This window comes from Arachis ipaensis, chromosome B6 (genome assembly GCF_059453495.1).
Source record: "Arachis ipaensis isolate K30076 ecotype BB chromosome B6, ASM5945349v1, whole genome shotgun sequence".
In the NCBI taxonomy this organism is placed as follows: Eukaryota; Viridiplantae; Streptophyta; class Magnoliopsida; order Fabales; family Fabaceae; genus Arachis; species Arachis ipaensis.
The window spans coordinates 16,427,393-16,498,660 of NC_142441.1; the positions used below are offsets into that span (position 1 = coordinate 16,427,393).

Consider the following 71,268-nt stretch of genomic DNA (forward strand, 5'->3'; position numbering starts at 1 on the left):
TAATTACTTTGGCACAAAATGAAAGTAATGATGGAAGCCTAAATTAGGCACTGACACAAAATTCTTGTTAACCTTAGTTTTCATAAAATTTCCAAAGTCCAAAGTCCATATTCCCTGTAAAGATATATTTTTTTCTTATTTTTTAATTTAATAAAAATATATGGTACGTAAAAGTATTTCTTTGGATGTTATAACATTATTAAAAAATATTTTTTAATGAAAATTTTTCAGTAGTGTTAGATTTCTTTGAATGTTTATGTTTTTTTTTATGTAATGATTTTGCTAGGAAGAAATGGAGCGGTCGGATATTATTAAGCGATGCGTGTCTTTTTATGACGAGGTGGTAAGGGCGATTTTGAAGTTTGCTAAGAGTCCTAATGTGTATGCACACTTCTGGGGCTTGTCAGATTCACAGATGATTGGCCTTGTGCGTTCCATTATATGAAGTTGACTACTGATTAAATTTATTAAGTTTGGCTTAGGGTATTAACTTTGGTTTAGGGTGTTAACTTTTTCACCATAGGGTTTTAGGATTTTAGGACATGGTTATGTTTAACATGGTATAACTATGGTAATGCCTTTCTTTTGCTCTGTTTTGGATAGATACTTCAGTAATCAATTATTTTTGGGTTATGTATGTCACAATGCTACTTACTTTCAACTTCTTCCGGTTAGCTTTGATTTTATTATCTTCTCTTTTTTCTCATTGCACTATTGGACCCATTTTGTCTTCATTCTTCTTGTGTTCTAACTTAGCTTCATATTTATTTATTTTAATGTAACATAATGTGTATAATATGATTCCTCTTATACGGTATTGAATAACAAAAAGGAAATATAATGTGAGAGCAGTAGTCAAGTAAAAAGGACACAGTCACAAATAGAAGAAGAGATGTTGAACCTGTCCTCATTTTATAATTACCAATAAAAATTACAGAAACATGTTCTCAAACTAGTTATTACAATTTCTCATTTGCCTATTTCAGTTCAAAGGCCATACTACAACTTACACAATAATACAATGATCAAGACAACACAAACTACAGAAACAAGAAGTTGAAGGAATGCTAAAAATTTCAGATACACAACATCAGTATGAAGTTTTTCCACTCGTTCGCTCGTCTTAAAATTAGAGTTCAGCTGAGAAGATCGATCATCTCCAACGTCAGAATGTTGGATACTTGGACCTGCCCATCTAAACCATCCACATCGCCTTATAGGACACGCATAATACTTTCTACCCGGGTTGGCCACGCTATTCGAAACTTGTAACGGTGCTCTTAAACCACACTCATAAAAACGGTCTCCCGTTATGTTGCCGTTGTCGTACGTACCACTTGTAGATCTTCTACCTGTAGAAACCATTGTTAACCAGGCTATACCTTTAACAGTAATTCAAAATTATTAATTTAGTACATATTACACATAAAAGAGATACTAAAAGGAATTTATACCCTCTACCAGAATGAGAGAGAGAATCTTCCTCCCAATAAAACCCCATTATCGAGAAAACAGGCCAATTATCTTAGTATCTCTCCTCTTGTCAAATTTTCATTCTTCAAAAGTTCAAGTGATCATTCTCCTTCCTTGGTGTTACTTTTATCAAAAAAGTTAAGGGTGTTACAGACTTACACTAACAAAATGCTTTTGATTCTAATCAAATTTCACATTTTTTTTTGTTTTTAGTTACAAAGTTCTAATCATCCAAGGTGCCAAAAATATCCGAGGATTCATATATGAAACAACCAAAGATGATTCAACAGAAACCAATTCAAAAATGGCAACAACAGATAACTAACAACATATAAAATATGAAATCAAAAAATGGATGCTACCTAAAACCTGAAAAATGGAGGGAAAATATAACAAAAAGAAAATAAACAAATACAAAACCAACCTCAGGTAAAGAAGAAGAGGAGGAGGAAGAAGAAGAAGAAGCCATGAATGCGAATATGCAATTCCTTACTCCTCAAAAAGTGGATTGTATTGTACAACAACAAAAATCAAGAAATATTTACATAGCAAAATTACAAAGTACTCTGTTTTGCTAAGAATCAAAATAATGTACCTGTTCTTCTCTCTTTTTTTTTTAAACAAAAAAATTTTTTTAAGAAACAAACAATGTATGGATTTCAATCAGTTTGATGCAGGACTGATGCGGACAACACCAAACATATATGGTCATTTTGTTAGTTGTGTTTGTTTCTTGTGATTGCAACATACAATGAATCTTTTTAGTGAACTAAAGACTAAAGCAAATGTACAAAAATTAGGCGCTTTACATCTTCTTACCAGATTTTGGATATCAGTAATTTCTTTCCGTAATTCCTCAACTTCTACGTGTATTTTACAGAACAATTAATAATGTCTGCAAAATGAACTTATGCAAAAACCAAAAGGATTTCAGCTTCCCTTAAAAAGACATTTGAATAGGAAATGAAAAAATTCTACTAGAAAATCATCTACATGAATGAACCATCCTAGTTGTGCCCACATTTAATTACAGCATTCTCAAGTCTCAACCTAGTAACAACTTGGTTGTTTAGCAGGAATAAAAAATAGTAGTTCCATATAATTCAGCTCCAATGTTTCCTTCAGAGCTAATCCACAGTCTAATTCCAACAAATTAACGACTATGCAACTAATTAAAACCTCAATTGAGCAGATCCCTACAGAATCTTTGTCTAATTACTAAGCTGAAAACGAATTCACAATTATAAATAATTCCGAGGGTTAGGGTTTACAACGTACAGGGAAGAGGGAAGGAGCACCTTTGAAAGTTTGAAAGTTTAAGAAACATACCAACTCTGTTGACAGAGAAACAGCGGATACCAGATGCACAACTCTGACACGGTGGCAACGAACACACACCGACGTGGATACAGCAGCAGCGACACAAACCGAGGGTGACAAATGGGGCCACGAAGATGAACCAAGGAGAACTGGAGAGGCGCCTTCGTGGTTCCGACCCTTGGAGGTACTACCGGCGGCGGGTCGGGCTCCAAGGTTCGTTGACGGAAGAGGAGAGGAGAAAGGGTAGAGGAGAGGAGAAAGGGGGTTAGGGTTTAAAGCTGATGAAAATGAAATTGTTTTTGGGGGTTAGGGTTGTTGGGTGAAATTAAGGGCATTTTAGTAATTTTTAATATTTAGTCTTTAGTTTTTATTTCAAACCAAACACAATACTGAGACATAACTCAATCTTGTACACTTTCACACCAAACACAATACTAATACTTATTTCTGTCTCTGTCTCTTGGTCTCTATCTCTCTGTCTCTGTCTCTTGGTCTCTATCTCGCAAACAAACGCTACCTTATAGTCCACCCAAGGGCAGTCTTGTGTGTTTTGAGCACTTGAAGTAGTGCTTCTTCTTTCTGTGACTCTAAAACAGAGCTTATGATTATAGGATAAGTATCTCCATCTCCCAGAAATGCATATTTCAGGGATGATAGTGGTGGCTTGAGCTCAAGCTTTGGAGTTTTCTCCTTTTCCTTAGGAGTTTCCAAAGGTTCCTCTAAATCAAGCTGGGCATATTTGTAAGGATGTAATTCAAGGGTGTCAATGCTCATGCATTCCTCAAGGGTGTCTGGATGCTGCATAGCCTTGACAGCATTCAGTACAAACTTTTTCTCATTGACTCTCAGGGTTACTTTCCCTTTTTCAACATTAATGAGGGTCCGTCCTGTAACTAAGAAGGGTCTCCCTGGGATAAGAGATGCACTCTTGTGCACTTCCATGTCCAACACCACAAAGTTAGTGGGAAAAGCAAAGGTTCCAACCCTAACAATCATGTCTTCAATTACGCCTGATGGTATCTTAATAGAGCCATTAGCAAGTTGAAGACATATGCGGATTGGTTTGACTTCATCAGTCAAGCAAAGCTTCTTTATTAATGAACCAGGTATTAGGTTGATGCTTGCTCCAAGGTCACATAGAGCTGTCCTTATACAAGCATCACCTAGAGTGCATGGTATCATAAAGCTTCCAGGATCCTTAAGTTTCTCTGGTAAGTTGTTTTGAATGATTGCACTGCACTCTTCAGTGAGGAGGAATGTTTCTGTCTCTCTCCAATCCTTCTTATGACTTAAAATGTCCTTCATGAACTTAGCATAAGAAGGTATCTTTTCAAGAGCCTCTGCAAAAGGGATCTTGATCTCTAGTGTTCTGAGATAATCCGCAAAGCGGGCAAATTGTTTATCTTTTTCCTCTTGATGGAGCTTCTGAGGAAATGGCATTTTAGCCTTATACTCATCAACTTTGGTTGATGAAGGCCGAGTGCCATGTGTGTTGGAAGGGGGGTTACTAGCTTGCTTAGGAGGGTTGCTATCAGTATGTGACTGGCCTCCCTTGCTTGGGCGTTCAACGCCCATGTTGATGCCCCCTTCCTAGCATTTAACACAAGGGGCATCATTTCCTTGTGGGCATTCAACGACAAGGGTGCTACTTCCTTGGGCGTTTGAACGCCCAGTCTCTGCCCTTTCCTGGTGTTCAATGCCAAGAGTGATACCTTCCTGGGCGTTTGAACGCCTAGAGTTATCTTGTGCAGAGACCTGGTTATCCTCTGTCAGTTGTTCTTTTCCTAACCTCCTATTGTTCTGAGGTTGGGTATTCAAGGTTTTCCCACTCCTTAGTTGAATGGTCTGGTATTCCTCTATTATCTGCTTAGATAACTGCTGCCTTGTTTGATTCAGCTGGGCTTCTACATTCCTATTAGAAGCCTGAGTTTCTCGAAAAGCCTCTTATAGTTCCAGTAGTTGCTGGGCAAGGGCGTGCAATTGCTGAGTCAATGGGCCATCTGGCTCTGGAGGGTTAGGTTCAGTAGATATGGCCTTAACCTCTCCTTTCATAGAAGTCTCAGCAGCTGAGTACAGATGCTGATTAGTGGAAACTGTCTCAATAAGCTCGTGAGCCTCTTCAATGGTCTTTCTCATGTGTATGGAACCACCAACAGAGTGGTCCAAAGACATTCTAGCCATGTCTGAAAGTCCATAAAAGAAGATGTCTAACTGTACCCATTCTGAAAACATTTCAGTGGGACATTTTCTTAGCATCCTTCTATACCTCTCCCAGGCATCATAAAGAGATTCATTATCTCCTTGTTTGAAGCCTTGGATGTCCAATCTCAGCTGGGTCATTTTTCTTGGAGGAAATTATTGATTTAAAAACTTGTCTACTAACTATTTCCAAGTTTTCAAGCTAGCTTTAGGCTGGTTATCCAATCACCTCCTTGCTTGGTCCTTTACAGCAAAAGGAAAGAGCAATAGTCTGTAGACATCTTGGTCTACTCCCTCATTGTGTACTGTGTCAGCAATCATTAAGAAATCTGCCAGGAACTCAGTAGGTTCTTGATAAACCACTATTTTATGGTTTATCTTGTTTTTAATTGAGTGGTTTCATCAAGCCTTTACCCACTTATTCATATGATTTGCATGACTTTATAATCCCTTCCTAGTATTGTTTTATAATTGAAAACTTGCTTCCTAGAGATCTTTAATTAGTATATTTTAATTCTCCTTTATACCATTCGATGCCGTGATCCGTGTGTTAAAGGGAGAGGAAGCTTGTAAAAATGGAAGGAACACAAGAAACTAAGGAGATGACTAGCAAGCACCAACGCGCACGCATAGCTCACGTGAGCGCGCGGAATGGAGAAATTTACAGCGACGCGTGCACGTGCCTAACGCGTACGCGTGGATTGGAGTCTGCACAAAAGACACGCACGCGTGGACGACGCGTACGCATGACAAGGAAATTCACCAAATGACGCGCACGCATGGCCGATGCGTACGCGTGACAAGCGCGATCTGCAGAATTAACAGAAAACGCTGGGGGCGATTTCGGGCCGAGTTTTGACCCAGTTTTCGGCCCAAAAACACAGAATAAAGCCAGGGAACATGCAGAGACTCGACACATATGGAGACACATTCACATATTCTCATTAGGATAGTTTTTAGGTTTTTAAATCTGAATCTAGAGAGAGAATTACTCTTCCTCTAGTTTTTCTTTACATTCATAGTTTATTAGTTTTTTGCTTTTGGATATTGAAGAGTCATCACCTCTGTTGAAGATACTATTCTAATTTGTTTCCTTACTCTTTTATTTATTTATTCCATATTCTTAATTCTTATTTAGAGTGGTAATTAGATTATTTTCATGGATTGTTAATGCAAAGGATTACTTTTAATTTTAATTAATTTTTAATCTCTGTTTTATTTAAATTATTATGTTTCTTTTTTATTCCAAACTCCCAATAACAAAGATGGTATCCATGTCAATAGAGTAGATTTCCTACTTGACATGGGGGTTGATTAAGAGGAGACACTTGAGTTGGGATGCTCAAGTAATTAGTTAAATTAGAAGTTGTTGGCTAATTCTGTATTTACTAACGCTAGACCTTCCCAAGGGAGAGAACTAGAATTTGCTAATAAGAGCTAGCTCAATCACTTGACTTTCCTTTATTTAGTAAGGGTTAACTAAGTGAAAATAACAACCTCTTTATACTACACTTGAGAAAATTCCAACAAGGATAGAACTTCCAATTAATCATTCCCCCAGTCAAGGCTTTTTAATTAGAATATATATTTCTCTTTTAATTTACAATTATTTATTTTTTGTCATTCAACTCTCAAAATTCTCGGAAAACTCCTGATTAATAACTTAGCACCCTTTCTAGCAACTCGTTGGGAGACGACCTGGGACTCATACTCTCAGTATTTTTATTCTAAATTTTTTGTGACAACCTTTCTAAATTGCTGAGGCAGATTTTTGCTAGTTAAGAGCTATACTCACAACGCTATTCTATTATATTATAATCTCTTAATTGGTCTAACTTCTGCCACGCATCAGCTTTTGGCGTCGTTGCCGGAGAGATGCAATTGTGTGCTGAATTATTAATTAGTGTACATATTTTTATTTTATTTGCATATTTTATTTTATTTTATTACCATGAGCTATATGTTTCTTTCATTGAATGACGTGTTCACTGCTTGATCCGAGTTTAGCTGCATTTGATCCTGAAATTGAAAGACCTCTTTCACGTACTAGGCGAGCTCGGCGCAGGTTAGCCTCAGAGGGTGGTGAAGTGATTGTTATCGATTCACCAGTCTCATCTGAGGGCAAATCTAAACCGCCATCTGAGGAAGAAACAAGCTCCTTTACTACTGATTTAGTTGATTCACGTACAGATAATATGGCAACACCTATGAGGATTACTCTCCAGGAAGCTGGAGCTCCAGATTTTACACTACAGCCATATCAAGTGCATCATCCAACTCTGGATGCAGATTTTGAGCTGAAGACTGCATTAATCAACTTGATGCCCAAGTTTCATGGCTTGGCTGCTCATGAGCCTATCAAGCACCTAAGAGATTTCCAGACAGCCTGTTCTACTATTAGGCATCATGGTGCAAATGAAACTTCTATTCTGTTAACCGCCTTCCCGTTTTCTCTTGAGGGAAAGGCGAGGGAGTGGTACTACTCCCAACCTGAAGCAACTGTTACCAACTGGGATACGCTCAGGAGATAATTCTTGGAAAAATACTTTTCAGCTGAAGTTATAGACAGACTGAGGAAAGAGATCTCCTGCATTGTTCAAGGAGAATCAGAGACTCTTTATGAGTACTGGGAGCGCTTTAAGAACCTTCTGGACGCATGCCCCCATCACATGATTGATAGGTTATTATTGATCAGCTACTTCACTCAAGGCATGAAGCCTAGGGATAAAACTACACTAGATGGTGCTAGTAATGGTTCGCTAAAAAAGTACAAGACCGCAGATGAAGCATGGCAACTAATCAGCGACCTAGCTGAGTCCACCAGGAATCATAGGCACAGGAGCAGCCACTCAAAAGCTATTGCAGAAGTTTCCTCTAGCATTGAGACTTCTACTCTTACACAGAGTATATGTGAAATGACCAATCTACTGAAACAATTGCAGTTAAATCAACAACAAACTCAGCCCTCTCCAGCACAACAAAGCCAACAGTTAGTTCCCCAAAGAGTATGCAGAATCTGTGCTGATTATAGTCATTATACTGATGAATGCCCACAGCTCCAACAAGAAGACAACACTGTGGCAGCTACTCATAACTTCTATGACCGCCCGAATCAAGGATACAATCAATAAGGTGGCAACTACAACCAAGGATGGTAGGACAACTCTAACCAAGGTTGGAGAGATAATTCCAACCATGGCTGGAGGGACAACTATAACAGAGGAGGCAGAGACAACAATAGAAATCAGAGATAGAATAACAACAACAGACAGTAGAATCAGAACCAACCTTACAGAGCTCCTCACCTAAGACAGTCACAAGGACCCCAGCATAACCAACAACAAGTCCCACAGATCACTTATCCTACTTTCCTCATCAAATGACGAGATGCTTCATTCTCTTGTACAAGGACAATAAGACATGTAGACTACACTGAACTCTACTCTAAACGATTTGAATGCCACTTTACAAGCTCTCGCCGCCCGGATAGATTCATTACCTACTTCCACTAACCAACCTTTAAGCTCCAGTGGAATTCCTTCTCAACCCTTACCTAACCCCAAGGGTGACATCAATGCCATCACTTTGAGGTCCGGAACCACACTGCCTGAGAGGAATCAGGAGGAGCCAAGCCCATCAGAACACGCCCCAGTTGAGGATATGGTAGAAGTAGAAAATGCTGAAGAGGAAGAGGAAGTACAAGACAATGTTGAAAAAGAACTAGCTCAGAAAGGGAATGGAGTACCAAAGGATGCAGAAGCTAAAAGTGATGCCATTCCTATCCCATTTCCACACCTTGCAAGGAAGTCCAGAAAGCAGACGGAACTTGATCCCAAAATGGTAGAAATTTTCAAAAAGGTTGAGGTAACTGTTCCCCTTTTTTATGTCATTCAGCAAGTACCTAAATATGCAAAGTTTCTGAAAGATTTATGCATACATAAAGATAAAATTAATGAATTAGAAACTAATCCTTTAGGTAGCTCTATATCTGCTTTAATGGGAGGTATACCTGAAAAATGTAGTGATCCAAGTCCATGTATGGTAAACTGTACCATTAGAGGTGTAATATTTTCTTATTGCATGTGTGACTTAGGAGCGTGTGTTAGTATAATGTCATTGTCTATATATGATACTTTAAGGCTCCCTCCCTTAAAAAGGTCGGCAGCTCGTTTTGTGTTAGCAGATAAAAATATTATTACAGTAGTTGGAATTGCTGAAGATGTATTAGTGAGCATTAAGGGGATCACATTTCCCATTGACTTCTATATCCTGGAAATGCCCCCTAATAACTCAGGAAGACCATCATCAATTCTGCTTGGAAGACCATTCCTGAAAACTTCGAAGTTTAAGCTGGATGCATTCTCAGGAACTTACTCCTTTGAGATAGATGGCAGAACAGTGAGTTTTAGTTTAAATGAAGCTATGAAGCACCTTCCAGAAGATCTTTCTATCTTCCAGTGCAATATCATTGATGAAACTGTAGCTGAAGTTCACCAAGAAGAAGTAGAAGAGAAACACATGGAGCAAAGTCCAAGTGTGGGGACATCCTCTGAATACAATGAGGACACTTTGCCATTATCACTAGCCCCGGATGATCTAGAGCCTAGCCATGAGCAGAAATTGGAATTGAAGCCCCTTCTCCCACACCTCAAGTATGCTTACCTTGAGGATAATTAGAAGTTTCCAGTTATCATTGTAAGGTAACTCACTTCCCAACAAGAGGAGCAGCTACTTAGTGTGCTAAGGAAACATAAGAAAGCAATTGGGTGGAACTTGGCAGATATAGTAGGCATTAACCCTCAAGTTTATGAGCACAGAATATATTTAGAAGAGGAATCAAAGCCTGTCCGTCAACCCCAAAGAAGATTGAATCCCACCATCTTAGAAGTTGTCAAGAAAGAAGTGACCAGGCTACTTGAAGCAGATATCATTTATCCCATCTCAGACAGTGAATGGGTTAGTCCAGTACAAGTGGTGCCCAAGAAGTCTGGAGTCACAACAGTAAAGAATGAGCATGGAGAGCTCCTGACAACTAGAGTGCAGAATTCATGGAGGGTTTGCATTGACTATAGGCGTCTCAACCAAGCTACTCGCAAGGATCACTACCCCTTGCCATTTATTGATCAGATGCTTGATCGCCTGTCAGGTAAATCCCATTACTGCTTTTTAGATGGTTATACAGGCTATTTTCATATTCATATAGCTCTTGAAGATCAGGAGAAGACTACTTTTATATGTCCCTTTGGAACGTATGCATACAAAAGGATGCCTTTTGGCTTATGTAATGCACCAGCTACTTTCCAAAGATGCATGATGAGTATCTTTTCAGATCTTATTGAGAACTGTATGGAAGTATTTATGGATGATTTTAGCGTATATGGTGATTCATTTAACCTTTACTTGGATAGTTTAGCTAGAGTATTAGACAGGTGTGTTAGTTCAAACCTTGTATTGAATTTTGAAAAATGTCACTTTATGGTCAAACAAGGAATTGTTCTAGGACATGTTGTTTCTAATACTGGTATATCTGTAGATCCAGCAAAAGGTGGATGTCATTTCTAGTTTACCTTACCCCTCCTCCGTGAGGGAAGTCCGTTCGTTCCTTGGCCATGCAGGTTTTTACAGGAGATTCATTAAGGACTTCAGTAAGGTAGCATTACCTTTATCCAGACTGCTGCAGAAAGATATTAAGTTCGAGTTCAGTGAGGATTACATGCAAGCATTTGATAAGCTGAAGATCGCCCTGACTCAAGCTCCAATTGTAAGAGGACCAGACTGGAGCCAGCCATTTGAAATTATGTGTGATGCCTCCAACCATGCAGTAGGAGCGGCGCTGGCTCAGCGTGAAGATAAGGATCCTTTTGTAATTGATCTAAGACCTTAGATGCTGCTCAGTCTAATTACATTACTACTAAAAAAGAGCTTCTAGCTATTGTTTTTGCTCTGGATAAATTTCGAGCCTATTTACTTGGTACTAAGGTCGTAGTATACTCAGATCATGCATCTCTAAAGTATTTATTAGTTAAAAAAGAGTCTAAACCAAGGCTGATACATTGGATACTGTTGCTACAAGAATTTGATTTAGAAATTAAGGATAGGAGTGGTAACCAGAATTTAGTAGCAGACCACTTGAGTCGCCTTGAGCACATTAAGGATGACTCCGCTCCTATCAATGATGCTTTTCCATTTGATAGCTTGCATGCAGTATCTGAAGTAATTCCTTGGTATGCACCTGTAGCTAATTATCTAGTTAGCCACACTTTCCCTCCAAATTTTACTAAGCATCAGAGAGACAAGCTGAAAAGCGAGTCTAAATATTATATATGGGATGACCCATACTTATGGAGGTGTGGTGCTGACCAGGTAATTAGAAGGTGTGTGCCCCAATCAGAATTCCAGTCCATTTTAAAGGCCTGCTACTCTTCTGAGAGTGGAAGACATTTTGGCCCTCAAAGAACAGCTAGAAAAATCTTAGACTGTGGATTCTGGTGGCCTACTCTTTTTAAAGATGTTGCTAAATTTTGTAAATCTTGTTCCCCATGCCAAAGATTTGGTAATATATCCAAGAGGGATGAGATGCCTCAACAGATTATGCTTTTTTGTGAAATTTTTTATGTTTGGGGCATTGACTTCATGGGTCCATTTCCAAACTCTAATGGTTACCTTTATATACTGTTAGCTGTAGATTATGTTTCTAAATAGGTGGAAGCAATTTCTACCAGTACTGATGATGCTAACACTGTTGTTTCCTTTGTTAGAAACCATATTATCTGTCGCTTTGGATCACCACAAGCAATCGTGAGTGATCAAGGCACCCACTTTTGTAACAGGAGACTAACAGGATTACTAAAGAAGCATGAGATTGTTCACAAAGTAGCAACAGCTTATCATCCCCAGACCAATGGACAAGCAAAAGTATCTGATAGAGAAATTAAACGTATTCTGGAGAAGATAGTAAAGCCTCATAGGAAGGACTGGAGTGCCAGGCTACAAGATGCACTCTGGGTATATAGAACAGCATACAAGACACCCATTGGGATGAGCCCCTTCCGCTTAGTATACGGAAAGGCTTGCCACCTTCCAGTAGAGGTGGAACACAAGGCTTTCTGGGCTGTGAGGGAGTGCAACATGAATTTTGAGGAAGCTGGTGCTGAAAGGAAGCTGTAATTAGCAGAATTGGAGAATCTTCGCCTAGAAGCATATGACAACTCTAGGCGATACAAAGAGAAGATGAAGATTGTCCATGACAAGCACATAAAAAGGAGAGAATTCAGACCAAGGGAGTTAGTTCTTCTTTATAACTCCAGACTGAGGCTTATGCCAAGCAAACTAAGATCAAGATGGGAAGGTCCCTATAGAGTAGAAAAGGCAGAGCCATACAGAGTTTTTCACCTGCGTCATCCTTCTAGCTCCAAATTCATCAAGGTCAATGGACATCGCCTAAAGCTTTATCATGGAGAGAAGATTAAGGATCACAAAGAACTAGAGGTCTTCCTCTTGGAAAACCCACCAACAGAAGCAGAATGAGCTTGAAGAACGTCCAACTTAAGGACGTAAAAGCAAAGTGCTAGGTGGGAAACAACCCACCATGGTATGATCATTCCATTTGAGTCTTAGTTTTATTTTATTTTATTCTACTTTATTTTTCTTAGTGACTCTTCTCATAATCTCTGCATATAGTCTGCATTTGCATTTGCATACTGCATATAAAAAAAATGCATGCGACGTGCAAGCGTTGCTGACGCGTCCGCGTCATAGGTGCATTCGAAACAAGGAAGAAAAGAAGCAGAGAGTCACGCGGGAGCGTGGCTGGAGGCGTGCCTTAGGCACAAACATACCCACGCGAACGCGTCCCTGACGCGTTCGCGTCATTTGAAAAATAGCCTCCCACGCGTGCGCGTCGACCATGCGCACGCGTGACCCTGTGAAATCGACGTAAAGAGGTATATGGCAGAGAGTTATGATGGAGTGGGGCTGGAATGGCGCTGCAAGCACAAACCCCATCACGCGTACGCGTCACCCACGCGTACGCGTCATTTTTCAAAATTAGGCTGTTCACGCGTGCGCGTCACCCACGCGTGCGCGTCACCCAGAATTTTTGCAATATGCGAACGAAACAGAGAGTTGCGCGTGCGCGTCACCCACGCGTCTGCGTCATCTGAAAATCGAGCCAACCACGCGAACGCGTGCTCCACGCGTCTGCGTCACATGCGACACACAGTTTTACTATGTCAGCGCCAGATATCTTATCTTTTCTTCTCCAATCCTAATTTCTTCTTCTCCCTTCTTATTTCTTTCTTCTTCCTTCTTTCTTCTTTATTCCTTCTCACTTTTTACTTTCTTCCTCCTTCTCTTTCACATTCATTATCAAGGTTCTTTTCTTTTCTTCTTTCCCTTTTTACCTTTTCATTATTATTTTTATTTATGTTTTCTTCTTCTTTTTCTTTTTACTTTCATTATCTATGTTTTCTTTTTCTTTCTTTTTTTTTCTTTTTTTTTACATTCTTTTAATTGGTGTTAGAAATTTATTTGGGTAATTGTTTTCTTCTATATTTTTGCTTGTGAGTTATTAAGGAATTATTTCACAATTAATATTATTCTTAAGGGTTGTTTGCATGTTCAAATCTAACACTTTTAATAACATATCTACCATGCATACTAAGTGTTTGTGAAAAAGCCCGTCTGACACTGTGCACTATTTTTAAATTATTCTACTACTCTAATGCCTATTTTTCACAAAACCCCTTTTCATATATTATTGATTGAATATAATTGTCAATACAAACAGGTTGTTAGTTTGAAAGAGTTGATAATCAAATTGGACAATTAATGCTTGATCTATGCTACTCATGCCTTTGCCAGCATGCCAATAAACATCTTGCATCTACTTGCCATAACATGCACTTGCTATATTTTCATTGATGAACTTCTCACATGTAGTCGCGACCATGTGTTAACGACATCTTTCTTTACCGTGCATTGATTATCACTTGTATCATCCTTTTCCCTGCTCTAACCCTTAGCTTTAAAAGTTACTTTCTTTTTTTTCCCTTTTCAGGATGGCCACCAAAAAGGGTAAAAAGAAAGCTACTCCCAAACCACCAGCAAGAAAAGGAACAAAAAGAGCACTAGCTGCAGAGCCATCTTCAACAGCAGTAAAACCCTCAATAAAGAGAATCAAGAGGATCATCAAGGTCGATGAAAAAGAGAAAGCCTTTCCAGTAAAGGACACTACGCGGTTCACTACCGCTACTGTGAGCAGATGTTCCCCATCCTGGCTGACCGAAACTATAATAATGAGTACCTTCTCCTCCTCCCGACCAACATTGTTGAATTTTTTGAGCCTCGAATTGAATGAAGACAATGGGATTCCTACAGAGATAGCCACGGCAGGTTAACCTTTCATGGGTAGTTGAATTATACTCCAATCTTCACATGCCAACCATGCAATCTGTCTATGTCCGTCAAAAGTAAGTCCCCATAACTGAAGAAGCCATTCAGCGAGCGTTATATCTTCCCTCTGCTCTAGAAGGATTGGATGCATTCCAAAAAGCCTTTTTCAAGCGCCAGACATACCAATTTGACTGGACGCCGTTCTCAAAGTTATAGCACAACCTGGCAGCAAATGGATCTATGGATAGCATCGATCCCTACCTAAGAGCATATTGGCTTCAGCACTCACCTTGGAGGCTCGAGTATGGGCACAGATCATGTCCCATTACGTCTTTCCGAGCACTCACGAGTCCTCCTTCACTGTAGATATGGCTATTTTACTCTGGTGTATCCTTACAGACCAACCTCTCAATTTACCAAGACACATCCGGAATGCTATGGGACACGTACAGATTGCGGACAACCTACCTTTTTCTGCCTTGGTTTTAGATCTAGTCTCAGCAGCCGGAGTCTCCTACAGAGCTGGGGACACCAAGGCCATGCTTCCACGGGATGATCAGTACGTCCCTAACGGGAAGTATGTCAGACCTCCAGCAGCCACTATCAACCGGAGCACAGAACCAGCGGAAGATATCCCTTCTCCTACCACATCACAAGCACATTCAACAAACCAACTGCTCCATCAGATACTTGAGAAATTGGACCGGCTTGACCGGCAAGGAAAGCGAAGAGAGCGCCGTAACAAGCGCAGATTCACATACCTCAAGGAGCTACTTGTTGGTAACCACCCACCTGAAGAAGACCCAGACACCCCGGACTCCACTTTATTTACCAGCACAGGGAGCCATGACGGTCCCGATTGTGGAGATGCTGCAACCAGCCCCCCTCCCCCCCCCCTTTGTTCCTGACTAATGGCACCGTGGACGGTGCCAAGCTTTAAATGTGGGGAGGTCGGTCAGTACCTGACTTCCGGAGGTAATTTCTCTTTCTTAACACCGATAAATTAGTAATTTTTCTTTTATTAGGATAGGATAGATAGCATAGTAATAGGTAATTGCATGCATGTTCTATTTGGTTGAAAAATAATATGTTTCTTTTCAAGACTTTATTTTGAAAAATTTTCACTAATTTAAATCAGAAATTCTTTGTGATAAACTTGCTTGAAAATTGTATTTGGAACATAGTTTAAAGAAAAGAACACACAACCCGTGAGACTTGAGCTTAATTACATGGTTACACTATTTAACCATAAAAATTTTATTCTTGTGTGTTTACTTCTCTATGATTGTAATCTATATTTTGTTCCATCCTATATGTCCAATGTTTAATGTGTTTATATGCATGCATATGATTGAGGCCATTATTTGATTATTAACTCACTTATCCCAAATAGCCTACCCTTCCATTTACCTTTGTTAGCCACTTTGAGCCTTTTAAATTCCATTTGTTCTATATTTTAACACGTCACTAGCCTTAAGCAGAAAAACAAGTAATACCCCAAATTGAATCTTTGGTTAGCTTAAGATAGAGATTATGTGTCGATTAAGTATGGGAAAGCTGTGGGAACATGGGTTAACAAGGGAATGTGTTATGTTTTTACAATTAACGAAATATTGGGAATTTAGGTACCTACTCATGTGAGACCAGAAAATTAAAAATTCAGGTGCATTGATAAAAGTTATGATTACTTTTATTTAAAAAAATCCAAAAATATTCAAGTAATTAAGTAAATAAATAAATGAATAAGGGGACAAAATTACCCCAATGTTAAATTTAATGAAAAATCAATGCATATGTGATACAAGTTAAGAGAAAAGTTGATGCATGAGTATGTAATACAAAAGTGGAAAATTTTGGGTAGCTAGGCATGATTTAAGAAGAATATAGAGTATGTATAGGTAAGAGCTTAGGTTAATCAAAGATTCAATTTATAGCTCACTTAGCCATATATATACCCTCACCTTTACCTTGGCCTCATTACAACCTTGAAAAGACCTCATGATGTTTGCATTAGTACATTAAATACTTGTTGATTGGTTAGGTGAAGAACAAAATCTAGAAAGCGTGACTGGGGAAGAGTAGAGTGATTACCCTATACACTTGAGTGATTAGAGTGCACATATACTATCAGTGAGGGTTCAATGCTTAATTCTATATTCCCTGCTTTCATGAGCTGTCTTCTAACAAGTTTACTTGTTTCTACTGTATAGTTTGAATTAGTAGAATTTGAGTTATTTTTGTCTTGAAGAACTTATTTATTTTTAACCAAGTAAGGCAAAATCATCTTAGCATATAGTTGCATTCATATACATAGGTTGCATTGCATTGCATGAGTCTTAATTTTTCCTACTCATTTATTTTGTCTCCTTAAGCTAAGCATGAAGACATGCTAATGTTTAAGTGTGGGGAGGTTGATAAACCACTATTTTATGGTTTATCATGTGTTTAATTGAGTGGTTTCATCAAGCCTTTACCCACTTATTCATATGATTTGTATGACTTTATAATTCCTTCCTAGTATTGTTTTATGATTGAAAACTTGCTTCCTAGAGATCTTTAATTAGTATATTTTAATTCTCCTTTATACCATTCGATGTCGTGATCCGTGTGTTAAGTGTTTCAGGCTTTATAGGGCAGGAATGGCTTAGAAAATGGAGAGGAAGCTTGCAAAAATGGAAGGAACACAAGAAACTAAGGAGATGACCAGCGAGCACCGACGCGCACGCATGGCTCACGCGAGCGTGCGGAATGGAGAAATTTACAGCGACACGTGCGCGTGCCTGACGCGTACGCGTGGATTGGAGTCTGCACAAAAGACGCGCACGCGTGGATGACGCGTACACGTGACAAGGAAATTCGCCAAATGACGCGCACGCGTGGCCGACGCGTACGCGTGACAAGCGCGATCTGCAGAATTAACAAAAATGATGGGGGCAATTTCGGGCCGCATTTTGACCCAGTTTTCGGCCCAGAAACACAGAATAAAGCCAGGGAACATGCAGAGACTCGACACATACGGAGACACATTCACATATTCTCATTAGGATAGTTTTTAGGTTTTTAGATCTGAATCTAGAGAGAGAATTACTCTTCCTCTAGTTTTTCTTTACATTCATAGTTTATTAGTTTTATGTTTTTGCTTTTGGATATTGAAGAGTCATCACCTCCGTTGAAGATACTATTCCATTTTGTTTCCTTACTCTTTTATTTATTTATTCCATATTCTTAATTCTTGTTTAGAGTGGTAATTGGATTATTTTCATGGATTGTTAATGCAAAGGATTACTTTTACTTTTAATTAATTTTTAATCTCTATTTTATTTAAATTATTATGTCTCTTTTCTATTCCAAACTTCCAATAACAAAGATGGTATCCATGTCAATAGAGTAGATTCCCTACTTGACATGGGGGTTGATTAAGAAGAGACACTTGAGTTGGGATGCTCAAGTAATTAGTTAAATTGGAAGTTGTTGGCTAATTCTGTATTTACTAACGCTAGACCTTCCCAAGGGAGAGGACTAGGATTTGCTAATAAAAGCTAGCTCAATCACTTGACTTTCCTTTATTTAGTAAGGGTTAACTAAGTGAAAATAACAACCTCTTTATACTACACTTGAGAAAATTCCAACAAGGATAGAACTTCCAATTAATCATTCCCCCAGTCAAGGCTTTTTAATTAGAATATATATTTCTCTTTTAATTTACAATTATTTATTTTCTGTCATTCAACTCTCAAAATTCTCGGAAAACTCCTGATTAATAACTTAGCACCCTTTCTAGCAACTCGTTGGGAGATGACCTGGGACTCAAACTCCCAGTATTTTTATTCTAAACTTTTTGTGACAACCTTTCTAAATTGATGAGGCAGATTTTTGCTGGTTATGAGCTATACTCGCAGCGCTGTTCTATTATATTATAATCTCTTAATTGGTTTAACTTCTGCCACGCATCAGTTCTTCATGTGGAAGTCCTGAATACTGGCAGTTTTGCTGCACTATAGTAATGAGTTGAGGGTTTAATTCAAAGCTACTTGCTCTGATGTAAGGTATGTTAATACTTCTTCTATAAAAGTCAGCAGTGGAATTTGTATAAGATCCTAGAGTTCTTCTGAACTCTTCATTCCCATTTGGGTTCATGATGAAGAAAGGTAGAAGAAGAGAAAGAATGTGGGATAAAAAAATTTTTTCGAAAATTAAATAAATAAATAAAATAAAAATGGAAAACTAATTTGAAAATAAAAGAAATAATTAAGAAATTTTGAAACTTAAAAGAGAGAGAGGAATTAGTTAGTAAGTTTTGCAAAAGAAGAGAGAGAATATAAGAAACTAATTAGAAAATATTTGAAAACAAGATAAGATATAAGATTAGAAAAGATTTGAATTTAAAATTTAAAATTAGAAAAGACAAGATTAGAAACTAAAAAGATTTGAAAAATAATTGATTTTAAAATTTAATATTAGAAAAGATAAGATAAGTTAGGTAAGACAAGATAGAGAAGATAAGTTTTTAAATTAAAAAGATTTGAAATTTAAATTTTAAATTTTGAAATTTTAAATTTTAAATTTTGAAAAAGTCAACAAGATAAGATAAAGATTTTTAAAAAAATTTAAATTTTGACAAGGTTTGATTTTTAAAATTTGAATTTGAAATAAGATAAGATAAGATAAGATTTTTGAAAAAGATAAGATTTTTTTTAAAAGATTTGATTTTAAAAGGATTTGAATTTTGAAATTTTAAAACTAAGATAAGATAAGATAAAAAATTTAAAATAAAAATCTGAATTTTTTAATGTAAATTTCGAAAATTCAATTAAAATAAAAATAAAAAAGATATTTTTTATTTTTGAATTTAATGAGGAAAGAGAAAAACAAGTAAAAGACACAAAACTTAAAATTTTTAGATCTAGGAAGAGTAATTTTCGAAAATTTGAATACAAACACCAAAAAGACACCAAACTTAAAATTTTTAAGATCAAAACAAAATAAAAAACAAGAACACTTTGAAGATCGAGAAGAACACCAAGAACAAAACTCAAGAAATTCAAAGAACACAAGAACGTGCAAAAGACACCAAATTTAAAAATTTTTAAAAACCAAACACAAAATTTTCGAAAATTATAAAAGAAAAACACAAGAAGACACCAAAGTTAAAGATTGACACAAGATTTAACTAAAGAAAATATTTTTGAAATTTTTTAGAAAGAAAGACTCAAAATTTTCAAAAATTTAACCAAGAACACGGACAAAAGACTCAAACCAAAAACAAAAATTAAACAAAGAAAAGAAAAATATTTTTGAAAATTTTTTTTATTTTTTTCGAAAATAAGGAAGAAAAAAAATAAAAATAAAAGACTCAAACAAAATAAAAAAATACCTGATCTAGTGAATAAGATAACCCGTCAATTGTCTAAACTCGAACAATCTCCGGTAACGGCGCCAAAAACTTGGTGCACGAATCCCCACACCTTCGTACTGGTGTACCAGCAAGTGCACTGGGTCGTCCAAGTAATACCTGAGCGAGTCAGGGTCGATCCCACGAGGATTATGGTTTGAAGCAAGCTATGGTTACCTTGCAGGTCTTAGTCTGGCTAAATTAAGAAGGTTGTTAGATTGAGACAAGGGCAATTAGTAACAGGAATATGGTATAAATTACTTTTTATATCAAACAGAATTAGTAATAGGAATATAGTTGAGGATAGGAGTTGCTTAGCCTTTTTGAATTAACTCTGGCATTACTGTCTCATTTGCTTGTGAGTGATTTCTTCTATGGCAGGCTGTATATGATCAATGCCATGGGCCGTGGTCGTCAATCTCCTCTGCTCCAGATCAAACGCCATTGGTCGTGGTCATCCAATCTGATGGAGGGTGAAGCTCTAGCAGATCATTTTCTTGGTGATCCTACTCAAAACGCCACAGATAAGGTCGAATTTTCTGGATCAGAGAATGCTGCTTCTTTGGGTTCTAGCCTATACCACAGAGACCCTAATCTCCCTGAAAATTGGCTGAACTGGTGTCTTGAGAAGTCCCCAATGAAGTCGTGGATTAGCCGTCTGAGAGATGCATAATCAAGCTGGCAGTTCACGCTTTCCAGTCACGTATTCACACGAACCCAAGTAGACACGGGTGGTTGTCAGGCACGCGGTACTAGTATGATGAATAGAGCTGATTGTCACTGATCATCCTATTCACCATGTTGAAGAACGAGTATGCATCTTAGAAATAAATCAAAACACAGATCGAAGAGAAACAGTAATACTTTTATTAATTCATAGGATTCAGCAGAGCTCCTCCCCTCAACTTAGGAGGTTTAGAAAATCATATTGAAAGGAAATACAATAAAAAAATAAAAATAATCTGAATGATAGGCGAAGAACCTTAACAAAGAGTGATCTTCTACTATAAATACTAAGCTAATGACTAGTAAGGGTAAAATAGTCTTTTTAGTGCTAAAATCCACTTCAGGGGCCCACTTGGTGAGTGTTTGGGCTGAGTTTTGATGAGATCCGTGTGCTATAAGGCATCTAGGGTGTTGAACGCTGGCTAGGGGGTCCTCTTTGGGCATTTGGACGCTAGTCTCTACTCCTTGGGCGTTGGACGCCTGAAAGGGGGCAAGAGGCTGGCGTTGGATGCTAGTTTTGGGCCTTCTAATCTGAAGTAAATTATGGACTATTATATATTTCTGGAAAGTTCTAGAAGTCAGCTTTTCATAGCTATTGAGAATGCTCCATTTGGACTTTTGTATCTCTAGAAAAGCTCGTCCGAGTGCAAGGAGGTCAGATCCGGACAGCATCTGCAGTACTTTCTCTGTCTCTGAATCAGACTTTTGCTCCATCTCCTCAATTTCAGCCAGAAATTACCTGAAATTATATAAAAACACAAAAACTCAAAGTAGAATAAAAAATGTGAATTTGACACTAAAACCTATATAAACTTAATAAAAATTAAACAAAACATACTAAAAACTATATGAAAATGATGCCAAAAAGCGTATAAACTATCCGCTCATCAAGAAGGAAGAGAGGAGAAGGGGGAATGTTGCCGAAAGAAAAGGGAACTGCTATCGCCATCACACGCCTCTCCGTTGCCGTTGATTTTTCCAGAAGAAGATGCGTTGAGAGAAGAGTCGTGGGCCAGGCCAGAGATCGCCGAGGGGAAGAGAGCTGACGTCGCATCTGCTGCAGGCTTGCCGTCGTCGCCATCATGGAGCCGCGAGGAGGCTATCACCGGTGCGAGCTCGCGGAGGGAGAGAGGGATCCCGCGAGGTCACTGCTGAGCCGCCGTTGATGCGAGCAACAGAACACGTGAGAGGGGTTCGAGGCTGCGCCATTAGCGTCACCATCGTTCTGTTCTGCCACTGCCACCATTGCTACTGCATCACTGTCGGAGCTCCTCGCTGCCGCCCTGATTGCCGGAAGTCACCGTTAAATCTGCTTTAGGTTAGGGATCGGAGTTGCAAACAGCTCGACCGGTTGGGTAGGGAGGTCTTCCCATTCAGAAAAGTCCGTTAGTAGGGGAGTTAACCCGGCGTCAATCAATTTTTTCTTCTGGAAACGACCAAAAAGAGCAGGAGCAGGGCTTACTTGTAATGGTGGGCAAGGGATGCAGATATGTCATAAAGATGAAGCTTTCAAGTGGGACTATGAAACTCAATCTCCATCATCAAAGACAAGGAAATCAACTTCACTAGATGGTGAGCTACCTAATTCTTTCTTTCACCCTACTGCTTAGTCTTGCCCAGGGAACAATGCTTTACGGGTCTCCAAAATTGTTTGGACATTTTACGTTTTCATAAATTTTATAACTTGGGGGGTTTGCCCTATTCTTTTTAATTTCTGGCTGAGTCATTACTACTACCGTTGCAAACTGTTCAGTTGATACTGCTACTGTAACAATTACGCCTCTGATTTCTCCTAATTGTGACATCGAAGTATGGGATTTATTTTAAAATTAATCATTTTAACTTATGAAGTTTAGTGAGTAACTGCAAATAATTTATAAATATTTTGTGTGATTGATTGATAGAAATAAGCTTAGTTTGAAGTTGTGTTAGTTTGGTATTGAGATGATGTTTTGGTGTTTCAATTAGTTTATTGAGTTTTGATTAGATTGTTGGATTCGTGACTGCAATTATAATTGGTTTCTTGATCATTTGAGAATGTTGAAATTCTTATTTTTAGCTAACTATGTTGTGTTTAAAAATTGTAATGTTATTGAGTTTAGATTTTCGCTATGATTGTGATGGTAAAAATTGTAATGTTAAAAATTCTGATTTTTGCTGAAATCATCTAACTGAATCATTTAAGTATTTGATAACTTAGATGAAGGTCGTCAAATTAGAGGATATATTAACTTGTTTGGTAGATACAATGAACTGTATTTATTTATTGAATTTTTTAGTTGAATTTTGCTTGTGTAATAGATGTGCTCAAAGAAGAATTTGAAGAGCAACAAACACGGTAAGAAGAAGAATTAGCTTGAGTGAAAGCTCAATTGGAAGCTTAACAAGCCGTTGTGAACTCTTTCATAGCGCGCTTTGACAATGAAAGAAACTAGAAAATTAAAGGTAATCTTAAAATTGCTTATGGTTTTAATACATATTCATAGATGATTCATATATTATTATTATAGTTTAATTGTATATGGATCTATTTATTACATTTTACTTGTGCCATGGTTGATAAATGACAAATGTCCTATTATTTGATTTGATAAATTTGGTTGTGTATTGGCTGAGAAATAAGTAATGAATTGGTTGTTATTGATGGAACCATAGACAGTGGAAATATTCAAATTTTAGGGGAGGTTTTGCCAAATTTTTTCTAAAAAATTTGAATAAAAGTTAATGGAAAAATTGTAATTGGTGTTATATATTGTTTCTAATTTTTTGTTTCGGTTTTTCTCATTTACAGGAGTGCTAAAATGATGACAACATGCTACCTAAAGGACTCAAAAATATTTTGATTCATAGAGACACTAATCTATGTTAGACTTTTAACTTCTGGTTGAACTTGTGTAAGAAATATAACTTGTAGAACTAATGTACACATTAATGTTATTTTGTTCTAAAACAATTTTAGTTAAATGAAGCATGTTTGAATTATCTATATTTTTACATATTATATAAATATTGACTTGCTCAGTAAAGTAGTTAATATATCAATTAATTAAAAAAATAATTTGGTAAATTATGTATATAATTTATATTAAAAAAAATTGTTACAAAATAAATATTGTACTTTTGTAACTAAAGAAAATAAAATATTACAAAATCAAGTTATATTTTGTAACAAAATTTTATGATAGGAAAAAATATATTGTCACAAAAAATATTTTGAAAATCAAAATTTGTTATCACTTTTGTAACGAATTTTGATTTTTGTATCAAAAAAATTTGTTACAAAATATTTCTTTGAATTATAACAGTTTCATTTTTTGTTACAAAATTTTTTTGTAACGGAACATACTGCAACAACTCTTTTTTTTGTTACAAATTCCTTTTGTTTCAAAATTCTAGTCTTTTGTAACAATTTTTTTATTACAAATATTACTTTTTCTTATAGTCACAACTTGAATAATTTTTTTGAAATCATTCTAATTTTTTAAATTTTGAAAATTAGAATTACATGTGCCAGTAAAAAAATTAATTCGAAGAGTGACTTCTCCAATCGTGATGTGGGCGGTCGGCATAGACACTTGACGTCGATCATAGCTAACCACCTGACCTGCAAACTAAGCCATTTACAACTACAAAAAACTTTACGCTTAAGTCGAAAATAAATTGTGACGAGACATTACTAAACTTAGACTTATAAATACATATATAATTATAGAATGATGATATTAAAACTAGGAGTCCATAAAAAAGACTCGAACATCGTAAGACGTCATAACAAGAAAAACATTGAGTACCGTCAGATTTATCGTAAAAAATAATCAGACGGTATAAACCTCGCCGGTAAATATTTACTGTCGTAATTTTTTCGTCCGACGGTAATTACTGTCGGATATTGCGACGGATTATCGGCTCGAAAAACCAATTGGTTATCGGCGGATCCTTCCAACGATATTATGGCGCCAAAAAATATTGGTTCGCGCATTGTTATCGTCAGTTTATTCCAACAGTAATTTCGATGATAATGTCAATTTTTTATTTTTTTAAATTTAAAATAAATTGTCAATTTTAATTTTACATTTAATTTTTTCACACAATTAGTGGTCCATTCATAAATAATAAAAAAATTTTATTTAAAATAAATAATACAATGTTTAAATAAATTAAAAGTCAAATACATCAAATAATTTGTATTCTAAATATTTTTATGATCATTTTTGTATTTTTATTTTTCTCATATACAAGTACAGTTACAAGCATGTATTGTCAGTTATAACGCCAGTATACATTTTTCCATAAATAATTATATTTTTGCACTCCAAAAACTTTCTAAGTTCAAATTTTATCTGTAAATTTTTAAATTATAAAATTTCAATTTTAATCTAGACCGGACAATTTAAACACTCTTAACTCATTTTCAATTATATAATCGACTAGTTAAAATTTCTGGGTCTTATAAGAAACATCTGAAAGAGCCGAAAAGAAACGTCCACTAAAATACAAAAGAAACATCCAAAATATAAGATAAAAAGCATTCAAAACTTAGTAAAAAATTATCCAAAATATCCAAACATAGGAGGAGGGAGGGTGCGGCGTGAACGCGGATGCGGATGTGGACACGAGAGAATCTTGTGACAGTGCTACACGATGATACAACGACAGTGACAGCAGCTCAAGGGGGTGTTGGGTGTGATCGCTTCACTCGCGCGACTTCTCCCTGCAACAGAGACATGACCGGCCGCGAGAATTTCCTCCAGCAGCAGTGCAGGCAGCACACTGCGGAGGCGACGATGTGGCGATCTACGTGACAGGAGTCGGGACACTTCCACTGTGGTGATGCAAAGATTTGCTTGAATGAGAATGTTGACGCGATAAGAGGAAATGCAGACACGATTATGGATTGTATTTATAGGACGGTTACTTTACCTAATCTTTATTATTTAAAATCTGGTTAATGTTAATTATTCAAATTTTATTTTTTTAAATTAAAATTAATAATTATTAAATAAAGTTATTTAAGTTGGGTGATTTTTTTTTAAGTTGGGTGATTTAAGTGTTCGTTCTCTATATTTTTTCATATGGGTTACTGTGTATTAACTATTTATATTACAAATGGATAATTTTTGTACCCTAGCAAATGGTTTGATAAAAAAGGTTTGTGGGCTGGATTTGACAAATTGCGCTTGGGTGTCCAAACTCCACTCTTAAGATATATTCGCCATTCACTATTCTTGTTTGATAGATTTTGGGAGGTTTAGATGTATTATATATAGAATTTAATTTTGAGATATTGTCAATGTAAAATAATTTTATACGTACATTCAATTATGTAATGTCACATTAGTAAAAATAACTAACTTTTACATTGACCATGTGAATGATTATCCAAAAGAACGAATATAATTGCACGATTGTATAAAATATTTTACACTGTCAGTGCATCAAAATTAAACTCTTATATATAATGTCCAAAAATTTTCGGTGCATTCTAAATAAGGAGCAGCAACGCATTTCTTCCATCCATCAGCGCTGGTCCGTGGAGAAGAGTTTTTATGTTGATACTTGCTTTGATTTATTAGGAAGTGTTTATTTTGAGAGGCTAAAATTAGAACTAAGAAGTTGAGACTCGGTATTATATTTGTCTCAAGACACAAAATTTTGAGTCCTTATAATATTTTCAAAAAGTGAGGACACAGAAAACTAAAATTTTTGAGAATGAAAACTAAAACTTTAACCACATTTCTTTTCGAATATATCTTCGTTCAACATTTCAAATTCTCATTCTACTCCATTCTCCGGTGAAGACAATAGAACACAAAACAAGGCTGGACAAGACAGTAGCAGTTTTTCGGTGAGCTTTCCTTCTTCGATGGCGATACAACGACGGAGTAACTTGTCGAGGGTGAAGATCACAACAACAACGGTGATAGCAACAGAGAAACTTTTCCTTGCGACCTTCTCTTTCTTCTCCCTGTTTTTTTTTTTCTTTTTTTTGATGTGTGTTGAGTGAAGTTGAGATTGATTCTGATAATAATAAAAAGATATTGGAATTTATTTTTTATTTTTTTAATTAATAAAGATATTTAAATAATTTTATTTGTTTTAGTTGCTATATTTATCTTAAATTATATAGAATATTGAGATATAATCTATTTTTATATATTTTACATCAAATATAATACAAAAATTTAATTTAATCTATATTTTTTAGTCTCTGACTCCCAATTGTTATCTTTCAATTTCAGTCTCTCATCTAAATACCACCTTAGTTAATATGTTAGGTGAGGAGAATAAATATGAGAAAGAGAGATAATTTAAATTAGATAGAACCCTATTGTGATTGATTCGAGATATTAGATCAAGTTTGGGTGCGGATTGAGTTTATCTGACCCACACCATGTCCAAAAGATATATGTGAAAGATCTATACCCAAAAAAAATATATATGCAAAAGATTAAGGCTCCAATTGTTTGTTGTGCAAGAGAAAAAAAAAAGAGTTTTTTACCTTACTAATGCATCCATAAAGGTAGGGGTGCATATTATCTAGACCGATCCGAAGACTCAGTCCAGATCCGAATATTTTAGAGCTAATTTGGTGTGATTTTATCGAATTTAGAGTTGGATAAAGATCTCAAAAATAGACTCGGTCATTATTTAGGGTTGGGTCTAAGTCAAGACAAACTCGGGTTCATTCGACTCATATGCACCTAGGGGACTGTTCCGAGGGTTACCTGAAACTGGAGGTCGATCTCGGTCGAGATCTTCTGTGCTAGTCGGAGATGTTATATCCGACTTGTTGATGGTGGCCGGAGCCGCCGTGTCTGACTTGTTGGACTGGCTGCACTGCTGATCCTTCGTCACCGGAGGATGGGGGGTACCTGCAAGAGACTCCGATGCTTAAGTTAGCATGGGTATTAAACAGGTTTTATGTAGAATCAGAGTATGAGTTATACCTGGGTGCTCCAGTGTATTTATAGTAGTTGTAGAGTGACCTTTCTAGATAAGATAAGTTAGTTATCTTATCTTATCTTTATCTTTGCGTTGAGGTCAGCTTATCTTCAAGGGAACCGCCCTTATCTCTATAGGCTTGGACGGCCTTTGGATTTGGGTCGTGTTCCTCTACTTGGGCCTTGGCTTTCCTGTCGATTTGGCCGAGTTCTTTAAGAAGAAGTCGGTCCGCTTGACCTGAAGAGGTCGGTCGCTTTGTCGTTAATCATCCCAGGTCGGATAGCTCGACCCAGGGTATGAACAGTGCCCCTGCTTGAGCTCGGTCTTTTTTGCCGAGGTCGAGTCCTTGACTTCGGTCCTTCATGTAGCGAAGCCGAACTCAAGCATTTTGTTGACTCCTTTTTGTAGCAGCTTTTGAATGTAGAACGTTTTTCTCTAAAAGCGCACGCTTTTATATCAGCGCTTTTTTGGGAACGCAAGCGGTTTTAATATCCGCATTTAATTGGCATTTAATTGCCCCTACTCTCTCTTTTTATTTTGAATTTCCCGATCAAAAACGGTTTCTCTTCTTCGCTTCTTCTTCGTAACTTCTCCCTTTACTTTCTTACTTTCAAGTTTTTCCTTTGATTTTTCTGAAGCCTCCGCCCGTAGCTTTCGCATTTCAGCCCAGCGACGTTGCTTTGTGACTTTGCTTTTTCGTGGGAGAAGGAGTGATTCTGGATTTTGCCTTTCGCTTCTCTGCTTTTCTTTGCAGCTTTCTCTCGTTTTCCCAGGTTTGGTTCTTCTTTCTTCCTCCCTCTACACCATTTTTGTGTCTGTTTTGAGAAAGTTTTTATCTTAGTTGGAAAAAGTTTGGATCTTTCTGCTTTTTGCTGTGCCTGATCACTGTGCGTCTCGTAATTCTTCATCTTTTGCATGGTCTTTTTTGCTTTTTCTGTTGCTTGATACCTTTAGGGCTTTTGCATGTTGTGAAATGCTTTTGATTTTGAAGCTTTGGAATGATAATTTTGTTTGATTCTGAAAAAAGGTTACATCTTTGACGATTTTTGCCTGGTATGTTTGATGTTTGTTTCTTGCTGATAGACTGTAGGAAGATGACTTTCTGTTTTGTTTGTGTTTTGTCTTTCTCCTATGAAAAATGCTTGCTGTTTGAGATCTTCTATTCTTGTTTGTGAGATGCCGGAACGTAAGTAGATTTTCCTTGATACCTTACTTTGTTATTGCCTCCAAAGGATGCCCCAAGACTTTCAGTTTGAGTCTTGGGATTTTTCCTTTTCTGTGTATTCGCTCGTCGAGATGTTTTGCCCCTTGTCCGAGATATTTTTGAGTAATCCGTTCTTCTTTTCTTTTTGTAGGATTTAGTTGGCCTCATGTCTTCCCAAAATAACGTTGTAGAGATGCCTTCCCAGGTTCCTGAGGGTATAGCCGATTGGGTGGACTCGATGGTTCTTATGTGTGTCTCTCTGGTTGATTCTGAGTTTTGTGCGCAGCTTAGGCAGTTTCATAGTGTTTGTAGTAATCCTAGTGATGAGAAGAACTATGAGCTTGTCCCTCCCTCTTCTGACGAGAGAGTCTGCTTTTCTACTCGGGTTGTTGATGATCGCCCTTTCTTTTATATTTATGATTTTTTCTTCGGTCAGCTGGGTATCACCCTTCCTTTTACTCAATTTGAAACCAACCTGTTATGGTCCTGTAATGTTGCCCCCTCTCAACTTCACCCCAATTCCTGGGGTTTCATAAAAATTTTCCAATTGTTGTGCAATGGTTTTGGTATTCCTGTTTCCCAATCTCTCTTTTTCTATCTATTTGTCTTGACTAAGCCCGGTGTGGTAAAACAGAAGTCGGCATGGGTCTCCTTTCGTTCTACCCAGGGAAAGAAGGTCTTTTCCATGTTTGACGAGTTATTCCGTAATTTAAAAAACTACTTTTTCAAGGTCCGAGCTGTTGAAGGAGCTCGGCCCTTCTTTCTGGATGAAAATGACGAACCTGCTTTTTCCTTGGAATGGCAAAAAGATGTGAGGGTCTCCAGATATGCGTGGGAAATGTTGGATGAGGCTGAGCGAGCTTTTGTGACTGTCTTGGAAGAGCGCTGGGGTCAACCTCCCTATCTTAACACAAAGAAATTTCTAACCAATCCTTCTCTTCTTCAAACTGAACTGGGTATCTTGTGTTTCCTTGTTTATGTTGCTTGTAGCCGTCTTTCTGACTTGTCTGACTTGTAGCTTAATTTCTGTTTTATTTGTAGAGGCAATGAAGAATAATGAATCCATGAAAGCTTTTAAGAAGGCGCAGAGGGCGACTGCTGCCAGAAATATTGCAGCCAAGGCGGCTGGGGAGGGGTCCTCCCAAGTGCGCGAGAAGCCATCAGTGCCGAGTTCTCCTGGGGTGAAGAAGGTGATCCCTACACCCCGAGTCCGTTTGGTGGATCCTCACCCTACTTCTGCCGCTCCATCTGTTGCTCCTCCCAATAAAAAACAAAAAACAGCTGAGCCCTTCGACCTCGATGCTCCTGATTTTAATACCATTGAATTTGTGGATCAGCAAATCGGTCCCTATGGCGCCCTCTCTATGGACGATGTGTCCATCCTCCATCATTTGGAGTTTATGGCCCGAAATCACGTAAAGATGGCGTATATGGCGGCTGCCATATATCGGACTTCTCAGAATCTCCCTCTCCACGCCACTAAAGCGTTTATGGAGGAGGCAAAACAAGAGTTTGATCGGATGAGGGAGTTGAAGGAGGAACTTGAGATAAAGGTAGCCAAGCTGGAGAAGGACTTAGAGAACGAGAAGGCGAGTTCTCAATCACTGGCAGCTTCTTTGAGGTTGGCTGAGGACACAGCCATGATGCATAAGGATAGTTACGTTACATCTTATCGGGAGGTGATGCGCCTGAGGGGGGAGCTTGACAATGTCCGGGAAGATTATTCTGAGCTCCAAAGTCATCTTGTTGGCAGTGTGACTGCTGCTTACGAGAACTTGAAGGAGCAAGTTCGGGTCATTGCTCCCGAGGCCGATCTCACCCCCTTTAGTCTGGATAACATTGTCAGGGATGGCAAGATTGTCCCTGATGATGAGGATGATGATGATGAGGTTGCTCCTCCCCCTGCGTCCTCTGCCAAAGTGTCGGCCTCTTCTGCTCCTCCGGTTGCGCCTGACTTGGATTGCCATATTCTGAACCGGGAGGATGGAACTGTAGATGCTGTGCCGATTCAGACTCGTTCTCCTTCTCCTTGTCCTGATGCTGCCAAGAAGGCTCCTGATGTTTGCTGATCTCTTTCTGGATATGTAGTTGGCCCAGCTTGTGGGCTTTTAAAACTTTTTATTTAATTGCTGACATTTCCTGGTTGCTTGTTTAGCAACTTTTTACCTTTTGAAAAACAAAGGGTAGCTCGTTATCCCTTCACGGTAGGTTTTGGTGGCCTTCCGGGCCTTATAACTTTTGTAGAGTAAAAGAAGTAGTTTTTTGACTTGGCATCTTTTCTGTTTTCTACTGATGCTTGAAATCTTGCATCTCGACTTCCTCGGATTGCTTTGTTTTATGGGTCCAACTTGTTCCTCGGTGGTTCTTTTGCGCTGGTCCCCTTTTAAGTTATTTCTGTAATCCTCTTTCTTGGACCTTTGTCAGGTCTCTTTTCGGGGGTTGCTTTTATAACTTGTTTGTAGGAGATCGACTTCGCTAGGTCAATTTCTTTCTAGGTTATTTTTGTAATCCTCTTTCTTGGACCTTTGTCAGGTCTCTTTCAGGGATTACTGTTATAACCTTTTCTTTTTATAGGAGATCGACTTCATTAGGTCGATCTCTTTCTAGGTTATTTTTGTAATCCTCTTTCTTGGACCTTTGTCAGGTCTCTTTCAGGGATTATTTTTATAACCTTTTCTTTTTGTAGGAGATCGACTTCATTAGGTTGATCTCTTTCTAGGTTATTTTTGTAATCCTCTTTCTTGGACCTTTGTCAGGTCTCTTTCAGGGATTACTTTTATAACCTTTTCATTTTGTAGGAGATCGACTTCATTAGGTCGATCTCTTTCTAGGTTATTTTTGTAATCCTCTTTCTTGGACCTTTGTCAGGTCTCTTTCAGGGATTACTTTTATAACCTTTTCATTTTGGGCTGACTTTGTTAGGTCGAGCCCTTCTAAGTTAAAGTAATCCTCTTTAATAGGGTTGGCCAGACCTCTTTCCAGGGTTTACTTATAACTTGGGTTGACTTGGTCCGACTTCTGGACGTCGGCCAGTCTTTAAGTTATTATTTTAGCTATCCGTAAGACCTCGTCAGGTTCTTTTTTGGATTGCTTTCGATAACTTCTTACATTATTCTGTGTTCATCTTTGCCGATTTGTAGAAAGTGGTTGTCATCGTTAGATCATCTTTTGGGTGAATCGCGTTTTCACCTTTATCGGACGGTTATCTTTATCGTGATCGTGCAGTGAAATTTTTTTTTCACTTTCTGCCGATCTGTTGCTTTATAATTGGATGATGAATACTTCAGATTAATGCGTCTTGAGATCTTGTAGAATGTCTAAATATATTTTATTCAAAAGGAAAGTGCAAATATATACATGTGGTAATTTTTTCATCCCTTTAAGTCAGATAGTGTTTGGGTCTCAACTTGGTGCCTCATTAAAAAACCTTTTCAGGAAAAAGAGTACATCCAATAATGAGATATGTTACCTTCCTAACTATAGTACCTTCTTAGGTTGCAAGCGTGCCATGATCTGGGAAGCTCCCGTCCATCGAGGTCGGACAGTCTGTAGTAGCCCTTCCCAAGTACTTCTACAACTCGGTAGGGTCCCTTCCAGTTTGCTGCCAGCTTTCCTTCTCCTGGTCGAGTTGTTTCTATATCATTTCAGATTAGGATAAATCGTTTTCTGCGAAACTTCTCGGCACTACCCTTTGATTATATCTGGAAGCCATTCGACGCTTTAGAGCTTCTTCCCTGATCCGAGCTCTTTCTTGGATTTCAGGTAGTAGGTCGAGCTCTTCTCTCTGAAGTTGGAAGTTTGCTCCCTCATTGTAATGAACTACTCTAGGCGATCCTTCCTCAATTTCTACTAGAATCATTGCCTCTATTCCGTATGCTAACCGGAAGGGGGATTCCTTCGTGGTGGAATGTGGCATCGTTCGATATGCCCATAGGACCTGTGGAAGCTCTTCTACCCAAGCTCCCTTTGCATCTTGTAATCTCCGTTTTAACCCGGCCAATATGACTTTGTTGGCAGTTTCGGCCTGTCCATTGGCTTGTGGATGTTCAACGGAGGTGTACTGATGCTTTATATTTAAGTCGGCTACTAGTTTTCTAAAGCCCGCATCTATGAATTGAGTGCCATTGTCTGTGGTTATTGAATATGGAACCCCGAACCTTGTGACGATGTTTCTATATAGGAATTTCTGGCTTCTTTGAGCGGTGGCATTGGCTAGGGGCTCTGCCTCGATCCACTTTGTGAACTAGTCTACCCCTACTATGAGAAATTTAACTTGTCCTGACCCTTGGGGGAAGGGGCCGAGAAGGTCGAGCCCCCACCTTGCAAACGGCCAAGGCGAAGTTACGCTGATGAGCTCTTCTGGCGGGGCAATGTGAAAGTTGGCATGTTTCTAACATGGTGGGCATGTCTTTACAAATTCTGTAGCTTCTTTCTGTAGAGTTGGCAAATAAAACCCCGCCCGGAGTACTTTTTTGGCGAGAGCTCGTGCTCCGAGATGATTGCCACAAATGCCGCCGTGTACTTCTTCTAACACTTCCTTTGTGTGGGAGGTCGGTACATATTTAATAATGGTACTGAGATCCCTCTTTTGTACAGGATGTTATTTATAATGGTGTAGTACTGTGCCTCCCTCTTTAGCCTCTTTGCCTCCTTTTCTTCTGTGGGGAGTGTTCCTGCTCTGAGGTAGTTGATTATGGGGGTCATCCATCCTTGGTCCTGGCTTCTTATGGCTAGGACTTTTTCCTCTTCCGAGATTGACGGATTCTGTAACATTTCCTGGATGAGGCTTCTATTGTTGCCCCCTGGTTTGGTGCTGGCTAGTTTCGAGAGTGCGTCAGCTCGGGCATTTTGTTCGCGGGGTATGTGGCAGATCTTATATTCCCCGATTTGTTCGAGCTGTTCATTGGTTTTATCCAAATACTTTTTCATGGTGGGATCTTTGGCTTGGTAGCTCCCTGTTATTTGTGATGTGACCACTTGTGAATCGCTGTAGATGTTGAGTTTTTGAGCTCCAACCTCTTTAGTCAGCTTCAAACTAGCTAACAATGCTTCATATTTCGCCTGGTTGTTTGAGGCCAGGAACCCGAACTTGAGGGAGAGCTCAACTTGGGTTCCTTGGTTGCTTTCTATTATCACGCCTGCGCCGCTTCCAGTTTTATTTGAAGAACCGTCCACATAGAGATTCCATTATGTGGGGGTTTCCAGGGCATCTGTGAATTCTGCGATAAAGTCGGCCATATACTGTGATTTGATGGCCATTCGAGCTTCATATTGGAGGTCGAATTCTGATAACTCGACTGCCCATTGTAGAATTCTGCCTGCTAAATCTGTTTTCTGCAATATTTCTTTTATGGGCTGATTTGTTCGGACCTTAATGGTGTGAGCTTGGAAGTACGGGTGGAGTCGTCGAGATGTTAGAATAAGAGTATAGGCAATTTTTTCTATTTTCTGGTAGTTCAGCTCGGATCCCTGTAGTGCTTTGCTAATGAAGTAGATGAGTTGCTGCCCACTTTCGTCTTCTCTGACTAGTGCTGAGGCTATTGCCCGGTTTTCTACAGCGAGATATAATATGAGTGGTTCTCCTTCTCGTGGTCGAGAGAGGATAGGTGGTTGTCCTAAGAACTTTTTAAAGTCTTGGAAGGCTTGCTCACATTCTGTCGTCCATTCGAACTGCCTTCCCTTTCTTAAAGTAGCATAGAAGGGGAGAGATCTTATCGCAGCTCCTACTAAGAATCGGGATAGGGCGGCCAATCTCCCGTTGAGTTGCTGTACTTCTTTGACACAGGTTGGGCTCTTCATGTTGAATATGACCTGACATTTGTCTGGATTTGATTCAATTCCTCTTTATGTGAGCATGAAACCTAAGAATTTGCCTGCTTCTACTGCAAAGATGCATTTCGCGGGGTTGAGTCGCATGTCATGCTTCCTTATGGTGTCGAACACTTGGGCCAGGTCGGGCAATAGTGTCTCTTCACTTTGTATTTTTATTAGCATGTCGTCCACGTAGACTTCCATGGTCTTTCCGATGTGATCCGAGAAGACTTTATTCATTAGCCTTTGATAAGTAGCTCCTGCGTTCTTGAGACTGAAAGGTATCACAATGTAGCAGTAGTTTGCTTTCGGTGTTAGGAACGAAGTCTTTTCTTGATCTGGTGGATACATGGGGATCTGATTGTATCCCGAGTATGCGTCCATAAACGAGAGATATTTATATCCGGAGGAAGCGTCTACCAGAGCGTCTATATTTGGGAGTGGGTATGGATCTTTTGGACAAGCCTTGTTGAGATCGGTGTAATCGGTGCACATTCGCCACTTCCCATTTGATTTTTTCACCAAGACAACGTTGGCTAGCCATAGTGGATATTTGACTTCTCTAATGAATCCTGCTTCCAGTAGTGCCTGTACTTGTTCTTCCACAGCCTGGGATCGCTCTGGCCTAAGTTTTCTTCGTCTCTGCTGTACTGGCCGAGATCTTGGATAGACCGCTAACTTATGACACATCAGCTTAGGGTCTATGCCTGGCATGTCTGCGGCTTTCCACGCGAAGAGATCGACATTATCTCGTAAGAATTGTATTAGTAATTCCTTTGAATCTCCTTTTAGGATTGTGCCGATATTAGTTATTTTTTCCGAGGTGTCCCCAATCTGGATCTTTTCTATCTCACCCTCTGGCTGGGGACGAAGTTCTTCTCGTCGTTGAACTCCGCCCATCTCGATTGTGTGGAACTCTTCTCCTTTGCCTCTGAGGTTTAGGCTTTCGTAGTAACAGCGACGTGCCATCTTTTGATCTGCTTTTATCGTGGCTATCCCTTTTGGTGTTGGGAATTTCATACATAGGTGTGGGGTCGAGACTATTGCGCCGAGTTGGTTGAGTGTTGTCCGACCTATGAGAGCATTGTAAGCTGAACTTACATCGACCATGATGTCGTCTATTTTGAGGGTCCTGGATTGGTTCCCTTTTCCGAAGGTTGTATGTAGCGGTATGTATCCTAGTGGTCGAACCGGGGTGTCTCCTAATCCGAACAGACTATTTGGATATGCTTGAAGTTCTTTTTCTTCTAAGCCGAGTTTATCAAAGGCTGTTTTGAATAAGATGTCGGCAGAACTCCATTGGTCTATTAAGGTGCGGTGTAGGTTGGCGTTTGCTAATATGATGGTGATGACCATGGGATCGTCGTGTCCTGCGATGATGCCGGATGCGTCTTCTTTAGTGAATGTTATTGCCGGGATGTTGAGTGCTTCCTCCTCTCCTTCAACCTGATATACTTCTTTGAGATATCTTTTGCGAGAGGATTTGGAGATCCCACATGCTGTGAATCCGCCATGTATCATGTGGACATGTCTTCTTGGTGTCCGAGATAATCGTTCTGTTCGTTCGGTATCTTTATCCCTTCGTCTCTTTCTTTGATCATCATCTCGGGTGGCCAGGAATCGATCTAACTTTCCTTCTCTCACCAATTTTTCTATGATATTTTTTAAGTCGAAACATTCGTTTGTGGAGTATCCTCAGACTCGATGGTATTCACAATATTCCTTCCGGTTTCCTCTTCTCTTTTTGCCTTTGAGTGGCCGTGCTGGGGGGATTTTTTCTGTATGGCAGACTTCTTTGTATATCTCGACCAGGGATGCCCTGAAAGGAGTGTAATTATGGTATTTTTTTATTTTCTCCCCATGTCGGTCTTCTTTTCTCTTGGATTCCTTGTCTCTTTCTCGATAGAAGGCCCCTGATTTTGAGGTTTCTCCTAACCGAGCATTTTCTTCCATGTTGATGTATTTTTCTGCTCGTTCCTGTACTTCATCCAAGGAGGTCGGGTACTTTTTTGATATAGATTGGTTGAAAGGTCCTTCTCGTAGGCCGTTGATGAGTCCTATGATGGCGGCCTCTGTTGGTAAGCTTTGTATGTCCATGCATGTTTTGTTGAATCTTTCCATGTAGTTGCGGAGGCTCTCCCGATCTCCTTGCTTGATCCCTAGCAAGCTGGGGGCGTGCTTGGCTTTATCCTTCTGGATGGAGAATCTGGCCAGGAATTTTTTGGCCAGGTCGTCAAAGTTTGAGATAGACTTTGGAGGTAAGTTGTCGAACCATCTGATTGCTGTCTTCGTGAGAGTTGTTGGAAAAGTTTTGCAGCGAACGGCATCTGAGGCGTCGGTGAGGTACATTCTGCTTCTGAAATTGCTGAGATGATGGTTGGGATCTGTGGTGCTGTCGTATAAAATCATATCCGGGAGTTTGAAGTCTTTTGGAATTTTGGTTTTCATGATTTTCCTGGTGAATGGATCTTGTTCTTTGCGTGAATTTTCCTCAGGAACAGTCCGAGGAGCTTTTGATTTGAGGTCGGCTTCTAATTGCTGTAGTTTTTCTTCCAATTCGCGACGTCGCCGTACCTCTCTTTGTAGATCCTTTCCGATCTCTCGTTGTTGTTGAGCTTCTTTCTCAAGTTGCTTTAAGCGATCTTGAAGCGCTTCTATTGCTCCCAGATTTGATGAATTTTTGTCCCCGTTAGATTCCGGGGTATCTTTCAGTATAGTGTCCGCGTTTTTGTGCGGCGTTCTATCCTCGAGATCTGAATCGTGGTCGTTGTCATGGTCGTCCGCCATGGTGATGGGATGACTTCCAGGTCCCCGGCAACAGCGCCAATGTTTCGAGGGTTACCTGAAACTGGAGGTCGATCTCGGTCGAGATCTTCTGTGCTGGTCGGAGATGTTATATCCGTCTTGTTGATGGTGGCCGAAGCCGCCGCGTCCAACTTGTTGATGGTGGCCGAAGCCGCCGTGTCCGACTTGTTGGACTGGCTGCACTGCTGATCCTTCGTCACCGAAGGGTGGGGGGTACCTGCAAGAGACTTCGATGCTTAAGTTAGCATGGGTATTAAACAGGTTTTATGTAGAATCAGAGTATGAGTTATACCTGGGTGCTCCAGTGTATTTATAGTAGTTGTAGAGTGACCTTTCTAGATAAGATAAGTTAGTTATCTTATCTTATCTTTATCTTTGCGTTGAGGTCAGCTTATCTTCAAGGGAACCGCCCTTATCTCTATAGGCTTGGACGGCCTTTGGATTTGGGTCGTGTTCCTCTACTTGGGCCCTTTATGGGCTTTCCTGTCGATTTGGCCAAGTTCTTTAAGAAGAAGTCGGTCCGCTTGACCTGAAGAGGTCGGTCGCTTTGTCGTTAATCATCCCAGGTCGGATAGCTCGACCCAGGGTATGAACAGTGCCCCTGCTTGAGCTCGGTCTTTTTTGCCGAGGTCGAGTCCTTGACTTCGGTCCTTCTTGTAGCGAAGCCAAACTCAAGCATTTTGTTGACTCCTTTTTGTAGCAGCTTTTGAATGTAGAACGTTTTTCTCTAAAAGCGCACGCTTTTATATCAGCGCTTTTTTGGGAACGCAAGCGGTTTTAATATCCGCATTTAATTGGCATTTAATTGCCCCTACTCTCTCTTTTTATTTTGAATTTCCCGATCAAAAACGGTTTCTCTTCTTCGCTTCTTCTTCGTAACTTCTCCCTTTACTTTCTCACTTTCAAGTTTTTCCTTTGATTTTTCTGAAGCCTCCGCCTGTAGCTTTCGCGTTTCAGCCCAGCGACGTTGCTTTGTGACTTTGCTTTTTCGTGGGGGAAGGGGTGATTCTGGATTTTGCCTTCCGCTTCTCTGCTTTTCTTTGCAGCTTTCTCTCGTTTTTCCAGGTTTGGTTCTTCTTTCTTCCTCCCTCTACGCCATTTTTGTGTCTGTTTTGAGAAAGTTTTTATCTTAGTTGGAAAAAGTTTGGATCTTTCTGCTTTTTGCTGTGCCTGATCACTGTGCGTCTCGTAATTTCTTCGTCTTTTACATGGTCTTTTTCGCTTTTTCTGTTGCTTGATACCTTTAGGGCTTTTGCATGTTGTGAAATGCTTTTGATTTTGAAGCTTTGGAATGATAATTTTATTTGATTCTGAAAAAAGGTTGCATCTTTGACGATTTTTGCCTGGTATGTTTGATGTTTGTTTCTTGCTGATAGACTGTCGGATAAAGATCTCAAAAATAGACTCGGTCATTATTTAGGGTTGGGTCTAAGTCAAGGCAAACTCGGGTTCATTCGACTCATATGCACCTAGGGGACTAAAAAAGGTATATATGTTTGAAATGTATTTCAATATTAGTTATATTAATTATAAGCTTAATGTTTTGTTTTTAATTATATTTGTTGAATTAAAAAATAGATTCAAGAAACGTAAAATTAGAATTTACGGACAAATTTAAATTCAAGTATAGATATCAACTTTTTTATAATAAGTATGTTTTTTCTTTATAAATAAATGCATCATAATTTTTTGACATAAAATTTACAAGACCTGAATTTCATTCAATCATTTTAATATAGTCCAAAATTAGTATAATTTTACCAAGTCTAGAATTAGATAAAAAATTCAAAATTATTAGTTAAAATTAAATTTAGACCAAGACAAACCTAACTTTACTGGACTTATATGCATCCCTCCGTAAAGATTTTCTCCCTTGGTTTTTGGATTTCAGATAAGTTTGAAAATTGAATTAGGTTGTAACCTGTAAGTAAAGAAGTATTTAGTTAATGGTAATACACGTGATACTTGAACTACGTTATTGAATAACTTAGAAAATAAAAAACCCTATATTTTTTTTAAGCAAGCCTGCAGCGAAAATGACTTTGAATTCCAGAAATATATTGTACTAAATACTAATTTGACTATAATTATAGCATATAAACAATAACAACTTCAGAATCTACTATTTTGTCCTCTCCTGACTAATACTTCATCAAAAAATTTTAACAATAGTAAATTTTAAAAATAATTTATATTTGAGATAAATATTATATTGATATCCAAAAGATTTTGACACTGATAAAATGATACTTAACTTTTGTTGTTAACAAAATAATCCCTGAGTGATTTTAAAATTTGATAATCGTACCTCTGAACTCGTTAGAACACATTTTCGACAAAAAAAAAATATTGAGGTGACTAATATATTTTGATAATATGACAACCTTATTAAACATATATATCGAAGTGAAATTTTTAATTGATTATCTCAATCTGACCTAAAAATTCCCCATTCTTTGAACCTTAATCATCCCTCCTTTCCCAACGCACTCTCTCACTCACAAAGCTAAAACATTGCGCCTCAACCTTCTCACTTTCACAGAGCCGCTGTTGCCGATACCGCACAGTCGTCACCCCATCGATAGGTCCTCTGTGTCTGTCAACTCATGTCGTTCCTGCACCTTCACTGTTATCGCTTTGCCTGACCCACTCTCTGTTGTCCCTGCACCTTTACTGTTGTCTCACTCATCGGTCTCATCGCGCCTCTTGCAGGTAATTGTACCTTGTCTTCCCGTCGCCAGTCACTGCTCGCAACTGCTCATTGTTCCCGCTAGTCATTGCTCGTATCTACTCGTTGCTCGCTACTAGTCGCTGCAACTGCCTTCTCTGCCTCCGGCTCTTAATGTTATTTGAGGTTTTTTCGTTTTAGATAGTTGTTTTCTGATTTTGTTATTTGCATGTTGGATTTTAAGTTTAAAACTTGAAGTTTCTATTGTGCGATTTGGTGTGTTGTAGCATCATGGATCACAATTTACTGTGTTTTAGCATCTAATCTTTTTTATTGTTCTTCAACGTTTGTTTTTTGTTTTTCTTTTTGAATTATTTTGTTTTGTTTTGTTATGGTGGTCCAACTGCTTCTTCGTATGGTGGTTTTAGACCAGTGATGATGGTGGTGCCTAGAACAACAATAGTGGAGGAGAGATGGATCGTGGAAAGTGTGTGAGACGAATCCTTTTGTAGAAATTGAATTGGAAGAGGGTAGCTTAGCAAAAATAATTAAGGCAAAAGAATTGAAATTTTTCTGTTTGTAATTTTTAAAATTAATTATAAAAGAAAACTTAATAATTAATTAAAAAATGCAATATCATCAAAATATAGTTTTTATCTCAGCATCTTTTTTGTCGGAGATGTGCTTCGGCAATTAAGAAGTACGCTTGTCAAATTTTAAAATTATTTAATGATTATTTTGTCAATAACAAAAATCAAATATTATTTTTGTCAACATCAAAATTTTTCAAATACCAATTTTGTATTTACCGCTTTATATTTTAAATATTTTTTTGTCCTACTTGTTAGGTTGTAGTATTAACCAATAAAAGAAATACAATTTTATTACTTGACCATCGCAATTCGAGTTAAACCCCAAAGTGGTCCCTGAGATTCATAATTTGCACCAATTTAGTCCATGACTTACCAATTGCACCGTTTATGTCCCCAACTTTGTTAAAATTGCACCAGGGTCGTCCCTCCCCACATCTCCGGGCAAATTAACCACCGTCGGCAGTGACATGGCGCTGAGCTGCCACGCTGGATGCCACACTGGAGTGTAAATTTTGGCGTTAAAAATATGGATTGATGGAACGGCATCGTTTGAGGTATGTTTAGAAACAAAACCTTTGTGATCACTTCATCTTCCTCTTCGTCTTCTGAAAACCAAAACAAAGCACCATGAAATCCTGAGTTCTGGCCACTGTATAGGGTTTGAAGGTTGAAAACGTTTGGCTTCGTGGAGTTCACTGCCACTGTGATAGTTTTGTGTCGCTGACGGAAGGAGAAGGAGTTCATCCCGAGCACACGAAGGTACGTCTGAACTCGCAAAAAATAATGCTTTTTAACAAAAAGATATGCATCAATGTCTGTGTTTGTTGAAAATTTGATATTGATTGATGAAAGTTTAAAGTTTTTCATTATCTGTTAGGGTTTTCGTGGGTAGTGGAGAAATTTTTTCCATGCTCTGTTTTTAATGCAATCTTAGTTGGATTGGTTGATGGGTGTTTCTGGTGTTTTGTATGTGGTTGAATGTCAATGTTTGTTTTTTATGTGTGAATCTGATTGTTTGATTCCTCAATTTGGTTTTTTGCATAATGCAGATGGAGACTTTGATGGATATCATGTTCCATCATGGGGGAACATTTAAAAAAAATGATGATGGAATACTAGTGTACTCACCAGATAATAGAACTTGCTTAGGAGATTTAGATGAGGACACATTGGATGTGTTCTTCGTAAGGAACTATTACAAGGAGCTTGGGTATGACAACATACTTCAGTGTTGGTGGCTGCCTCCGAGGAGGAGCTTAGATGGTGGACTGAGGGCTCTTACATGTGATGGTAAGTTAAGAGAGATGTGTTTTGCTGCACAGAAGAATGATGAAGTTGTTGATGTGTACTTTGAGCATGGGTGTCCACACCAGAGGTGATTGCAGGGAAGAAAGTTGTAGTATGGCTTGATGATACTTGTGAGGGAGACTTGGTGAGCAAGAAGAACACAAGTGAGGGTCCCAAAGCTGATGGTAACACGTTGAACCCAACTATAGAACCAAATCCTATCCCAAATGCAAACCCAAGCCCCATAAACAATCCTATTCCAACCCCCCTAAAACCAACCCTGTCACTATTCCAAACCTCATTGATGATAACACAACCCCTAATCCAAATCCTACTAGAGCTCATGACAAACCCATTCTGAAGCCCAATTCTAGTTCAAAGCCCAAGCCTAAGTCAAAGCACAACCCAACATCCATCTCCAAACCCAAACTGGCTGAAAAGCTCATTCAGAAGCCCAACCCAAGCCTGAAAACCAAGCTGAGAGAGACTACCAAGGCATGCTCCATAGCAAAAGGCAAAGGCAAATCAAAAATGAAGTCCAAACCTCAGTTCTTACCTAGGAGAATTACAAGATCTCAGGCTGTTGGAATATATAGAAGGTCTGCCAATAAGGGCAAGAAAGCTCTTCATGTTGACTTAACTATAAATGATGACTCCAGTGATGATGATAGTTCAGAGGATAGTTCCTTTAAGCCAATCCAAGAAGACAGCTCTAGCAGTGAAGACAATGCAAGTATGTCCAAACCAAGAAATAAAAAACTAAAAGACATCAAGAGAGGTGCATATGCTGCTGCTAAGACAAAGGAGAACATAATGCAACCAGATGATGCATTAGTTGAGGATGTGTCAGATAGAGAGGTGGACTTGGGGTTTGTGGGAGCTCCAGGGATTGTTGATGTGTATGAAGCACTTGACCCAGGTGCAGAGTCTGATGGTGCTAATTCTTGGCACTCAGAGGAGATGAAGACTCCTCCTAATTCTGAGGATGAGCTGCAATCTGATGAGGACTCAGATGAATTTTTAATTTTTAGAAATGGGGCAAGATTTTGTGAGCTACAACTACAAGTGGGTATGAAATTCAACACCAAGTATGAGTTCAGAGAGGCTGTAAGAGAATATACTATCCAAGAGGGGAGGAGAATTAAGTTCAAAAAAAATGACAATATTAGATGCAGGGTTGTGTGCAAGGTAAAAGAGTGTGCATAGGTTGTGTATGCCTCAAGGGACTGTGATGACTCATGTTGGAAAATCAAAACTTTCAACGACGATCATACTTGTGCGAGGGAGAACACTAACAGGGCTGCTAATAGGGAAAAAGGTAAGAAAATACCCCAATTTCAAGCAATGTGAGGCTGCTGTGTACTTCAGGACAAAGTGTGACCTTATGCTGAATAGGAATTTCATTGCAAGGGCACTGGCAGATGCAAGGAATGTAGTATACGGGGATGAGAAGGCACAATATGCAAAGCTAAGGGACTATGCTAAAATTTTACTGAAGACGAGTCCTGGATCTACGGTTCAGATCTGTGTTCAAACCTCAACCAGATGGACAGATCATATTTGATAAGATGTACGTCTGTTTGCATGGTTGCAAGATGGGATTCAAGGCAGGTTGTCGCCCCTTGATTGGGCTTGATGGGGCATTTCTGAAGACACAATTTGGAGGTCAGATCTTGCCTGCTGTGGCACAAGATGCCAATCATCACATTTACGTGATTGCCTGGGCTATAGTTGAAATAGAGAATACAGACACTTAGAAATGGTTCCTGAAGCTGCTTCATGCTGATCTTGGAGACTACAAGACTAACGGATGGTGCTTTATTTCTGATATGCAGAAGGTAATGTTACCTTTCATGTGTTTTTAACAATCTGAGTCTCTGGATGTAAGCAATCTGATTGTTGGAACAATGGTTGTTAAATTTGTATCTTATATATGTCTTCTAGATTTTGTATGCATGAGGTTGTATTAAATAAAGGGATGAATCATGCATTTTACACCTAAATGAAGGGACTAAATTGTAGTAAAATGAAAAAGTCAGGGACTATATTAGGGTCATTAATGTAAACTCAGGGACTGTTCTGTGGCACGATAAAAGTGTGTACATCACTTTTTGGTTCTGATACATAGTGTAACATTGTCTTGCAGGGTTTAATTCATGCTGTTCAGGAGGTGACGCCAAGAGTTCACCACCGTTTTTGCGTTTGGCACCTCTGGAGGAACTTCAACAAACAATGGAAGGACCTTGAGTTGAGGGGACTGCATTTGGAATGTGCCAGATCAACAACATTCCAGGATTTCATTGATAATCTGAACAAGATTAAGAGGGTGAACGAGGAGGCTTGGGCATATCTCAACAAATGGCCTAGAGAGTCATGGACAAAGTCCCAGTTCAGCCATAGGCCAAAACTGGACAACATTTGCAACAACGCCTGTGAGGTTTTCAACGCAAGAATCAAAGAGGCCAGAAGCAAACCCATCATCACATTACTTGAGGAGGTGAGAATCTTTGTGATGAGAACTATTGCGAAGAATAAGGTAAAACTGGCAAATCATGTTGGCATACTCCCCCTGTAATTCAAAGTCGCCTAGATAAAATCAGAAAAGAATCAAAGAATTGGATGCCTATCTGGACCGGTGATGAAGACTATGAAAAATTTGAGGTTCATGGCCATCCAACAAACATGGTGGTGGATCTTGGAAAAAGACTATGCACTTGCCAATTCTGGATGCTGACCGGTGACCTTTATCAATCTCTTTAACTTAATTATTAATATTTGTGTACTTTGATGATTGTGATTGTCTTACTCTGCATCTGTGTTACTAACTGTAGGCATTCTATGTGTTCATGTCTGTGCTGCCCTTGCAAGGGTAAACAAGAGGCCAGAAGACTTTTATCACCAACTGTGTACTATGGAGGCATACAACAAGACTTATGCCCATCACATTAACCCTCTTCCTAGCCAATCATTGTGGGAGAAATCCATGTACACTCATCCACAGGCCCCTAACATTAGGAGGAGGCCTGGAGCTCTGACAAAGAAAAGGAGAAAAGATGTTGATGAGGGCAACAGTGGTAACAAGAAAGCCAAACCAAGTGGAAGTTTGAAAAGGCATTTGAAGCCATTCACATGTAGGTATTGTGGGGTAAAAGGGCATACTATGAGAGGGTGCTCAAAGAAGAGACTGGATGAAGTAGCTGCTACTATTGCAGCTACAAAGGCTGCTGCAGATAAAGCCAAATCAAATGCTGCTGCTTCTACTTCTGAGGCTGGCCCTCAACCTCATACTGCTGCTGCACCAGTTGATAAACCTCCTATTGTGGAGATTGAGATATCACAACCAAACTACGAAAGATCACAGGTAATACACTTCTTGACGTCACAACATAACAAAATATAATTTTTTTTGTTATCTGGGCTCATGTGTTGAATTGTTTTTCTGCTGTAGGACATAGTAGGATCTGCTGCACCTGCACCATCAAGGCCAGAGAAGTTTCCCACCAAAAGGAGGAGCTCACCACCACCTCAATCCATTGGTGTAGATCCAATGCAAGGACTCAGTGTGGCAACATCTTTTAGATTGGCCAATTTTATGAAGTTTGTTCCAACTCCCGGTTTCAAAGCACCAAGAAAAAAGAACAATTGATGACTTTGACACCAGGATGTTTAGGACAGTACTTTTTTGTTTTGTTAAAGGCAGTTAATAGATAGTAGCTTTGTTTAGGACAATTGTGAAAACTTTTGTATTACCAGCCTTGATATCTTAGCTATAGCACTTTTGCTACTCAAATATGTTTATCTTTGCTACTTTTGTAATTATGCATTATGCATTATGCTATTATGATGTCAGATGATCAGTAATTATTTCTCTTTATAATAATTAGTCTATCAAAAACAGGGCATATAACTGAAGATAAAAAATCAACTCTTGCTTTCATTCATCCATGAACACATTACATACAACATTGTTAGAACTTCAAAGTCATAACTAATACAACAACTACAGTGAAAAACACCACTATGCCTAAGAATTGTATCATACATTTTTGGGTCCTCACTTTAGCTTCCAATTTTTCAATCCTCCAAGCTAAATTGACTCTCACTTGCTCATTGTCAATTGCAGTTGCATCCACTCTTCCTTCATGTTCCTCTTCTTCTTCTACATCATCAGCCCAGAAAAAGAATCCACACCATGTTTTGCCCCTAGTCTGAATATGAGATATGATAAGAAGTAAAGAACAGAAAATCACTAAACAATTTTTCTTACCAAAATCTCACATTGTAATTCGGACAACCGAAGAATGGCATATCTAGGTTGGTATTTGTTCTGGACCAACGAAGCATGGGCCGGCAGCCGCACCCACAGTGCTCTGGCACCCGCGACGGTCTGGTCCGACTCCGCGTTCTCGTTATCGATCGTGTAGAGCTTCCTTGACCCTGGCTCGCACACCCAATCATGGTTTTTGTTTCAGTTCAACGAGTAACAACAACGAAGCAGGAGAAGAACGTTGCTGGGCAGAGAAGAGCGTTGTTGGGCAGAGACAAGAAGATGAAGAGGGATAACAAGGTCATCCTAGAAATTAGGGTTATAACTAGGTACAGGGACCATATTGGGTCAAACAGTTTCAATTGTCACCTCAGCTAGCCGTTATCTACGATAGCGTGGCAGCTCAGTGCCATGTCATTGCCGGCGGTGGTTAATTTGCCCGGAGATGTGGGGAGGGACGACTCTGGTGCAATTTTAACAAAGTCGGGGACATAAACGGTGTAATTGATAAGTCAAGGACTAAATTAGTGCAAATCGTGAATCTCATGGACCACTTTAGAGTTTAACTCTCGCAATTCACAAGCTTAAAAAAGCAAAACCTTTGAATATTTAATAATATAATAAATTAAATTAGTCACCAAAAAAAAATAAATTAAAACTCGTTGAAAAGTAGTAAGAAATAGGAAGAGTAGTTTCTTTGCGTGAATGAATTTGAGAGAGAGAGGGAGTGAGTCGCAAAAGACGCATTCTAATACCGTTTTTCATTCATCCGTCTCCAAAGTCGTAAAGTCTTCGCAGTCCAAAAATGTCAGACGGAGCATTGCAGGTACTCGACGGAACGCATCTTAGGGACGTCGATCTCACCCTTCCGCCGCCGCCGGAGCTCCATTCCGCACCCTCCGGAGCTTACATACTCGACATTGCTCATTCCAGAGTCTCTGCTTCTCTCTTTGGTCTCTCATTGCCCCAACGTCTCACCGCCACCGCCCTCACGCGCCTCCCCGCCGCCTCCGACCACCACGCTTTCCGGTCAGCAGAGTTCGACCTGGAAAAGGCCTCGCAGATTCTGAGAGACTACGTAACCGCGATCGCCGATGAACTCAAAGGTTAGTTATGTCTGCTTCGTTTTCTTTTTCTGCTGCTTCTGCCGATGATGATGATGCATTCGTTACAGGTAACGTTGTTCGTGTGTTCATCGTTATCAAACTCAATATTAGCAAATTAAACTAAAAGAATCAACTAATTGATTAAAATGTTTTCTTATTTCGAGTATTAAGGTATGGATTCTCGATCCACAACTTTGTTCAACTGAACTGAATAATAGGAATTGCAGAACAGATCCATGCCTTTGGTATCACGTGGAAGAAAATAAATAATAATACTAGAAAGCAGAAAGCCACTGAGCTTTCTATATGATCAAATTTGACGGAAACATGATCAGGAATTCAGGATAGTTGAAACTGGTGGACTTGGATTTAACCTTCTTAGGAATAGAAAAGCCACTGGAAATTTTGTTCTGTTTTTAAATTTCATATTTCAATGCAATATTTACAACTTGGTTGTAATATTTAAGATTTAAGAACAATACATATTATTTATTTAAGCCTCCGTGTATAGATAATCCTCTTGTTGTATCGATCTTGGATGGAAGCACTCTCAATTTGTTATTAGAGGACGAGGATGATTTTGCTATGTTAGCCGAAAATCTGTTCACAGATTTAGATGTTGAAGATAAGGGAAAGATCAGCAAGAGTCAAATTCAGAATGCGCTGTCCCAGATGGGCGTTGATATGGGCGTTCCTCCTTTCTCAGGTTCACTTTCTATTCATTGTTCTTGTTTCCAGGTTTATTATAGATTACCCAATCAGTATTTGACATGAGGGCCTGCAACTTTGTCAGTCAATCAAATTGTTATTGATGATGTGTTTTGATTTGTCTAATATCTCATCCCTTTTTTGTTTCTTTTTGGTTCCATGAATTATTGTCTAAGCTATGTTAGATTGATAGGAACAGGTAATATAATGCTATCATCTGTAAGACTGTAACAGACAATTGCATTCTTGTCTTAAGTTTTATATGGTATCAAAATGGTTTCCCAATGCATTTTAATAGAAATTTGCTGACTGCAGATTTTTACAAAATATTCTATCTTGAGAAAAAAAAACAAAGATTTTAGCTTGCCCTGACTAGTGATTAGTCCCGAGGCTTATGTGACTCTGTTCGTTGTTCAATTCTGGAATGCACAGGAGTTTGCATCACATTACCACAATTAGAAGACTTCAATAATAATATTAAATAAATAAAAACTGATCCCTTGGATTGTCATGGCCTCACGGGGGTATTTACAATTGAGAAATCTATATGCATTCTATCTTTCACCCCTCAAAATTATTGAGGGTATGCAAGATCGTAAGCTATATGTTATGCAACATAGCTGTGAGTCTGTGACTTTGTTTATTGACGATCATGACTCATCACATTGTGAACTAATTTTTTTGCCGGTTGTACTCAGTTTGATTAACTGAGTACTCCAATAAAAACTAATACTTTTAGCGCAAATGAGCAGAATTTCCTCAGCTAAATGACTTGTTGAGAAAACATGGAGCGGATGGAGAGGAAGAATTGGGTCAGGCACAATTTGCACAGCTTCTCCAGTCTGTACTGCAAGATCTGGAAGAGGACCTTTCTAAAAAGAATGTTGTTTATATCCACAATATTCAAATCATAAATGGCTCTAAGCTAAGACAGGTATTTTGTCCCCCTCCTTTGTGGCTACATCATGTATCTTCATTTTGTAAAGTTTGACTTCTGGCCTTCTCTCTAGTTTACAGAAGAGTAATGCATCATCATCATGATTAAAAAAAAAAATAAAAAATAAAAAATAAAAAAAAAGAGTAAAAAACACAAACTTGACTCATCAGTGTATGTTATGGACGATGCTGCAGGTATTGGGCAATGAAGAGGAGCTAAACAGCATCGTCGAGAAGGTATTGAAGGGAAAAGCAGAGGCAAAGGATGGGTTAGGAAGCATAGAAATAATAAGGAGCTTCCTGGAGAAAAACGCTAAGGAGTTAGGTTTACCACGATCTGAAGCTAACGAGGCAGTTGTTCTTCTGTACGATGATGTTTTTACTAATGTTGCGAAAGCAAAAGGCAGTGCAGAGTTAGAGAAAGAGGAGCTGGTAAAACTTGTGAAGAATATACTAGAAAGATTGGCAGAGCAGCTCGAGTCAAATCCTATTTTCGAGGAAGCTTGAGGTAAGTAAAGAGCCACATGTATTGTAAGTTATACCTAGTGAGTGATGTATGTTTAAAATGCCGAACCATGATTTGGGATCTCACACAGGAGGATTATGTTGTGTAATGAATTTTACGGATGTGAAGCTTGCTTCAGTAGCATGCCCGTGGCAGTATTAGTATCTCTATTACTATCATTATTGTTATTATTAAATATTAATATATTATAATTACTACATGAAACTGGACACAGTTGTGTAAAGTGTAAACCATATATAGAGAGGGTTGGAATCATTTGCTAAGATCATATAGAAAGTTGGTGATGAATACTGTTGGCAAAGTAGCAAACACAACCAGCGCATGAGTGCAGATATCCGAAAGCCTGGGAAAGTGATTCAGAATAAACCAGCAACCCATTTGGGGAACCATCGATTTGATTGGCATCATGGCAAAAGTAGCAGTGAACTTTACAAGAAACGACATCAACTCCGATAAGAGAAGAAAGACTAGAAAAATGTGCGGTCAGCGTTTTACGTACGAGTAGGATTAGTCATTACTTCATTTAGTTGGGCCTCCACGTTGGTTGAAGAATGTGTAAGCAAAGGTTGGCTCACAGGAATCAAATATAAGCCGCGCCCGACAACGACATAAACAAAAAGGTGGTGTGCCCATCCTAATCCCATTACCAAGTCCGTAGCTTAGCCCAGAAGAAAAGAGAGACAACTTACAAAACCAACCGACAGAATCTAACCCCACTTGCTCTTTTTCTGTGGCTCTCATCAAAGTCACACTTTTCTTATGGTCTCTACGGCTCTACAAACAAACAAATAACTTGAGACCAAATAATATCAACAAAATATATTAAAGAAAAATATATCAACAAAATATCAACAAAACCTCGATTGATAAGAAACTCAGATTTCGTCCAAAAAACGAAACTGAAAGATTAACAATTAACAGGCTACATAATGATAACTGACTTAATTAAGACATAACTTGTGTCTAATATCTGCTTTATTAGATCTACTACACTCGGTTTATTGTAATACTCAAATTTTTAATTTACTTGTTATTTTGCCTTAACAAGGCTACACTGAACAATAGGAACCTCCAACCTGAAGTACACATGAAACATTTAGATGATTATCACATCTCACTGCATTATATTAACTTTATTCTTTGCCATCTGCTGCACGAAGTGAACCCAGTTGAACCGGGGCTTGAGTCTGAACCACTTTGGATGAGCCATAGCTTGATAAGTCAATACCTTGAGCCTTCTCCTTCTCAAGCTGCTCTTTAATCCAAAAGTATGTAATTCTTAGACCATCCTACAATAACAGAATTGATATACTGATCCGTAAACCATACAATCCTTATCCAAGAGATACAAAGAAAAAGACAATACTGAGACAGAAGCAGCATCATGGAAGATAAGATCAACTATGCAGAGTCAAATTCAACAGATAAAGTCAAATATTTGATGGATAAACTACAAAAGGAATATTCTGAGAATGTAAGATAGGATCGAAAGGAGGAGCGGCAGGAAGAATGTTTTGATTATTCCAGTACTCTTCTCTTGAAGATGATGATGGTTTGAAATTAGCAGGATTAATAATTAATAATCAGACAGAACTAAGGGGAAGCTTTGTCACAACACATTAAACTGAAACCTGTGCAATGGGTATATGATTGTTAAGCAGACCTTAAACTGAACTCAGAGCTAGAAATAAATTTTATAAAATGGAATCAAGAGGTAAGGTAACTTTCACTACATCAATAGAATCAATACCTTCAATTTCATAGTTGGAGCCCAACCAAGTTTTTCTTTGATTAGTGTGTTGTCTGAATTACGACCACGAACACCTTCTGGGCCAGGAATGTGGTGTATGGGAATCTTCTTGTTCTCAAAGCTAAGAACAATCTCAGCCATCTCATTCATGCTGACCATCTCATCACTTCCAATATTTACTGGATCCCGAAAATCTGATTTTGTCAATCTACAAACAAAACCAGGCCACGTTAAACATAACTGACCAATAAACGGGAAACATGCTTTCATATATATAGCAACAAACTTATGAGGTTTTCCGGCAGAAAAATCCCTCTTGCTTTCATATATTCAATGGTGGATAAGGCTATTTAATAAGATAATTTTCCATTTTGAAAGCTCAACTTAATGTACGGAAATTTGCAAAGAAGCTTTCCTAAGAATTTTGGAATGCAAATATTATTAAACTAACTTTGACAACATCTTTGGAAATAGAAATCATTACTAACAGAGACTGATCCTAAAATTCTTTAAATTTCTGACAACCGTAAATGGAAATTACCAATGTCAAGTTCATCATTAACAGAACCACAAATCTAAGATTTCAATAATATAGCTGCATGAAAGAACAACAAACCTAAGAACACCTTCAACACACTCGTCAATAAAGGTAAATGATCGTGTTTGTAATCCATCTCCCCACATCTCAAATCTATCTGCAGAAGTAATTGCCTTTCGACAAAATGCAGCAGGAGCCTTCTCCCTTCCACCTGCACAATAAACAAAAACAAAGCAAAACAACTTGTCAAATTCAAAAGGTTATTTGTTGGTTAAGATAACGCAAAACTTTCAATTCAGTGAAAATGTATACCTTTCCATGTCCCAAAAGGACCATATATATTATGGAACCTCCCAATGCGACACTCAATTCCAAAATCCTTGTTATAGTGCTTGCATAACTCTTCTGTTGCAAGCTTCTCAAGCCCATATGCATCTTGTGGCTAGGAGGAGTTATAAAAACACATTTATATCGAGTCTAATTTGCAGTTGAATAACCAACATAACTGAATCAAACAATTAAAATTGATCAACAAACCTCAGCAGGCCAGGCATCAGACTCCTTCAAACTGACATTAGTTTCCAACTGTTTGAATTCAGGGTAGATACAAGCACTAGAGGCATAGAAAAACCTAAAACAAATGTTTGAGACACCGATAAAGCAATCATATAATCGAAACTATATATATGTCTGCTAAAAGATCAGCCCAAAAACTGTTTGTGACATGTAATTGAACAATGGACTTGCTAACCTCTTAACACCATTAATCCTGGCAGCCTCAATCATGTTAAAGCTAATCATTGTGTTGTTATACATAATGACAGAGTGGTTGGACTGGATGAAACCCATGCCACCCATATCAGCAGCAAGATTGAAAACATGGTCCACACCCTTGGTAACAGTGAGGCAGTTATCCATGACCCTGAGATCAACCAGATGGAATTCATGGCAGAACATATCCTCAGTCATGTGCTCATTCTTCTTCCAGTCAGAGGCAATGATGTAATGCCCCTCGGTCTTGAGGCGCCGCGCGATGTGAGAGGCGATAAAACCACCGGCACCAGTGATGGAAATTCTCAGCTTCTCTGATGGCCAGTAAGGTTCTCTCTCAAGCTCCTGGTAGGTGTATGCACCATAGTCGGTTGTTCCAGAACTTCCCATTCTACAAACAGAATCATAATCACTCACATTCACAAAAAAGGCACATAATTGTTCCGGGAATTAAATGCAAAAACAATTGCGTATCATGAAATTAGAACACAACAACATAAGACACATGGTTGCACATGGAAGACAACGTCAATTATTACATAAGAACAATAAAAATAAGGGCAGCATATGCAAATGAATCACTCGCTCTATTTCCCTATGGAAAAAAACATACTTTTTTACAATTATGGAAATAAACAAGAAAATTCTAATATATTCATAGCTAAATGACTGGAAGTATTGAAATTGAAGCAAAACAGAAAGAAAATAAGAAGTAAATAGAGGGTTTGATAGAGAAATTGCGTAGAAAAAGGGAAAATAGGTACCTGAAGGTGAGATTGGGAGGCTAAGAGGAAGAGATAGTGAGTTGGGAAGGAGAAGAATGGTGCGATGGGTTTTATATATAAATATATACACTGTTTCTGAACCGTAAGGTCAGTGAGGACTGAGGACCACTCATTACTCTCGTTTCACTTGTCACTAATATCACAACGATTTTCATATGCAACGAAATCATTCACTTTCCACCCTCACTATTCACTAATCTCTTCCATCTTTTTTTTTTTTTAACAAAAGATAAGGAGACTTGAATTCACAACCTTTGAGTATAGAAAGATTATGTTATTTGAGTTATAATTTATTGGCTTTAGATATCTTTTGTTTTACTTATATGGATCAATTCACTCAATTGTTTCTTATTCTTTAATTTCAAAATAGAATTCTTTTAAATAATTTAAATGGAATTTATAAATACAAAATGTATTTTTTTTTAATTGAAAAACATCTCTTGATTTTAATGATAATTGAGTAAAGTTTTTCTTATTTTAGAGATGATAATTTAGTTTTTTTTTCTATTCTATTTCTTATAAAATTTACTTTATTCAATAAATATTTATTGATGTGTATTTATTTGTGAAATGTACGAAAAATATCTATTTAATTTATATTTTTATTAGTATTTTTTAAGTTTATTTTTACCAATTTATAAAAATGATTAAGAGTCCTCATTTATTCTTTTAATTATTTTTTTAATTTATAAATAAATAAAGTTTTATGATTTTTATCTTTTTAATGTTTCAAAAAACAACATATCTATTTAAATTTGTATGGTATGTTGGTTATCGGACGGTTCAAAGATGTTTGCTGGGTGTGAAGGTGGGTTCTAGCCTAGACCTGGGTCCGGGTGTGAATGGCGGGTGCAGACAATTTTCCGAGCTCTTCGTGAGGTGGGGATGTCACCTACAAGGACACTCCGACACTCTAGTCAGGAAAATGTGCAGGTGATAAAGGAGTAAAGGATATGATGACGTACCTTAGGGGAGGGATAGGACCCTCCCCTTATATATCTTGTCAATAGGGCGGGCCCCACAGGGGGAGGCCTCCTTCCAGGAAGCTTCCTTCCCTACAACTGTCATGCAGCTGGTAGCGGGGGCGCGTGTCCGTGTCGCAAGATCGGACGGGTTATGTGCGCCGATCCGATCGCATAGATCGGGTCATCAGTGGGCCGAGTCGGCCGCCAAGTCAGCTGGGCCGAGCCGTAACAGTGCCCCCAACGTGCCAGCTATGGCCGTGAGCGCCATTGGTGGCGTGTTTTGTTTTCTCTTTCACGTGTCATCGCTTGGTTGGTCGTCCATGTGGAGGACGCGTCTTCTTCATGCATGTGTGACTGTTTGTTATTGGGGAACGTCTTTTCGTCGCCTCGTTCTTTGCGCCGAGCATTTAATGCTCTTAATGGGCAATTCAAAACCCCGCAAGCAAAGACTATTTTGCCCCTGCCCTTCGCGCTTCTTAGAGTTGGTTTCTTTTTAGTTTCTCTTTGGTTTCATTTCAGTTCCATTGCACTGCCGCTGCGTCTCCTTTGCTTTCTCCATTCTCTTCCCAAAAACTTTATTGCGAGCCCCTGCTTTGTCCGGATCTTTCTCAGTTTTTCGATCCCCTTTGATCATCGTCATTGTCCTGGTAAGCTTCCTATTTCTTTTCCTAGCATTGGTGTGGTGTTGTTTATTTTCGTTGTTCACCTTCCTGATTTTGCATGTACGTTGTACTCTTGATGTGAATTGCATATTTGCTGGCTTTTTAGCATTAGGTAGATACTGTAGGGGGTTACCATTCTAAGATTTTGCTTTCCTGGCCTTGTTCTTGGCTGTAGATTTATACCCTGTTTTATTATAGTTGTTGAATAGGTGAATTATAGTCTCCTGGTATTAGTATCGGCTTCCCAGCCTCTTAGACTGATATTGGGTGGTGCCCCCACTGTAGGTATGGCCCAGCGTCCCGTCGTGAGGGTCGTGAGACCGGCGCCCTATGACCGATATGCTTGGGTGACTTCAGATGTGAAAGAAACCCCTAATCAAATGTCCCTGGAGGAACTTACTGAGTTCCGATGGGCCGATTACCTTTGTGGAAGAACTGACGAGGAGGCAAATTATGAAGTTTTCGTTCCTGTCGATAACGAACGAATATTCCAATTAAACCTGCACTCTCCCCAGGTCCAGGATTGGATGTGATTGTACAAGGCCATGTTTACTCGCCTGGGAGTTCGCCTCCCATTCTTCCCCTTTCAAATGGCGCTACTTAACCGTTGTGACTTGGCACCATCTCAATTGCATCCGAACAGTTGGGACTCCATCCGCTGTTTCGAGATGGTGTGTGAGCATTTGGAGTTGCCGGTCTCCGTTGAAGTGTTTCTTTTTCTTTTTACTTTAACGAATCCTTCGAAAGAGGGGAGGGCTAAAAAGGGCTTCATGTCCTTCCAGATGGCCCAAGGCCACAGGATCTTCGGCGTATTCGAAGATTCCTATCATGGTTTTAAGGATAAATATTTCAAGGTTCGCTTGGCCGAAGGTCGGCATCCCTTTTGGTTGACGTTAGAAGGGGAACGTCGCATACCGACTTACTAGAGTTTCGAGGCGGGAGCTAACGCCTTTACCAAACTAACGTATAAAGGGTTATCTCCTGAGAATAAGAGGGTTGCTGACATATTGTTGGCCGTTTTTGGGAAGAATCTCGTTAACCCTCATCTCCTTATGGGTGATCGGGAGATGGCTAGGAATTATATATGTGAGTAGCCGTCTGGCAATTTATCTGTGTATACCCTTGTCCTCATTTATCCGCCTTATTTGACGACTAATTAGCTTCCATGTTTTGTTGCAGTGTCAATGTCTGCCGAAGTGACAGGACTTGATTTTTTGTTCAACACTTTCTTGGCTGACGGTAGCAACGATGACTCCGCTACTCCTATCCAGGAAGTGCCGCCGGACGACGCCATGAGCCTGACGTCCAGTCCCAACCTACCCAGGGGAAAGGAGCCGGAACCAGCGCCGCTTCGGGTCCTCAGTCGGAGGCAGAGGGTGGTTCGGGACCCCGACCAGAGGTGGAGCCGGAGGTTGAGGAGGAGGGCGACAATCCAAGGAAAGGGAAGTCGTCTTCCAGTCCTGAGGTTGATGTGTTGGTTGATAATCCAAGGAAAAGGAAGCCGTCTTCCAGTCCTAAGGGGGTTCTCACCGTTATGGAGAAGAACTTTGATGCCGGGCACTTTATCGATTTTCAACTACTTCCCGGCACAGAGGACTTCTTCTATGGTGGGGACCTCGCTTTGCAAGTGAGATGGATGTACCGTACTTTGCTCCGAGGAATAGCTATAGCGAGGAAGGCTGAATCCGCCTTGGCGGGAACGCGGTCTCTGGAAGCGAAGCTTGATTTCTCTGTCAAGGCTAACACCAAGTATAGAGATGAGGTGAAGCTGCTTCGGGAGCAACTTGCTGCTGCTGAGGAGAGGGCCAAGACAGTTGAGGAGAAGGTCAAGGTTGCTGAGGAGGAAGTCAAGACTGCTAAGGAAAAGATCATGACCGCTGATGCTTCCGTGGCGTGTCTTACCGAGCGAGAGCTTACCCTGGAAAGTCAACTTAATACTGCTCAAGGTCGGGTGGTCGTGCTAGAGAAGGAGCGCGATGAGGCCCTCTCATCGGCCAAGACGGCCCTGGGTGAAGCTGCTGAATTTAAAAAGAAGTATAAAGACACTGTGAAGCAGGGTAAGAGTGCCATCCTGATGACCGAGGAGACCCTCAAGGCTCAAGTGAAGCTGCTGGCTCCTGATTTTGATACTTCGACTGTTGGCGTTTTCAAGACTATTAGGGATGACAAGATTGTTGACATGCCGAAGAAGTAACTTGTATTTTTGTGATTTGTAAACTTTGTAATCCTTTTGAACTATTTGAATCTGTTTGCCGCTTGGTCAGCATGTAACAAAGTGCTTGTTTCCCGCTTTGTAAGCGATAATTTCTCTTTATGTTCTTTTACCGTTTTTTTTTTTTTATTAGCTATTTGCTTATGAACGTTTTACTGTCTCGCTGGTAATTGGTGAAGCCAGGTCGTGGCTTTTATCGTATTAGTAGCTGCATACTATGGCGTTTGTTACTTTTGTTGTTCTCAGGGTGATCAGTCCCGGGGCACCGTGTCGTTATGAAATTGCTTACTCGCAGTGGATGCTTAATTAATAATAATGAATGCAAAAAGGAGATGGCAAGTAGTAGATAAATAGTGGTGGCAAATGGTCCAAATGTAAAATGATAACAAATATACGACAAGGGCAAACAGTCTAACATAAAGTAACGTCTTACTAAGCCGGCTATACTGGCAGGTTGCTCGTCTGGTCGGCAGGTTGGGTCTAGGAATAGAATCTTCTCAGATTGCTCGTGTTCCACGTTCTCGGGACTTCCTTGCCGTCCAACCGTTCCAACTTGTAGGCACCATTGCCGATCACCTCTTTCACCCTGTACGGGCCTTCCCAGTTTGCTGCTAGCTTTCCTTCCCCCAGTGTCGGGAGTCTAATATTGTTGCGCCTTAGGACGAGGTCGTCTCGTTCAAACTCTCTCTTGAGCACTTTGGAATTGTAGCGTAGGGCCGTTCTTTGTTTTAGCGCCGTTTCTGATAAATGGGCCATCTCCCTGGCCTCGTCTATCAAATTCTTTTCCACGGCTTCCTCAACCCCGCCCAGGAGTAGCCGTGGGCTCGGCTCACCGATCTCCACATGTATTACTACCTCTACCCCATATGTGAGTCAGAAAGGGGTCTCCCCGGTAGTTGACTGCTGAGTTGTGTGGTAGGACCAGAGGACCGAAGCTAACTCGTCTGCCCATGCTCCCTTTTTCTGGTCAAGTCGCTTTTTGAGGCCCTGCAAGACGATCTTGTTCGTAGCTTCAACTTGACCGTTGGTTTGGGGATGTTCGACTGATGAGAACTTTTGCCTTATGCCCAAGCCAGCAAGGAATTCTCCGAATTTCTTATCAGCAAACTGCGTCCCGTTATCTGAGATGACGACTTCTGGGATTCCAAACCTGGCTGTTACCTGCCTCCACATAAACTTCCGACAGTTCGTTGAGGATATACTAGCCAACGGCACGGCCTCTATCCACTTGGTATAATAATCAATGGCCACTATTAGGTACTTGACCTGCCCTGGCCCGATTGGGAAGGGTCCTAACAGGTTGATTCCCCATTGCGAGAAAGGTCGGGAACCCGTTAGTAGGCTCAGCTCGGCCGCTGGCGCTTTGTGGAAGTTGGCGTTCTCCTGGCACCTGATGCCAAGGCATCTTAGGCTAGTTTCACTAGCATTTTTCTGTTAGTTTTAGTAGTTTTATGCATTTTCTTGAGCTTTAAGTAACCAAGAATGGTTAAATGAATAACAAAGCAATGAACCATCCAAACAGTATGATTTTGATGCAAATTCCATGAGTTTTAGTTATATTCCTTGAATGCTATGAATGGAAGATTTCTCATGAAATTTTGCAAGACTTTGATGCAATTGTTTGGATGATTTCAGGGAAGAAGAGGCTAAGCAAGGAAGCAACAAAATCAATAAAGGAAGCTTGAATATCACATGTGGAGTTTAAGTTCCAGTTTAAGCCTAAACTGGAGCTTAAACGCCAGAATCATGAAGGCTAAGAAATGCTGGAATTGAAGTTTAACCTCCAGTTTAACCTTAAACTGGAGGTTAAACGCCAGAATGAAAGTCTCACCAAAGAAGCATTCCACGTTTAACCTCCAGTTTAACCTTAAACTGGAGGTTAAACGCCAGAATAAGAATGCCACTCAGGAAGGAGTTCCACGTTTAACGTCCAGTTTAACCTTAAACTGGAGGTTAAACGCCAGAAATGGGAAGAGCACCAGGGAGCCATTTCCACGTTTAAGCTCCAGTTTGACCTCAAACTGGAGCTTAAACGTGTTCGACAGATTTTCTCCTCCAGGGTTGCTATCTCCATTTCCACGTTTAAGCTCCAGTTTGACCTCAAACTGGAGCTTAAACGTGTTCGACACCTCCAGGGCTACCCTTCCAAGCTTCCACGTTTAACCTCCAGTTTAACCTTAAACTGGAGGTTAAACGTGTTCGACCTCCAGGATGCCTCCTTCCATTTCCACGTTTAACCTCCAGTTTAACCTTAAACTGGAGGTTAAACGTGTTCGACCTCCAGGGCTGCCCTTCCTACCTCCACGTTTAAGCTTCAGTTTAACCTTAAACTGAAGCTTAAACGTGTTCGACTACATGACTCTCCAGGGCTGCCTTCTTCCATTTCCACGTTTAAGCTTCAGTTTAACCTTAAACTGAAGCTTAAACGTGCTTCTACAAAAGGCCTCACTGGAAGTGTCTGGCGTTTAAGCTGCAGTTTAAGCTTAAACTGCAACTTAAACGCCACTCTTGGAAAAGGTTTCTGGGCCAAAAATATTGCGGTTTAAGTTAGTCTTTGAGCACAAACAATAACTTAAACTTACTCTGGTATGAAACCCAATTGAATATCATGGTTTATGGGATTGGGCCTGAAGGATTGATGAGTTTGAAATCTCAATTTATTGAGTCATGTGTCATTATTTGATTATCACTAAGTTGGCTCAATGAATGTTACAGAATTTGGATCAACAGCCTCATCAAGATTATGGATCATAAACCCAAGGCAAAAGGGAAGCAGGGAGAGGCCTCAAAGCCCAAGAAACACAACAGAAGCTCAATATAGAAAGTGTATAAATAGGATAGAATTTAAGTTAGAGAGAACTTTTTACCTTTTCATTGAGCTAGTTTTCATTTCTTTGTAATTGAATTCAGAGCTATGACTCACTAAACCCCCTTTCATTGGGTTAGGGAGCTCTATTGTAATTCAATGAATCAATAATAGTTTATCTTCTTCTTCAATCTTTTCTCTTGAATTTTGTTAGAAAGCTTCTCGATCTAATTCCATTGGGTAGTTGTCTTGGGAAAGAAACTACCCATAATTGGAATCCTTCGGAACCTTGGGAAAGGAATGGAGGATTCATGCTAGAGAAGCTTTCTCACAGTGAATTGGATTGGGGTTTGGATGGATATTGTGACATGTAATCCTACCAAATTGTGGTTCATGAAACTGTGTGGTATAATCAGTGATCAAGCATCATCTCTTCTTATGAACATTTAAACCAAGGGATTGGGAATTTGTTTGTTTTTAGAGAGAATTGGTGAGCCAAGGGATTGGGATCCAATCATATAAGATTGCCAAGCAAAATTCAATGAACGCATTGGTTGAGGAAGAGATATACATGTTTTGATTCGGAGATCTCAATATCTCCTAACACCCAATGAATTCCCCATTTCTGATTTCCAATTTCTCTTTACATTCTGCAACTCAATTCTTGCAATCACCCCCATTCCCTTTTAATTTCAGCAAATTTAGTTTCTGCTCTTTAATTCATGCAATTTAAGATTCCGCCATTTCAATTTCTTGTCATTTACTTTTCCCGCCAATTTTACATTCCGCAATTCTCATCTAAATCTTGATTCCGCTCAACTAGAACACACTTCTAATCCGAATTGCTCACTCAACCAATCCTTGTGGGATTCGACCTCACTCTATTGTGAGTTTTTACTTGACGATAACCGGTGCACTTGCCGGAAGGAATTTTGCCGATCGTGCAATTTCCTAAATCGTAGCATAACTAGTTTATGCGCATCAGCACCTTCTGCACCTTTTCACAAATTCTTTAGAATCCACCATCATAGAGGGCCAGTAATAACCGGCTCTGACGAGCTTTCTGGCTAAGGCCTTCCCCCCGATGTGGTAACCGCAACATCCTTCGTTGACTTCCCTGAGCACATAGTCCATTTGGTCGGGACGCAGGCACTTTAACAAGGTTTGGCTAAGGCCTTTCTTGAACAACTGGCCTTGTATGATTGTGTACTTGGCCGCTTCTCGTCTTATGGTCTTTGCCAACTTCTCGTCACTAGGAAGTTTGCTGCTTTCCAGGAAATCGGTGATTTGGTCAATCTAGGAGGGATCTGCCTGGGATAAATGCAAAGTCACTGCCGGTTCTTTTACCAAACCTTGAATGAGATATCGGTTCCCCGTTCCTAGCTTTGTGCTTGCCAGTTTTGACAGGAGGTCTGTCCGCGTGTTTCTCTCTCTGGGTACATGCTGCACCGTGACTTCTTCGAATTGCTTGCTCAATTCCTTGACTTTCTCTAAATACTTCTGCAACAGTGAATCTCTGGCTTGGTACGTCCCATTGATCTGCAAGGTCACGACCTGCGAGTCGCTACAAATTTCTAGCCTGGTGGCTCCGACCTCTCTTGTTAGGACTAGGCCGCCTAGCAGGGCTTCGTATTCGGCTTGATTGTTTGACACCGGGAATTCAAACTTGATTGACTGCTCATATACGACTCCAGTTTGATTTTTCAGGATGATCCCTGCTCCTCCAAATGTTTGATTGGATGCTCCGTCCACATGGAGCTTCTACCGTGTGTTCGGTGTCTCGGTAGGATTTTTTGTTACTTCTACTAGGAAATCAGCCATAGCTTGAGCTTTGATTGCATGCCTGGGTTCATATTGCAAGTCGTATTGAGACAGCTCGATGGCCTAGGTCATCATCCTTCCCGCCAGATCGGGTTTCTGGAGGACCTGGCGTATTGCCTGGTCCATCCTAACGATGACCTGGTGTCCTTGGAAATATTGTCGCAGCCTTCGGGAGGAGGTTAGGAGTGCATATGCTAGCTTCTCCAGCTTACTGTACCTCAGCTTCGCTCCTTGTAATGCTTTACTTACAAAATAAATTGGCTGCTAGACCTTTCCTTCCTCTCGTACCAAGACCGCTGCCAGCGCCTCGTCAGTTATTGCCAAGTACAAGTATAGTGCTTCTCCGCCCTTAGGCTTTCCGAGGACAGGTGGTGCCGATATTATCTCCTTGAAGTGCTCGAAGGCCTCTTCACATGCCAGAGTCCACTCGAACACAATTCCCTTCTTCATCAAGTTGAAGAAGGGTAAGGCTTTGGCTGCTGACGCACCGAGGAAACGGGATAGTGCAGTGAGTCTTCCCGCCAACCTTTGGACATCTTTCACACATCCCGAGCTCTTCATTTGCAGGATTGCTTCACATTTCTCCGGGTTGGCCTCTACTCCTCTTTGGGTTATCATAAACTCCAAAAACTTCTCAGCTTCCATTGGCGAAGGCACACTTGAGCGAATTTAGCCTCATGTCGTGTCGTCGGAGGGAGGCGAACACGTTCTCCAGGTCACTGATGAGGTCCTCAGCTTCGGTGGTCTTGACCAAAATATCATCTACGTACACTTCCACTGTCTTGCCGATAAGGTCTTTGAGTATCTTGTTCATCAGCCTCTGGTACGTAGCCCCTGCGTTCTTCAACCCAAACGGCATTACCTTGTAGCAGTATGTTCCTCCTGGCATTATAAACTCCGTCTTCTCTTCGTCTGGCCGATGCATCGGTATCTGATTGTACCCGGAATAGGCATCCATGAAACTCAGATATCGGTACCCCGCCGCCGCATCATCAAGAGCATCAATGTTGGGGAGGGGGAAGGAATCCTTGGGACATGCTTTGTTAAGATCGGAGTAATCCACGTACATTCTCCACTTCCTGCTGGGCTTTTTGACTAAAACTACATTCGACAGCCAGGTCGAGTAGTCGAGTTCACGGATAAAACCCGCTTCAAGTAGGCTGGCCGTTTGCCTGGCCACCTCCTCTACCCTTTCTCGGGACATTTTCCTTCTTCTTTGAGCCACTGGCTTGGCCTCTGCCCTCACGGCTAGGTGGTGTGAGATGAACTGGGGGTTTATGCCCGACATGTCGGCTGGCGTCCAAGCAAACAGGTCACCATTAGCTCTTATCATTTCCACCAAAGGTTCTTTCAAATCATGGGGTAGGTTTCTATTCACGAAGGTGAACTTTTCCTCCGAGTCGTCGACCCTAAATTTTTTGAGGTCCCCTTCGGGGCTTCGGTCTGGGTTTGTCGTCAACCCTGGCGTCCAGGTCGGCGAGAAAAAGGCCGGATGCTTCTTTGGATTTCTTCCTTAGGGAGAGGCTGGCGTTGTCGCACGCGACTGCCGCTTCCAAATCTCCCCTGATGGAGCCTACCGATCCATCATCGGCAACAAATTTCATTAACAGTAGCTTAGTGCAAATCACCACTCCAAACTCGTTGATGGTTTTCCTTCCTAAGATGAGGTTGTAGGTCGTGGAGTCTCTCAGGACAACGAACTCCGCCATTAGGGATCTCTTCCCCTGGCCTCCGCCAATGGAGATCGGGAGGGAAACTACTCCGTCAGGCTTGATGAAATTATCCCCTAGGCCGACCACGCCATGTTGGTTGCCCCTCAAGTCGGCATCCCGTAGGCCCAAAGCATCAAACACATTGCAAAACATGATGTTCGAATCAGCTTCTGTATCTACCAGGATCTGTTTCACTATGCCAGTTCCAACCCTAGTTGTAATCACCATCGGAGGGTTCTCTGTCACGTCCTCAACCCATTGGTCTTCGGGGCCGAATGATATCGCACTTATTATCCTCTTCGGGCTCTCGCCTCTGTTTTACAGCGTGGCCTTTGTCTTCACTGGATCGATCATGATCCCGCCTCCGTGGTTCCCTGATAAGGTGGGAGAATTCGGCCAACTTTCTTTCCCAAATGGCCTGTTCCAGAGCGTCCTTCAAGTCGAAGCAGTCTTGGGCCTTGTGGCCATAGCCCTTGTGGTAGTCGCAATAGAGGCTTTTGTTTCCTCCCGTCCTGTCCTTGAGTTGTCGGGGCTTCGACAAGATGCCCTTGTCGGCGATCTGTTGATAGACTTCAACGATTGGAGCTGCTAGGGGGGTGTAGTTGGTGAATTTTCCTACCCGGGGGAAGGGTTTGAAGGCTTTAGCAGGCGCTCCGTTTTTAGAGTGCTCCTTTGACCTTTCCCCGCTACCGGGCGGGCGAACACTTGAGTAGGCGGACTGCCGCTTATTGGCTACCACAACCTGGCTGACTTCCTCATCATTGATGTATTCCTTGGCGACGTTTTGAATCTCTTGCATTGTCCATACAGGCTTGGTGGTAAGATGCTTTCTGAAATCCTCATTCGGTAATCCGTTTGTCAAGCACAAGCTGGCCACCGAATCGGTTAGGCCGTCGATCTCTAAACACTCGTCATTGAATCTGTCCAAATACTTCCGGGTCGGCTCGCCGCTCCTTTGAGTTACCCCCAGCAAATTAATTGGGTGCTTCGCCTTAGCGATTCGTGTGGTGAACTAAGCCAAAAAGGCCCGACTGATGTTGGCAAAGGTGGTTATAGAGCCCTGGAAAAGGGCGTTGAACCAACGAATTGTCGGTCCCAATAAAGTTACAGGGAAGGCGCGACACCTTACTTCATCGCCCACCCCTTCCAGGTTCATCCTGGCCTCAAAGGCCGTTAGGTGTTCCTGGGGGTCTTGGGTCCCGTCATACTTCATGTCCGTTGGCTTATCGAAGTGCTTCGGTAGTCAGACTTCCAAGATTGAATGGTGGAAGGGGGTTGCACCCATGACCACTGGTTGTCGCCTTCTCCTCGGTCTTTCTCTACTGTCTTCCTTGTGTGATCGACTTCTCCTTGGCCTCTCTCTGTTGTCTTCTTGCTGTGGTCGGCTTCTCCTTGGTCTTTCTCTGCTGCCTTCTCGGTCTTCCTCTACGGTATCTCTTGTCGGTGATCGGGAGTAAATCACGATATCTAGTCATCTCCTGGGCACCTCCCTACTTTCCTGGCTCTCTAATTCTGACCAGGAGCTCGGAGTACGCCTGGAACGACTTCTTTGGAGACTTCTTTCTCTCCTTTGAGGAGACCGAGAACGCTCTTGACTCGGAGTCGGTTGATGGCGTTCTCTGCCGGCCACTTCTCGTTCTAGGTTTTGCACTCTGTGGTGCAGTTCTTGTATTATTCTGGCGCTATCACTACCTGTTCTCCCAAATGGTCGTCTCTCGGGTTACCGCGGGGGGGATCTGGTGCGCTCGTGAGAGGTGACCCCCGTGGCTACCCTTCCGCTTCTGGGGTCCATTCCCTCCCTGCGGGGCTCGCCTCCATCGCCCGCCTCTACCGGGCCCAAGATAAAGTCCATATCGGCCAGTCCCCACAGACGGCGCCAATGTACGGTATATCGGTTACCGGACGGTTCAAAGATATTTGCTGGGTGTGAAGGTGGGTTCTAGCCTCGACCTGGGTCCGGGTGTGAATGGCGGGTGCAGACGATTTCCCGAGCTCTTCATGAGGAGGAGGTGTCACCTGCAAGGACACTCCGACGCTCTAGTCAGGAAAATGTGCAGATGATAAAGGAGTAAAGGATATGATGACGTACCTTGAGGAGGGGTAGGACCCTTCCTTATATAACTTGTCAGTAGGGCGGACCCCACAGGGGGAGACCTCCTTCCAAAAAGCTTCCTTCCCTACAGCTGTCATGCAGCTGGCAGCGAGAGCGCGTGTCCGGATTGCAAGATCGGGCGGATTATGTGCATTGATCCGATCATATAGATCGAGTCGTCAGTAGGCCGGGTCGGCCGCCAAGCTAGCTGGGCCGGGCCGTAACAAAATTCTTATTCTTTAAGTATTAGGAAGATGAATTAAGCCTCTAATTTTTACTTATATTTTTATTATTCTATATTATATTTTTGTATACATATTTTTCAATAATTACTAAAAGAATACAAATTTATATTACATATTCATATATGATCAATAAAAATTAACATGTTTATAATACAATAGTGTAATTACAAATAAAATGGCTAAAATAAAGGTATTGTAAATTAAATAAGATAAACACTTATATTATTATTGTTATTATTATTATTATTATTCAAAATATCAATTCTCTTAATTCATTTTTTATTGTATCTCTCTATTAGATTCTCACACACACACACATATATATATATATATATATATATATATATATATAAGAACTATTTTTTTTAAAATGCGATCTAAATAGTAAGAATCCAATAATTTAAATACTCACATAAAATCATCCCAAGTTATTAACTTTTTTTACCAATATTATCGCATAAATATTTTATCATGATTTAAATCGCATAAATATTTATTTATCGTGAATAGAATTATATATATACTCATATTTATTTTTTTACTTATTATCTCAAAATATCGTATTTAACAATTTAAGAGTATTGTTCTGGAGGTTACCTGAAATTGGATTCATTGGGCTTGAATGTGTGGCCCAAATGTTGAAAAGAGGTGGTCTTCGACTGGTTCACGTCTGTGAGCCGCCTTCTGAGTTGTTTGTATGCTTGAATAGGTGGGGGTGGTACCTGCAAGACACTCCAATGCCTAAGTCAGCAAGGGATTAAGCAGGTTTAGAATATTGGAATCTAAAGGTACTTGAGTGTGTCAGGGTATTTATAGAAGATGAGCCAATAACCACCGTTGAAGTAGTTCCACTTCTGATAGTGGATAACCGTCCCTTTATCTTAAGGTTATTGACATCTCTCTTCTAGAAGTGGGAGAGAGATTTATGGAGGCCGTTATTCACTAAGATAAGTGTTAGGTGCATGCTTACGTTGAACCTGACCTCTTGAAGGAAGTCGGACAAGCGGTAGAGGCCAATCTGCTGGATTGGGCCTTTTAACTCGATTTGGGCCTGGCTTTCTTATTTGGGCCAGGGTATGAACAGTATCCCTACTCGAATCCGATCTCTTTACTATGAGTTGGGTTCGAGTATTAGTCGAACTCGGAGATACTTAGGTCAAGGTTCTCCTTTCAAGTCGGAAAACCGACGTGATTTTTATTTTAAAACCGACTTGATTTCAAATTATCAACCGTCGCGTCTTTTGGCTCTTTGCATTTACACGTAGAGAGTGGTTACATTGGTAATGGCGCCCCCTTTTAATGAGTGGGCTACTTTTATAGTTATGCCCCTGGCTTCTTATAAGTACTCTTCAATGTTCCTCTTTCTCCTCTTTCATCTTCTCTCCGAATTTTATCTTCCTGCTTTCTTCCATATTCGAAAGACATTCGCGCATTAGTGCTTGCCTTCTCTGTTCCTGGGTTTTTCAGCACTTTCGGCGTCCCTTTTGTTCTTGCTATCAGTTCTTTTCTCCAAGAAAGGTTAGTTTCTCATTACCTTCATTCTTTATTGGCTTTCACAGTATCTTCGTTATTTTTATTAAGTGTACTGACTAATTGAGGAAGAGACTCTGAGTAGGATTTATGGCACCTTCATTATTTGTAGTAGGAAACTTTAGATTTTTGTGCTTTTCTTTTTACAAAAATCATTTCCTTTTATGTGGTTGAATGTCTTGTTTGAAAAGGAAGTGTCTTGTTTCAAAATCTATTTTTGATGGTTTCTTTTTCTTTATGCAATGTAGGTATATCTTCCTATATATTTTTCCATTTCTGAAAATATCTTCCCAAGTTTCTGAAGCCTTATTGAGATGGGTAGATTCTTCTGTCCTTTCAAAACACCCAATAGTAGATGATATTTTTATAACCGAACTTAGGAAATACCATATGATCTGTAGTCTTGATGCTGACGAACCCAAATACGAGTTAGTGGCCCCAGACCCTGAGGACCGAGTTTGCTGTGGGAGGATTAATGACTCTGACCCCACTTTGTTTTTATGTATGATTGCCTGTTTACCCGCTTGAGGGTTACCCTTCCATTCTCTAATTTTGAAATGGAGGTGTTATCCCATTGTGGGGTAGCTCCTTCCCAACTTCACCCCAATTTCTAGGGTTTCTCAAAATTTACCAACTTGTCAGCCATGCACTCAATTTTCTGATCTCTTTAAAGACCTTTTTCTATCTTTTTCACTTAACAAAGCATTTTAGTGTTAAAAGTAAGCAACAGTGGGTTTCTTTCTAAACTATACAAGGCCGGAAAGTTTTTTCCATTTTTGATGAGTCTTTCCATGACTTCAAAAATTTCTTTTTTAAAGTTCAAGGTGCTGAAGGCCATCATCCTTCTAAATGAAAATAATGAGCCCTGATTTCCTCTATATTGGGTTGAAACTTCTCCTGTAGAGAAATATAGCCTGGTAGATTTGGACGAGATAGAGGAGGCTGTGGTAGAATTTTTTCGAGAGGCTTGGGGACGGGCTCCAAACCTAGACACCAAGAAATTTTTTCTTGGATCTCCGAGCTATGTCAGGACCGAGCTAAGTAGTTTTTATTTTTGATTTTGTAGGCAAGTTTTTCTACTTTTGACTTGTGTACTAATTGTTTTTACTTCCCTTTTCAGAAAAAATGAAAAGCGGGTCGAAAGCTTACCAAAAGGTGCAGGAAGCCAAGAGGAATGCTCGTGCCCGAGCTGCTGCACAAGAGGTCGGAACCTCTGCCACTTCTCCTTCTCAAAGCTTGGGTTTGGGGACTTCTTCTTCTCAGCCAATTTTGGTAAATCCAATTCCTACTCCTCCTCTTCCTCTTCCTCTTCCTCTTCCTCTTACTGCCCCTATCCCCCCCAGTTCTTTCTTCCTCGAAACCTGAAAAGAGAAAAAGTAAGATCTCGGAAGCCGGTGCCTTTAACGTCGGGGACACCAGTTTTGATAGAGTGAAATTTTCAAGGAAGCACATCCTTCCACATAGTCAAATTGCTATGGATGATGCTGCTATCTGCAATCGTCTTCAGATTTTAATCCGAGGAGGAATTTGGACTATCAGGGTCTGTACCTCTCTTCTTGATATGTTGGAAAAAATCCCTTTGAGTGCGACCCAGCATTCTTTGGAGAATCTCCAGGGGCGGCTGGCCATGTATCAAGAAGATGAGAAGAGGCTGTAAGAGGAGAATGCTCAGCTAAAGGAAGAACTTTCTAAATTCGAGGAGAGGGAGAAGAAGCTGATGGCCTCTTGTGCGATGGCTGAAGGCTTAAAGGAGAAAGCCGAGCAAAATTATGTCAGGGTCTTTTCGGACAATATTGACTTGAAAAAGGAGTTGAAACGACTCCGGGAAGGTTATCAGGATTTGGAGGATTCCATTGTCGAAGGGACTGAGGAGGTGTTTAGGGTTCTGAAGGAACAGGTCGAAGTTATTGCTCCCAACTTGGACCTGTCACCTCTTCACCCTGACAAGGTTATCATTAATGGCGAAATAGTGTTTCCTCCCCGTCCTGTAACTGATTCCAAGCTGAAGATGGCGGGGCAACGCATAATTGAATCTCCTCCTTATGAAGTTAATGCATCCGAGGAGTTACTGCCGAGTTCTTCTGCCCCACCTGATGCTGCTCCGACCTCTATGGTCAAAGAGGTTCCCCCGATCCCTCCGACTTCTGTGGCTGACCCGACTTCCCCTCCAGATGATAATCCTCCCATTGGTCCTATTTGAATCTGCCCTTTAAGGCCCGACTTGTGGGTCCGTTTTATGAACACTTCATGTATCTTTGTTTATTTTTGCTTTGTTGATAGTTCCTGACTCTTGATCCCTTAAAAGGGATCGTTAACAACAACCGGTGCATGCTTTTTGGACGTTTTGGGTCCTTTTTTAACAAAGCAGTTGTTTTCGCAAAGTTTCTGTTTTATCTATGTTAGATAATTTTTGCTGCTGTTTAGCAAAGTCTTTGAGAAAAAACTCTTTTACTAAATAATCTCTATCATGGTAAGGTTTTTATGAGGACACTTTTACCTTCGATTCCCTAAGGGATTTTCCCATTTCTTGCTTTCCATTACTTTGTTTGTATACGCTCAAGTTTTGCTTTGTTTATTAAGTCGTTTTCATAACTTAGGTTATTTTCGCAATGCATTTTGTTTTTCTCGAGGACGTTCCGACTTATAAGCCATTTTCCTTTCGTTGCCGAGTTGTTATGCTCATCTTTTTACAACCTCTTTACACCGACTTGTACCTCGTCGCTTTATCTTCCCGACCATCTAAGTCGGGCAATGGATTTTTGCACTTTTTTTAGTTTAAGTCGGTGCGTAACGTAGTGATGGTAAATGGAAATTCTAAAGAAAAAGATAATAAAGGGAGAGTTATTATTACTAATGAAATGTGACTTTACAAGGACGCTTTTGCTACTAAGGGAATAAATTTCATGCCCCTAGCCCTCGCTTTGATGCCTCGTTAAAACCCCATCTAGGAAAATCCTCTTTGGGAGAAAATCATGAAGTCGGAAAAAAGAGTACATCAAGGAGCGAGGTTCGCTTCTAGCTGTAATATCTCTTCATATTGCAAGCGTGCCATGACCTTGGGAGCTCGGAGCCTCCTAGGTCGGACACTTTATAGTAGCCCTTTCCCAAGACCTCAACTATCTTGTAGGGTCCCTTCCAGTTTGTAGCGAGTTTTCCTTCTCCCGACTTGTTCACTTCGATGTCATTACGGATGAGAACTAAGTCGTCTGAAGTAAAGCTTCTTTGAATGACTCTTTTGTTGTATCTGTTCATCATTATTTGCTTTAACGTTGCTTCTCTTATTTGGGCTTATTCTCAGATTTTTAGGAGCAATTCGAGTTCCTTTTTATGGGCTTAGACATTTCCGATCTCATCATAAAATCTCACCCTTGGATTTTGCTCCTTAATCTCAATAGGGATCATGGCTTCAATGCCATAAGCGAGTCGGAAAGGTGTTTCACCTGTGGTTGAATGAAGTGTAGTTCGATAAGCCCATAGTACTTGAGGGAGCTCTTCGGCCCAAGCCCCCTTTGCTTCTTGAAGTCTTTTCTTTAATCCTACCAGTATAACTTTGTTGGCTGCCTCAGCTTGCCCATTTACTTAGGGATGCTCTATCGAGGTGAATTGGTGCTTGATTTTCATACTAGCCACCAAGCTTCTGAATGTAGAATCATTAAATTGTGTGCCATTATCAGTAGTTATTGAATGAGGGACTCCAAATCAGGTGATTATATTCCTGTACAGGAACTTCCAACTTCCTTGTTCCGTGATAGTAGCTAAAGGCTATGCACCTATCCATTTGGTAAAATAGTCTACTCCCACAATAAAAAAACTTTACTTGTCCAGGTGCTTGAGGGAAAGGTCTGAGTAGGTCCAATCCCCATTTTGCAAAAGACGATGGAGAAGTTATACTAATAAGTTCTTCTGGGGGAGCAACGTAGAAGTTTGCGTGCATCTGACAAGGTTGGCACTTTTTTACAAAGTCGGTGGCATCCTTTTGCAGAGTCGGCCAGAAAAATCCAGTTCGGATTACTTTCCTAGCAA

General features: G+C 40.0%; 4 protein-coding genes across 4 annotated transcripts; 2 read left to right on the forward strand and 2 right to left on the reverse strand.

Annotated features, from left to right (window-relative positions):
• Positions 1-42,548: 42,548 nt before the first annotated feature.
• On the forward strand, positions 42,549-45,459 carry LOC148554729 (uncharacterized). The gene is made up of 3 exons (XM_088490458.1): positions 42,549-42,781; positions 44,763-45,174; positions 45,262-45,459. Exons 1-3 carry the CDS (start codon positions 42,549-42,551, stop codon positions 45,457-45,459), a joined length of 843 nt encoding a protein of 280 aa, XP_088346584.1.
• A 1,282-nt stretch (positions 45,460-46,741) lies between these two features.
• Positions 46,742-49,531, forward strand: LOC107645816 (calcium-binding EF hand family protein). Its single transcript, XM_016349938.3, has 4 exons — positions 46,742-47,186; positions 47,698-47,892; positions 48,647-48,828; positions 49,026-49,531. Exons 1-4 carry the CDS (start codon positions 46,886-46,888, stop codon positions 49,335-49,337), a joined length of 990 nt encoding a protein of 329 aa, XP_016205424.1. The 5' UTR covers positions 46,742-46,885; the 3' UTR covers positions 49,338-49,531.
• Positions 49,532-50,191: 660 nt separating this feature from the next.
• Positions 50,192-53,362, reverse strand: GME (GDP-D-mannose 3',5'-epimerase). Its single transcript, XM_016349937.3, has 7 exons — positions 53,180-53,362; positions 52,396-52,806; positions 52,182-52,275; positions 51,957-52,086; positions 51,723-51,855; positions 51,107-51,314; positions 50,192-50,645 (listed from the first exon to the last, which is right to left on the reverse strand). The coding sequence occupies exons 2-7, from the start codon at positions 52,803-52,805 to the stop codon at positions 50,490-50,492; spliced, it is 1,131 nt and encodes a 376-aa protein (XP_016205423.1). The 5' UTR covers position 52,806; positions 53,180-53,362; the 3' UTR covers positions 50,192-50,489.
• A 10,266-nt stretch (positions 53,363-63,628) lies between these two features.
• Positions 63,629-64,591, reverse strand: LOC107646454 (uncharacterized). Its single transcript, XM_016350637.1, has 2 exons — positions 64,487-64,591; positions 63,629-64,390 (listed from the first exon to the last, which is right to left on the reverse strand). Exons 1-2 carry the CDS (start codon positions 64,589-64,591, stop codon positions 63,629-63,631), a joined length of 867 nt encoding a protein of 288 aa, XP_016206123.1.
• Positions 64,592-71,268: the final 6,677 nt, after the last annotated feature.

What these genes read in the sequence shown, in the direction of transcription:
- GME (XM_016349937.3), bottom strand. Translation starts at nt 52,805, where the DNA reads ATGGGAAGTTCTGGAACAACCGACTATGGTGCATACACCTACCAGGAG. An exon ending in TCCTTTTGGGACATGGAAAG is followed by an intron (nt 51,856 to 51,956) that starts GTATACATTTTC and finishes TTTATTGTGCAG; the next exon opens with GTGGAAGGGAGAAGGCTCCT. An exon ending in CTCCAACTATGAAATTGAAG is followed by an intron (nt 50,646 to 51,106) that starts GTATTGATTCTA and finishes CTGTTATTGTAG; the next exon opens with GATGGTCTAAGAATTACATA.
- LOC107645816 (XM_016349938.3), top strand. Translation starts at nt 46,886, where the DNA reads ATGTCAGACGGAGCATTGCAGGTACTCGACGGAACGCATCTTAGGGAC. An exon ending in GGGCGTTCCTCCTTTCTCAG is followed by an intron (nt 47,893 to 48,646) that starts GTTCACTTTCTA and finishes GCAAATGAGCAG; the next exon opens with AATTTCCTCAGCTAAATGAC. An exon ending in ATGGCTCTAAGCTAAGACAG is followed by an intron (nt 48,829 to 49,025) that starts GTATTTTGTCCC and finishes ACGATGCTGCAG; the next exon opens with GTATTGGGCAATGAAGAGGA.
- LOC107646454 (XM_016350637.1), bottom strand. Translation starts at nt 64,591, where the DNA reads ATGAAGTATGACGGGACCCAAGACCCCCAGGAACACCTAACGGCCTTT. An exon ending in TAAGGTGTCGCGCCTTCCCT is followed by an intron (nt 64,391 to 64,486) that starts GTAACTTTATTG and finishes TTTTTGGCTTAG; the next exon opens with TTCACCACACGAATCGCTAA.
- LOC148554729 (XM_088490458.1), top strand. Translation starts at nt 42,549, where the DNA reads ATGTCCAAACCAAGAAATAAAAAACTAAAAGACATCAAGAGAGGTGCA. An exon ending in CACTCAGAGGAGATGAAGAC is followed by an intron (nt 42,782 to 44,762) that starts TCCTCCTAATTC and finishes CCATCACATTAA; the next exon opens with CCCTCTTCCTAGCCAATCAT. An exon ending in CAAACTACGAAAGATCACAG is followed by an intron (nt 45,175 to 45,261) that starts GTAATACACTTC and finishes TTTCTGCTGTAG; the next exon opens with GACATAGTAGGATCTGCTGC.